The sequence below is a fragment of the Hemibagrus wyckioides genome, linkage group LG18, assembly GCF_019097595.1.
Source record: "Hemibagrus wyckioides isolate EC202008001 linkage group LG18, SWU_Hwy_1.0, whole genome shotgun sequence".
NCBI lineage: Eukaryota > Metazoa > Chordata > Actinopteri > Siluriformes > Bagridae > Hemibagrus > Hemibagrus wyckioides.
The window spans coordinates 7,827,723-7,888,670 of record NC_080727.1 but is presented as its reverse complement, the minus strand read 5'-3'; the positions used below and the strand labels follow the sequence as shown (position 1 = coordinate 7,888,670).

The 60,948-nt window shown below is 38.3% G+C and overlaps 2 protein-coding genes and 2 non-coding genes across 6 annotated transcripts; all 4 read left to right on the top strand.

Moving 5' to 3' along the window:
* Positions 1–15,724: 15,724 nt before the first annotated feature.
* trnaa-ugc (transfer RNA alanine (anticodon UGC)) lies at positions 15,725–15,796 on the top strand. Its single transcript has one exon. It is a non-coding gene; the product is annotated as a tRNA-Ala (tRNA).
* A 453-nt stretch (positions 15,797–16,249) lies between these two features.
* Positions 16,250–16,321, top strand: trnac-gca (transfer RNA cysteine (anticodon GCA)). The gene has a single exon. It is a non-coding gene; the product is annotated as a tRNA-Cys (tRNA).
* A 426-nt stretch (positions 16,322–16,747) lies between these two features.
* zgc:193801 (uncharacterized protein LOC564476 homolog) lies at positions 16,748–21,201 on the top strand. The gene is made up of 8 exons (XM_058416376.1): positions 16,748–16,906; positions 17,609–17,807; positions 18,333–18,523; positions 19,165–19,347; positions 19,546–19,704; positions 19,896–20,021; positions 20,133–20,225; positions 20,444–21,201. The coding sequence occupies exons 1-8, from the start codon at positions 16,892–16,894 to the stop codon at positions 20,864–20,866; spliced, it is 1,389 nt and encodes a 462-aa protein (XP_058272359.1). The 5' UTR covers positions 16,748–16,891; the 3' UTR covers positions 20,867–21,201.
* Positions 21,202–22,232: 1,031 nt separating this feature from the next.
* On the top strand, positions 22,233–27,904 carry mzt2b (mitotic spindle organizing protein 2B). Of its 3 annotated transcripts, none has more exons than XM_058416377.1 (5): positions 22,233–22,382; positions 22,888–23,092; positions 23,969–24,099; positions 25,908–26,051; positions 26,712–27,904. In XM_058416377.1, exons 2-5 carry the CDS (start codon positions 22,905–22,907, stop codon positions 26,846–26,848), a joined length of 600 nt encoding a protein of 199 aa, XP_058272360.1. In that variant the 5' UTR covers positions 22,233–22,382; positions 22,888–22,904; the 3' UTR covers positions 26,849–27,904. The 3 variants fall into 3 exon arrangements, with proteins under 3 accessions (XP_058272360.1, XP_058272362.1, XP_058272361.1); XM_058416378.1 differs by having other exon boundaries at positions 22,374–22,462; XM_058416379.1 differs by lacking the exon at positions 25,908–26,051 and having other exon boundaries at positions 22,234–22,382.
* The last annotated feature ends 33,044 nt before the right edge of the window (positions 27,905–60,948 follow it).

The window sequence follows — 60,948 nt, the reverse complement described above, 5'->3', positions numbered from 1 at the left end:
GTAGTAAAAAAATGCAGTTCATTAAGATAATGGGATTGTCAGTAAGTAATTTTTTTAACTTTTACTGTTGTGTGAATCTTTGGCCACATAACTCCATAAATGAAATTCAATAAATAATATACACAGTGATGAAATAAAGAGTAAACAACACGAAAGAGGTAGTCTACAAAGCAAAAATGAAAAGAAAAATGAACAGCATACAGCTGTCATGTAGTCTATAATTACTAAAGTGTTAAATCAGTAAAGAAATGACAGAAAAGGTGAATTAAATCAGGTGAAAAGAAAATTGTCTGACATGAAAACAATGTAGAAAAACAAATCTTCACAGTACGCAGGTGATCATGCACCCAAAGCAGGTCATATAGGTTTATTGCTATATTTAAATTGATTTAAATGCCTCAGTTGATTCATAAAGGAGCTTTCATTCTCTGATAAAAAAGCATACCAGTCCTTCTGAATGACTAGTTATATTTATCTTAACTCACATTCTTACATGAGTTCTCATATTTGTTTTTATTGATGGCAGCCAACTGGATTTCACAACACTTACTAGATGGTATGCTTAGCCTCTTCAGAGAGACTTTAATGCATTTCTATAAATCGCCTTTAAAGAGCCTTTGATAAATACTGTAAATATAAATAAATGACATTCCAGTGCAATCACTGTATGAAAGAACAGTAATCCATGTAAATTATATGGTTTGAAATCAATCAGTTGGGGTTGTTAGTCGTCTTATACATAAGCATAAGTAAGATATAAACATTTTTTGGAATTCCCATGAATAACACGTTTCTTGTATAAATGCTCCTACAAGCGAATTCTCTGTAAAGCTCTACATATATAGCTTGATAAATGAGGCCCATTGTAAACAGATGTTTGGTTATTAAATGAAATGAAATTTTATTTGTATAGTGCTTTTAAAAAAATTACATTGTTATATTGCAGAGATTTATAAATTCGGGATCAGTATAATAAATTTTAAATTATAAATGTACTGTGTTCTCCATCATTATAGGTGTGTGTTGGTGTGTTGAATATTTTTTTTAGTGCTTTCAATTTCTGAAACCTGAACATGAAAAAGCATTTACATTTTCAGTTATCACTATTCTTTTTTAGCTTTGGTTTTTGGCCATGAATGAAACAGAGGTAAATATCTGCAGTTGTTTGTCACAGTTGTCGAAAAATGTCATTTTTCTTTGCCTTATACCTGGCAGTGGTGGGCCGTCAGGGCCTGCAAGGCCTTCTCTGCTGGGCTGCAAAGATCTGAATCGCTGCCTTGCATGTTAATATATTTAATATATTTTTCCATGAATGTGTATTAAATTATTCCCAATAGTCTATTCTCTACATTTCATAGCTTTTCTCTCGGCTGCGCTGCTTCCAGTAGTGTATATTTATGATAAGAGTATTGATCCAATCATATTTCAGCCAGTGGCTGACATCATGTGTTGCCAGGGTGAAAGAAATCTGCCTTAAGGCCTTCAGAATCAATAGTGCAGGCGCCCGTAGCTTAAAATAAGTGGCAATGAAATTGTTACATTAACCAATCAGATTTCGAGTTGGCGTCACCGGGGCCATCTAGCCAGAGGTGGGTAGTAACGAATTACATTTACTTCGTTACATTTACTTGAGTAAATATTTTGGGTAACTTGTACTTTTAGAGTATATTTAAAGATGTGTTTACTCTTACTCAAGTACATTTTTAGTGAAAAAAAAAATGTTTACTTCGCTACATTTGGCAGCGTTCCTCCGTTTCTGTCAAATGTTAATAATTAATATGAGATTTTAAAATATTGTTTATAGGGCTTGCTCGCAAGTCTCACTAGACGTTGGAGAGGCTGCTTCATGAGAGGCTGTTACGGATCTCCCGCATGCGTTTAGCGCGCGTTTAGAGGAAGATGATGAAGCTGAAGCAGAGGAAGACGTGTGCGAGTTGTCAGAGGCAGATCACCCATGACCTCAAGTTCAGTCCGTTTTCACTCCAAGATGTCAAAAATAATAGTTTCAATATGCGATGCATGCTGTGTTCACCAAAACGAACTGACATCGCAGCGTACAAGAATTCCAGCTCCAACCTGAAAAAACACGGAGCAGTGTCACAGTTATGTCTTTTTTAACCCTATTAATGGTCATTTGGTAACTATGGGCACACTGACCTTATTTTAATAGCACATTTCTCACACTGTCCTCATATGCCCTCTCGTGCAAGCAATATCTTGTGAACCCTACAAACAACACAGGTTCAAACAAAACGTCTGCACAATTTCACACCCATTTTCCACAAAACTACATCAATTTTACAGCATACTGTGACGTCATGCATTTATACACAAATACGAACACCTTAACAAAGTGTAGAGCATACATACAAAATAAAAATGGGATTGTATTTGATTTTATTCCTACCTAAAGAATGCATGTACTTATAAAATGCATATATTATTATTTCATCAGAGGATTCAGCAAACACGCTTAAGGTTTATGCAGAACTAATCAAGTCAAGAAAACGAGGATCAGTCCACAGTAAAATTCTGTAAAACTGATTGTTCAAGAAAGAACATATGACAAAATAAACATTAACATACTGAAGGGCAAACACATAAACAATTTCATACACAAACATAATAACAAACACACACTCTGCACACACACACACCTTCCCTTTTGTTCTCTGTTAGCTTGTTTAAATGCAGATGCTGACAAGTTTGTGTTGTGAATGTGAAGTTAACTGTTAGAAAAATCACCTGGGTGTGTTTGAGAAATGACATTGCAAATGACAGGTCATGTAATGTTAATGTGCCCATCACTGGACTGAGATGTGGCCATCACTGGACTGAGAAAGAGACTTTTAAGCAGAGGTGTGTGAAAGCGTCCCAAGTAGTTTGAAATTCTGTTTTTTCGCTCAATCAGATCAGAAGTAACTAGTAACTAACTACTTGAGTAGTTTTTTCATCCGATATTTTTTTACTCTTACTCAAGTAGCTATTAAGATTGTTACTTTTACTTTTTCTTGAGTACATATTTCTATAAGTACTTGTACTTTTACTTGAGTACAGATTTTGGATACTCCACCCACCTCTGCATCTAGCAGGCATACGATTACGTCAGCAATTTCCTGTCCTTTGATTGGATAATTGGAGTAGTCAGAGGCAGTGAACAGCACAAACTAAATAAAATATATATATTTTAACTCACAATGGCTGACAGAGAAGAATCGATTTGGTGAAGGCCAGTGAAGGCCTAGGTGTGAAATGCACACCACTGATACCTGGTATTTATTTTCTAAGGATAACTGCTATTTGTTATTTAACTGAGAAACCACTTATCCAGGAATAACTAACTGTGTCAGTGCCGTCTTTTTGCTCTATAGCCTGGTGTGCAAATTGGATAATTACTGCTTTGCCTTTTGTTATTTATTTAAAATACCATGAAAACATTTATGACAAAAATACTTCTATCATATGTTATAATTTGTCAGTTTTAATCAGTCTGTTGCTATGCGACTACTGGGAGAGTTTGTTTGCAGAAGTGCGAAAGTCACAAAAGTTGGAATGGTCAAAATATTAGAAAACTGATTTTAAAAAATAGAAACAAATCAAGTGAACAGTTTAATAACGTTACAGTCAAACAGGCACAGGTCAGTCAGGCTAGAAAAGATCAGGGAACATAAAAAAAAGTTCAAATATCAGGTTATCAATAGCAATAGGCAGAATGATGGTGACTGTGGGAGTGCAGGAGGTTGCTGGAGTAAAATAGTAAAAGGTTCCTGATTAGAACAAATTATTTGCTGTAGACTGTATGTATCAGTCTGTATGTATGTATACTTCTATGCTGTAGAAGTATAGAAAAAGTCATTTAAAGATTAAGGAGTGTTTACAAAATATCAGTGAGTTCAGATGGAGAGAATTTATAGATATTATAAAACAATATTGAAGTGTAATATATCATGATATATATGACATAAATAGTAGAATATATTTGAGACGGGGTGCTGTACAATGTAAAACAGAAGATGAAGTGTATTGCAATGCTAGTCCTGACTGCACATCGAAAGCACAAGGTAACAATGGTTTCTAGCTTTACATTTAAAATTGCTAGGTTTAGGGCAAATATTCAGTTCCATGGGTTTTGAGTAGCATAAATGCAGCTTCTTCCTGTTTGGTCCTGGGCTCTAGGCAAAGCATACCGAAATTGCTCTAAGTTTAAGTGGGTTTATCTCTTGGTCCTGTCAAATCCCATCATCAAATCCCAATCACATACAAATCCCAATCATCTGGCCTTCCTGAGTGTAGTAAAAGCCTAAAAGCAGTGAATTGGGTGGGTGGGTTTGGTCTTTTCATTACATTCATGACAGGAATAATCTTGTGTTACAAAAGCTCTATCTAAACTTTGTGTGTGTCTCATCTTCTTTTCAGAAGGAGAACATTTTTACTGTAATTATGCTGAAAGGTGCTCATACAAAAATGAAAAACAGAAAACCTCATGTCACCAAATGTCCCCTGTCAATACAGAAACACGAAAACATCTCTGCGCCAAATCTGTATTTTTGTCACACTCCTAGGTATATGAGCAGAAAGAGGTTTTGCTCCACTGGACTATGGTTTAAAATCACTTTCAGGTTTTATTTGAATGTTTACGTTTACAGCATTAGGCAGATACCCTTATCCAGTGTGACTTACATTTTATCTCATTTTATTCAACTTCCAAGCAGTTGTCCAACCCCTTAAGCACTAAGCTACCACATCCTATGTTTTTACCACGTAAAGCTACCAAATTTTAACCAAAAGCAATTAAAACAGACATATTTTTGTTATAAATGTTTTAATCATGTTTTGAAGAAATAATAAAAGGCTAAGCGGTAATTATTAATTTGTACACCAGCCTATAGAGCAAAAGTGTTTTCTCGGTCAAAGAAAAATAGATAATGAATATAAGGTATAAAGTCAAAGAAAAGTTCGATTTTCTGAAAACTGTGACAGTAAAAATATGGGATGTGGCAGCTTTATGTGATAAAAACACACTTTAACAATATTTCTAATGTTAAAGGACATTCATTTTTATTACAAATGCATTGCAATGGATGACACGTGTAATTACTTTCTATGATAGCTTGTCACGTTCAACGTACTTGAATACACATAAAAGTAAAAATCTCCCACATATTCAAGCTTTTTATGAAAACTATTTTTTAATCCGTTGGCCTATATGTTTAGAACACATTGTCTGTTCAGTCCCATTGCATAAATATTCTACCTCTGAGATTTCTACATCAGTTCATAATTCATCTCAACTGTTATTAGATCTGCCTGTTGATAGCCATTCAGACTTTTTCCAACATACACTATATTGCCAAAAGTATTCGCTCACCCATCCAAATAATCAGAATCAGGTGTTCCAATCACTTCCATGGCCACAGGTGTATAAAATCAAGCACCTAGGCATGCAGACTGTTTTTACAAACATTTGTGAAAGAATGGGTCGCTCTCAGGAGCTCAGTGAATTCCAGCGTGGAACTGTGATAGGATGCCACCTGTGCAACAAATCCAGTCGTGAAATTTCCTCGCTCCTAAATATTCCACAGTCAACTGTCAGCTGTATTATAAGAATGTGGAAGTGTTTGGGAACGACAGCAACTCAGCCACGAAGTGGTAGGCCACGTAAACTGACGGAGCGGGGTCAGCGGATGCTGAGGCGCATAGTGCAAAGAGGTCGCTAACTTTCTGCAGAGTCAATCGCTACAGACCTCCAAACTTTATGTGGCCTTCAGATTAGCTCAAGAACAGTGCGGAGAGAGCTTCATGGAATGGGTTTCCATGGCCGAGCAGCTGCATCCAAGCCATCCATCACCAAGTGCAATGCAAAGCGTCGGATGCAGTGGTGTAAAGCACACCGCCACTGGACTCTAGAGCAGTGGAGACGCGTTCTCTGGAGTGACGAATCGCGCTTCTCCATCTGGCAATCTGATGGACGAGTCTGGGTTTGGCGGTTGCCAGGAGAACGGTACTTGTCTGACTGCATTGTGCCAAGTGTAAAGTTTGGTGGAGGGGGGATTATGGTGTGGGGTTGTTTTTCAGGAGCTGGGCTTGGCCCCTTAGTTCCAGTGAAAGGAACTCTGAATGCTTCAGCATACCAAGACAATTCCATGCTCCCAACTTTGTGGGAACAGTTTGGAGCTGGCCCCTTCCTCTTCCAACATGACTGTGCACCAGTGACCAAAGCAAGGTCCATAAAGACATGGATGACAGAGTCTAGTTTCTTCTTTTATTTTGTCATAATGTTTCCCTCTGACTGTAAAAAATGTCTTTGCAGTGTTTCACATCTTCTCCACATGCCCACGCCGGGTGGACTGGCTGCTCTAAATGACCAGGGCTACTGAGATGAAAGTGCATTAACAGTGACTTCCTTCAGAAAAGTTGGGAAATCTGTGATTCATTTTAAAGCTTTAGATTTCCTAAATCATAGATAGTGCTATGGTCTGTGTTATGTCTATTGATAGACTGGATCCATTTACTTCTTCAGGGCAATTCATCCCATTTTAAGAACACTTGACCAAAAGGAATGAAATGAACTGTCTAATAGAATCTGTGGCTCACTTGCTCTATACAGTCAAAATGAATATCTTAATAGCATTTATTAATACAGCAATTAAACCACGGACACTTAAAGTTCAAAAAATTTAAAAAGTTATTGGGGTTTTAAACCACTACAGAAATCCAAATAAATAAATAAATAAATAAATAAGCATAATAATCCTTTAAACATATTGTCTTTATCTCAATCCCAAACAGTATAAATAACATTTGTGATTAATGTTTGCCCTTACTAGATCAAATTTAACAATGAATTTGTAATTGATCTTTGTGAGAAAGTTATTTACATAATAAAATATGCTATAATAAAGACCACAGTGGCATAAATCTAGATTAATATTTCAATTAATATTTATTGAGCTGATTTATCAAGTACAGGTGATACATTAATATACAAGCACGACAAACAAAACAAGATTATTTTTGTCACTGGGTATGAAATACAGCTCTCAAAAAAATGTGTCTGGAAATGCAGATGATTTACAACAAATACTTCTAGTAAAAATAGAAAACATAATAGATTTGACCCAAACACTACACAAGGGTCAGGAGATACAATCAGATGTACATAATCAATTTGTTGAGTATTTTGTACTGTTTTACCATGGATTTCCTCTTTCCAGTGATGAGACACTTCAACAGAGATGGATATATCATTAATGACATCTCTCTTTGCTTTGCTGGCTGTTAATATGTGAGCAATGAAGTGAGGAAGCTAATGGAAAAAGAGCTCTAGACCCCAACTGCTCAGATCAAGCAAACTCCTGAAAATGTGAGGTTTTTTTTTTTCTTTATTCAGTGAGGTCTTTAAGCAGTCCCTACACACAAAGAAAAAAATTGAGAAATAGTTCTCAATGGGCCTTAAGGACTAACATACACCAAATGATTATTTTCCCTGAAACAGCTTCAAAATACCACATTATTTCACAATTTGCCAATATACACCTACTAGGCATAACATTATGACCACCTGCCTAATATTGTGTTGTTCCCCCTTTTGCTGCCAAAACAGCCCTGACCCATCATGCACTGTGCATTCTGACACCTTTCTATCAGAACCAGCATTAACTTCTTCAGCAATTTGAGCAACAGTAGCTCGTCTGTTGGATCGGATCACACGGTCCAGCCTTTGCTCCCTATGTGCATCAGTGAGCCTTGGATGCCCATGACCTTGTCCCCGGTTCACCACTGTTCCTTCCTTGGACCACTTTTGATAGATACTGACCACTGCAGACCGGAGACACCCCACAAGAGCTGCAGTTTTGATCCAGTCGTCTAGCCATCACAATTTGGCCCTTGTCAAACTCGCTCAAATCCTTACGCTTGCCCATTTTTCCTGCTTCTAACACATCAACTTTGAGAACAAAATGTTCACTTGCTGCCTAATATATCCCACCCACTAACAGGTGCCATGATGAGGAGATAATCAGTGTTATTCACTTCACCTGTCAGTGTTCATAATGTTATTCCTGGTCTGTGTGTGTGTAAATGTATTAATGACTGACTGACACCTTACACATTTTATCCATTTATAGCAACACCATATATAGCTGAATCTTTCAATAAATGTTATATAAATGTCTCCTAACAGAAAGTTTCAGCACACCAACGTTTGTATTTTTTTCTCCGTCATGTCTTTTTAATCTGTTCATTATTAGCCCCTGTATTACTCTCCCAGTATCACTGTCCTTGGTGATGTTTTTTTTTTTATTATTCTCCAGCTGTTGTACTGAAATTGCTATCTAAAATCGAAACCCTTTCTAAATTGGTGAAGTGGAATCTTGGGTTGGTTCGCAGTAATTTCTGTAATATTATATTTCACTCCACATGTTTTCTGAAGGCAACAAAGTTGTGGTGAAGCTCATACCAGGGCTGAAAGCTCGGCTTGTCAGTGCTAGTTATCATTCTTTGGTCATTTTTTGTTATCTCTGTCCATTTTGTTTCCACGATTTCAGGTGTAACTTCAGGACATTCTTCAGAACACTCAGATGCTGTCACACATGCCAGATAATACAACTCTCATTCATGTCTGTGTTTTCTGAGATACTGTAATTACCTTTTTAGTCTCTTTGTAAACCCCAGATTCTTCAAGATTCATTTCTTTTGCCTCTAACACACATCTTACATCTCACATCATCTTAATTTCATAGACGTTTAGATCTTCCCATAAAACAATACAATCCTGTGGAACCTAGTGGATTCAGTGGATCTGAATAATGAAGGTGAAGCCATGATTGCAGTGATTAATGAAATCATTACCATTAGCACTACTCATGCAATAATATATAAGCAATATATTAAACTTCTTATTCAATGCTTGTCATTAAGTTTTGAAGGTATATGCTTGTTTTTAAAGTGCTAATCTATAATGAACTCAGAAATTCCACTGACCTATTAGTTCCTCAAAGGGATCTTGGTTGCACAATTGCATGTGATTATAAACTGCTGAAGAAAGGACATTATTTACATTTACATAATTTACTGTAAAGTGCCACGCAAATGAGGATGGGTTCCCTTCTGAGCCTGGTTCCTCTCAAGGTTTTTTATCATCTCAGGGAGTTTTTCATTTTTCAACTTAACTTTATAATTTCTGTTCTGTTTCTATACTTCTGCAAAGCCACTTTGAGACAATGTCCACTGTTAAAAGCACTATACAAATAAATTGAATCGAAATCAGGGGGTTATGTTGAGATCTTTGTGGAAGGTTTATCATTTTTTATCACTGCTCTACAGTCAGGGTAGTTTTGGACGAGTGGGATCTTTAGCCTTATGAGAGTGGTGGTGGTCGGGGCTAGCGGTGCCACATATTAAGCATGAAAATCATTTTATTGATATAGTTTGCATACTGAGACAGTTTTGCTGCTTTGTTGTTGCATGCTGTTTGTTCTAGCCTAAATTGCTTTGATGCTTCAGCTGTAGGAGTTGTACTGCATTTGACTGTGATTATATTCACCATGTCTCCTTCCTGCTGCTCTACATCCACTGGGCATTAGGACTTTCAGAGTGCTAGTCTGACTCAGGGTTTCCTGTCTTTTTTGAGGTTGCCTCATTATAGTTGGGTATATTTTGCAGAGCATTTTGAAATTATAGAGGGGCATTCAATTTAGTCAACGATTCTTCTTCTTCTTTTTCTTCATCATCTTCTTCTTCTTCTGTGCCCATAGAGCACATCATCTGCCAAACAACGATAACAACTTACATTATAGTAAATATAAGTAGATATATAATAGATACACAGTTTCTTTCCCAGAGCTGTGTCTGCTCTGAATCAAACCTCACAATATATTCATCCATCCACACCATCTGCCAGTGTGTACTGTTTAAATACGATGTATTATACATAACAGTGAACATTGTTTACAATTCACAAACACACATGCAATACTGTTATTGTATAAGGTACTGTATTTTGCACTGTATAATAACTGTATTCTCACTGTATAATAATATAACATGCTGCACTACAGTTTATATTGTTACGATCAATCAAAATATCTATAATGTTTACACTGTTAAAATTGTACATATTCTGTGGATATTGTTCATTGACTCTTCAAATGCAAAATAATTAAAAATATTGAGCATTACACAATGCTAAATCTTTCAGTATATGTTACAGAAATGCCCCCACAGCATTTTCACAACAACTTCACCACAGCAATATTTGTACGTTTTTTAAATCTTTCTTAAATCATATGTCTTCTGTTAGCTGTTGTACAATTAGCCCCTGTATTAACTGTCCACCAGTTGTTGTGTTGGAAATGCTGTCTGAGATCCATAGGCTTTGTACAGTATGTGCTTTAACTGATGAAGTGGAACAATGGATTGGTCTGCTGTTAATTCATTTCTGTAATATTATCTTTCAATTCAAACATATTTTGAAGGCAACCAAAGGCTTGATGATGCTCAAAGCAAAGAACTGGAACATGGCTCTATGGCCATGGACATCTAATCATCTCTCTTAAAGATAAGTACGAGATTATTAGCTTTCAGGTCAAATTTAGCTCCAAACAACTTTTTCAGTGTGACTGGCACTGAAGGCAGGGGGTCTGGGTGAATCAATGACATTGAACAAAAGAGTGTCTGAATGACATAAGCCTATTTAAATCTTTTGTGGGATAATTTGCAAGAACCCTGGGGTCAGAATTGCAGATTTCAAATTGGAAAAAAGCATGGTCTCACTGGGATGTTATAGGCTCAAACAAGATGTTCAGTGGTATAACTGCCTAAGTGCAGGAAGACACAAGTCTTCCTTTATCTGTGTGACCTGTTCTTCAGGGAGTAGCTGGGTGTTGTCCAGTTCCATGGTTTCTGTTTGACTCCTGATCCTTTAGCTGGAAGGATATGAGTTTCATCCTCCATTCCAGTCAATGCGCTGGTTTATGGACAATGCATGCAAGTCTTGTTCAGCTTCTTCCCCATTCACTGTCTTGTTCTGTTGAAGATCATTCTCAGCACCATGCGAATTCGTGAGATGATGAAGCCAGACTGGGAAGTGGTAAGTGATAAGACAGCAAAAAGAGAGAGCACTTTATATTTCAAGGACATATGAGGCCAACTTTTAAGCCAGAATCAGAATCAAATGTATATCAGAAATGACCCACATGGAAAGGCGTCTAACAAAGAAACGGTTGAAGAATAGAAGGCAATCTTTGGCTAGGGTAGGTACCTGACCTCTCTTTTTGCTGTCGATGATGGGGTCTCAATTTTCTAGGACAGAGGAACTACTGTGAACTACTTTGCTTTCCATCTTTGATGATTGTGTAACACCACAATGACTGACAGCACAAATGTGTGAATTCAGAGGGTGACAAGGGACAAAAGTGCTTATATAAAGCACATTTACAGCATCCCATGTATTGAAATATTCAATATGTCTGCTTGAATTATTAACCTTCTTTAATATTTATAAATATATTCTGATATTCTGAAGTATATAACAGGCAAATTAGATTTAAATATACATTGAATTTAATATTAGTTCACTTGAAAAAAAAAACATTTTTAGCATTATTATTATTATTATTTAATTTTAGCATTATTTTAGGCATACTAGATAGATAGATAGATACACTATATTGCCAAAAGTATTCGCTCACCCATCCAAATAATCAGAATCAGGTGTTCCAATCACTTCCATGGCCACAGGTGTATAAAATCAAGCAGCTAGGCATGCAGACTGTTTTTACAAACATTTGTGAAAGAATGGGTTGCTCTCAGGAGCTCAGTGAATTCCAGCGTGGAACTGTGATAGGATGCCACCTGTGCAACAAATCCAGTCGTGAAATTTCCTTGCTCCTAAATATTCCACAGTCAACTGTCAGCTGTATTATAAGAACGTGGAAGTGTTTGGGAACGACAGCAACTCTGTCAACAGATGCTGAGGCGCATAGTGCGAAGAGGTCGCCAACTTTCTGCAGAGTCAATCGCTACAGACCTCCAAACTTCATGTGGCCTTCAGATTAGCTCAAGAACAGTGCGCAGAGAGCTTCATGGAATGGGTTTCCATGGCCGAGCAGCTGCATCCAAGCCATACATCACCAAGTGCAATGCAAAGCGTCGGATGCAGTGGTGTAAAGCACGCCGCCACTGGACTCTAGAGCAGTGGAGACGCGTTCTCTGGAGTGACGAATCGCGCTTCTCCATCTGGCAATCTGATGGACGAGTCTGGGTTTGGCGGTTGCCAGGAGAACGGTACTTGTCTGACTGCATTGTACCAAGTGTAAAGTTTGGTGGAGGGGGGATTATGATGTGGGGTTGTTTTTCAGGAGCTGGGCGTGGACCCTTAGTTCCAGTGAAAGGAACTCTGAATGCTTCAGCATACCAAGACATTTTGGACAATTCCATGCTCCCAACTTTGTGGGAACAGTTTGGAGCTGGCCCCTTCCTCTTCCAACATGACTGTGCACCAGTGCACAAAGCAAGGTCCATAAAGACATGGATGACAGAGTCTGGTGTGGATGAACTTGACTGGCCTGCACAGAGTCCTGACCTCAACCTGATAGAACACCTTTGGGATGAATTAGAGCGGAGACTGAGAGCCAGGCCTTCTCGTCCAACATCAGTGTGTGACCTCACAAATGCGCTTCTGGAAGAATGGTCAAAAATTCCCATAAACACACTCCTAAACCTTGTGGACAGCCTTCCCAGAAGAGTTGAAGCTGTTATAGCTGCAAAGGGTGGACCGACGTCATATTGAACCCTATGGATTAGGAATGGGATGTCACTTAAGTTCATATGCAAGTCAAGGCAGGTGAGCGAATACTTTTGGCAATATAGTGTAGATAGATAGATAGATAGATAGATAGATAGATAGATAGATAGATAGATAGATAGATAGATAGATAGATAGATAGATAGATAGATAGATAGATAGATAGATAGATAGATAGATAGATAGATAGATAGATAGATCTTCCAGCAGTACAATACTACACCATACATAAGATTAACGAAAGTACTAGCTAATCTTTAAATGAAAAAAAAAAGAGACAAATAATCAACAAGTGTATATATCATTGTTATAGCATAACTAGCTAGTGTTACAAGATTTAAAAATTTAATATAACAAAAGACTGTATATTTACTTCCACCATTCCCTCAGCTGGTCCTGAGGTGAAATAAGACTTGGCTTTCTTCACAAGATCTTCCAAATATCACCATAAATTGTGTACAGTGCATCATCATCTCCCACATCATGGAGTAAATATTACATTATCGTTAGTCCTGGAGGCTGTAAAGTAAAGTAATTTCATATTCTTGTTAATATTATTTAACATGCAATTTGTATGCAGTGTCAATAAGGCGAAGTCAACAGTGTGGATGAACATCAGGGCTTGTTCAGCAACCCTAACAGCACTCCTTCAGTTGTTCATTAATCTTATATTAGTTGGATTATTCTAAGGTAAATATTGAGTATATTCAAGTATTTCTGTACCAAATGTGTTGTAATAAATGGTCCGTTTCACATAAGCCAAATGTAATTTGATCCTAAATCAAACTTTCCAGCCTAATTTTGTTTATATTCTATTTGGTGGAACATGATGCTGTACTTCAATATGATGTAATATGATGTTAATCAATCAATCAATCAACCAGTCAAATAAATTAACTGATTCACAAGAACTGTTTTCTATTATAAATGATAGCTTAATAAGTCTATTTATAATTCTATTTATAATTTTTTGTATTGCTTACACTACACAGGATTGTAGGGATCCTGCATTTTATCCCAGGGAACTTGGAGCACAAGGAGGAGGTGCCACCACATTGCTGGGCACAATTGCACACACACACACACACATACACACAGGCACACACATGCTCACCCACCCATTCATACACTACAGACAATGTAGAGATGCCAATCAGCCTACAACACAGGTGTTCGGAATGGGAGAGGAAACCAACATACCTGGAGGAAATCTCTGAAACATGAGAATAAAACCTGCAACCCTGCAAGTGTGTGGTGTTGTGATATAACATAGATAGATAGATAGATAGATAGATAGATAGATAGATAGATAGATAGATAGATAGATAGATAGATAGATAGATAGATAGATAGATAGATAGATAGATAGATAGACATTACCAATCCTTTGTAAGTAGAAAAAACAAGTCCTTACATTTCAAATTGTGTTTTAGTCTAACCCTGTACTAATGTTTTAAACAGATCATAGGAGTCATTTGGATTCTGGGAACATGTTTTTAACCATGAAGGCTATTGAAAATGTGACATCTGACAGAAGTCCCTAGTTTATTCGGGCACCGTCTGTAATGGTGTGGCTATGAATGGCTATGAATGCATTTGGGATGATGTGATTTGATAGCATTAATGCTTGATTTCATTGATAGAGCAAATGACATACATGAATATAATGAGAGGCTTTTACATGTGCCATGTTGCATTTTCTGACCCACGCTTTTTTTCATTACTTCTAATCAGCTTCCGGGACAAACATTATGGTGACACAGGGATAGGACTCAAAGCACCATAATAACAGAGTCTTCTCAAAGCCTCTCTCATATCATGATTGATGGAAATGTTCACAAATTACACACATCTAACACTCTGGTTGGTGTGAGGAGGAGAAGGACATGGGAAGAGTTACTAGTTAGAGAGAGCTGTGCTGTGTTTCTTTTATGTTTAAATCCTTGTGCTTTTTAGCATGGATAGATAGATAGATAGATAGATAGATAGATAGATAGATAGATAGATAGATAGATAGATAGATAGATAGATAGATAGATAGATAGATAGATACTTTATTGATCCCAAAGGAAATTCCAGATATCCTGCAGCAATAGAGACAAGTAACACAAAGACAGGTTGTAGATTGCACACTGTGTATCTTACATATAGTCAATATACACAGGGTAATGTGATAACTGACTGAAGTTACTAGTACAATGCTAAGAACAAAAAGTATAAGATATATGCAATTAAACCCAATAACATCATGCAAACACCGGCCACGAGTTTCAGTTACCTCACCAGGATGAGTAACTTTGACTGTGGCATGTGAATTTGTTTTTTGAACTTATGTTCTTCTGATATTTCACACACAATCGTCTATAGAGTTTACACACAATGCTATTGGGGGAATAGGAGAAATATCCAGTGTGCTGCAGTTCTGCAAGCAGAAATTCTTGGTTGTTGAAAAAGTTATTTCAACAGTTCAGGCTGGTGGTGGTGGTGGTGGTATAATTGTGTGAGGAATGCTTTCTTGGCACACACTGTGCACCTTAATATGTCGAAAATCATTTGAGAGCTACGGCCAATCTGAGTATTACCGCTGTGGGTGTGAATCACTGTATGACCACAAGTTATCCACTTTATAATGGCTCCTTACAGCATATTAATGCACCATGTCACAATGTACAATGTGTCTCAGACTTCACAATAAGCTCACTGTTCTTCAGTGGCCCTCACAGTCCCTGGATCTGAACCTGGTAGAACTTTTTTGGGATGTGTCAGAATGGAAGAATCATGGTATGGATCATGTCATTACCATGCAGCTATATCAACATGGATACATCCAAAATCCCAATTTTTTGGGATTTAAAAGCACGTTAAAAGAAGGTAAATCCTATTGTTTATTAATGACTGTCTGATCACCTTGTATCAATAGGGGATGTAGCTCAGTGGTAGAGCGCATGCTTTGCATGTATGAGGCCCCGGGTTCAATCCCCGGCATCTCCACGGTTAACTTTTTATAATGTAATCGTAAAATATTATAAGCAGGGTTTTAAATGACACTAAACATATAATAATTTACGACTCGAAACCACATTTTCTAATGATGCACGTGTATACACCACGTACAATATTACAGAGTGACCAGTTTATCTGCGACCATAGAGATAGACTGACTTAGAGGCATTGAAGCCAATCTGAAGCTTCAGTCACCTTTCACACTGTTTTATTAGTAGACTTTAATAAACGCATGGTAGCATTGGATTGCTTTCCCTGGGATGAAAACGACTCGCAAACCAAAATATATACAGTAATGAATTATTAAACTCACTTATTTCTGTTGATGTAATACGTTGCCCCAAAGAGGTAGACATTTCAAATAAGAAATATGGACTCAAACCTCCGAGTGTATATATAAACTTCATATATCCATTATATTTCCGCAAAGGTAATACAGCAGGGGGTATAGCTCAGTGGTAGAGCATTTGACTGCAGATCAAGAGGTCCCCGGTTCAAATCCGGGTGCCCCCTATTTTGATTTTTCTTTTGGTTGTTATTCACACTCTTTAGCAAGGGGGGAAAAAAGCAAATGAAAAGTTCCTCAGGGTCTTCCTTCCTGATAATAACTGTCATTTTGTCAAGCCTCTACCCTAACCTTGCTACATCATCCAAGCCGTGATTCTGTTGACAATACAATAATCCTGGAAGGTTGTATTAAACGGAGTGTAATTTCACTCTTCATTTCATAACATTCTACAAAAGCCACATTTACAAAATGTAAATTGTAAATGTAGATGATGATAATTTCGGTCACTAGCATCAAACCAGTTTAACTAAAATACCGTGTACTAAACGATCTACGCGGTGATTGGCTGTGAACCAACATCGAGTTCGACATCCTCCAATGAGCTATCAATGCGCTGAGTTTTTACAACGCCACGTGAATTTGGCGAGCTCAGCGAAGAGGACGTATGTGTGTACACACAAGTCTGTGACGAACAACGCAAAGCCGCTGGACTGAAACATGTTTTGCAGACTAAAACGGCGAAAACGCCGGTAAACGGCAACATTTGACGCTTGTTTTTACAATTACACCAGATTATGGCGGCGTTTGTCGTGAGTATTTCTTATAAAAAGCTTGACATATGCATATTTTGAGCTAATGTTGGTCAGTGTTTGTTGTCTTGCTAGTTCGGTTAGCTTCTTAGCCGCTGGTGGAATCCCAAATGGCTTCCAGTTCCCTATATAAGAGTACTACATAACGTAAGAAATGAACGCCATGTACACGTTGGGTATGGACTCAAGTGTCCAATAGAGAGACATTTGGGACTGAGCCTTTTATGACTGAATGTGTCGCTAGTGGTGTTTGTTATATAGTTCATATTTGGATTATTAAATGCTAATGTATAGCTATGCTTCTAATATCCGACCTCAGTAAGTTAGCTCCTTTAGCTATATGTAATATTTGCAATCAGATGCGTGCTGTTAAAAGTACACCTCTGCAGATGGTATCGAAATACTAAATAGATTTCAGTAGTTGTTTTACATTGTAACACGGAGTATTTACAATGATGTATCTGAATGTTGTAACCTCCCATAGTTCTATAATTGTGGCAATAACTTTGTGAAGGCTGCGTAAAAGCCGCTTTAAGCTCCGGTCTGCAGCACGTGTAATTCTCAAACTCGCCACATGAGGGTGCTGTAGTGATGCTCGTGTAAACCTGCTTGTTTTTAGGGTCTGGGAAAACTGTCTGATCTGTTTTATTATTATTATTATTATTATTATTATTGTTTACACCTCTCTTCTCCTGTTTACAGGCCCATCCGTCAGTGCGGGTCAGGGCTACGGAGCACTCCTACGTGCCTGTGTTGTGCCAGGATGAGAAGTGTGCTGGGAGTGAGAAAGGAGTGCACATGCACTGTCCACTCTGTACAGTAGCCGAGGCATACCAGGATCCCGTTATACTCCGTGCCCACTTCCGCATCAAACATGTCGACAAGAGCATCGATTTTGCTGGTCAGACATAAAATAATGGAGCATTCTGGGTTTATGCTATGTGACGACTAATATTTCTATGTATTTATATGCTTATATGAGAAAGGGACTATTGGATCTATTGGATCAATGTTACAAATTTGGTCAATATCTGCTGGTGAAGATTTGGTACTGGGCATCTGTTGTACCTCAGTTTTGCATCCATACTTTACTAGTAGCTGAAAAAGGCTTTTTATGAATCGTTTGAGGTTGAAATATAATATGAGATATTTTAAGCTAGTTCTCCATAATAAGGTAAATGGGTGCCATTAAGAATGTATATGATTCTGTCTGGAGTAATTTCTAATAAACTTAGAAAACATTTAATAAAAATGGATAAATAAACGCATGACACAGCACCACATTGACAACCATGGCCTTTCTTCATCCTGCATGTAAAAACCACCCACTCCCATCTGATAACTTCCATCTGATCTCAGTCTCTACATGAATATAATCATAAGTGTTGCTTTGTTCTGCAGTAATTAATTTTCTTGTATCCTCCAGGCTTGAAAGTGTTGCGTTGCTGTAACCACTGTGAGATCGTAGGCACCATTAAAGGGGAGAAGAGGTTTAAAGGAGCACACTGGCACTGCTACCGCTGCAGGAACGGCTTTAACAGGAGGGACGAGGCCATCAAGCACTACAAGACGCACTTCCGAAACCCACACACTACATTCCAAATCCAGGTTACACAGGTGAGCATGGATACTAGGTCTGGTGAATAATTTAAAGCAACAAAAGGTGTACAGGCATAGCATAATGACCACCTGCCTAATATTGTGATGGTCCCCATTTTGCTGCCAAAACAGCCCTGACCCTTCATACACTGTGTATTCTGACACCTTTCTATCAGAACCAGCATTAACTTCTTCAGCAATTTGAGCAACAGTATCTCATCTGTTGGATCAGATCACACGGGCCAACCTTCTCTCCCCACGTGCATCAATGAGTGTTGGCCGCTCATGACCCTGTCGCGGTTCACCACTGTTCCTTCCTTGGACCGCTTTTCATAGATACTGACCACTGCAGACTGGGAACACCCCACAAGAGCTGCAGTTTTGGAGATGCTCTGATCCAGACATCTAGCCATCACAATTTGGTCCTTCTGAAACTCGCTCAAATCCTTACGCTTGTCCATTTTTCCTGCTTCTAACACATCAACTTTGAGGACAAAATGTTCACTTGCTGCGTAATATATCCCACCCACTAACAGGTGCCATGATGAGGAGATAATCAGTGTTCTTCACTTCATCTGTCAGTGGTCATAATGTTATGCCTGATCAGTGTATATTGTATTTTCACTGAGAACTGTTTTTTTTTTTTTTTTTTTCTTCAGGATGTGAATTGCAGGCAGTACTATAAAGGTAACCCGGAGGCTAATGCCAAAGCGTATAGTGGGCTAGCTGTGAGTTTGGGTACTGGAGGCGACACCACTGCTGTCAGCTCCCTCATCACACCATCAGTCCTCACCACCGGCTCAGTCACTGAGACCACCACCTTACTTACTGTTGAACATAAGGTAGTCTTGCTAACTTGACGTAACTGGTATATCACACATTTTTCAGTCCAGTGTTTTGGACACAGATGGCTGTATTTTTATTTATTTTTTTTACACACACTCATGCTTGTCCAATGCATTTCGGTCTCCCTTTTTGGACATCTTTTATACACTTATTCCTGTTGGTATGTGATGTTTCTGCTGCTTTCTGTGTTTAAGGAAGATGGTGAGAGTAACGGCATGCCACTGGGGGCTGAAGAGGAGGTGGGCTCTTCCCAGCCTGCATCAGCACAAACCCAGACCCTGGTTTTAATGGACCCTGATGGAAACACAGGCAACTTGATCTATGATGAAGCAACAGGCATCATTACTGAACAGGTTCATCATGCATCATTCTCACTGAACAGTTTTTTCAGGGATAAAATGGAAAATACAGTTCAAAGCTTATTCCTATGTTGACCTTTGGTTCAATTAAACTAACCAGTGCAGTTCAAAAGATGTGGCTACCATTATGTCAAAAATTCTGCTGATGTACTGACCACTTCTTTTTCCGTGCCATGATGTTTTAGACTGAGGAGAGTTTGAACCTGCAGAAACATCTCCTGGAGCTCAATGAACAGTTAGATATACTACGACAAGAAAAAGACAGTGTAGAGAAGAGTCTGCGGTCTGAAATTAAGCAGCTGAAAGAACAGGTGTGTTCTTGATAAGGTAAAAGTTTTCACACTTCATTCTTGTTTAAATTGGTTACACTTCTTCTCATGGTTTCTCCATTGTTCCCTGTTATGTGCTCTTACTTTCTCAAGATTGCAAGTTTGGTTCAATCTAATGTGAAGATGTTTGAGGAGCTGCAGGTGTACCGCTGTCCAGACCACAGCCAGCAGAGACTGGCCAAACTGGTGAGAACATATCTGTTTGTGTGAATGCAGTAGAGTGATTCAGGAGCTGCCTGAGAATGCTTTTTTAGTCTTGTCCACCATAGCTAAATAATGCTGTGCCATTTGGCTTGTATATGTAGCATCTGCTAACTAGTAAGCTTCTTAGCTAGGCTAAGCAAGTTAACATATGGATATGTTCTGCTCACTTTAGTAATTTCATGCTCTGTTCTGTGTTGTAGATGGACAGTCTGCAGACTCAACACAAAGAGCTACTACAGGCCCAGCTGGCTTCATTGAGGCAGGAAATCCTCTCTCAGGCCAGCGATGTACCACTCAATGGCCACACAGAAGCACTAGAGCTCAACTCCGTTGGGGACCAATCGCAGGACCAGGTGGAGGTGCAGGGGACAATAGTGGGTGGGATAACGGGACTGGAGATTATAGGGGTTCCACTGCAGACAGAGCAGGTCGAACTGAGAGGGCAGCTTGTGGAGTTTGGACCTCAGGAGGACACCCTTTCCAGTCTGGAAAGCCCAAGATCAGACATGGCACTGACCCAGGACCTGGAGGTTAAACAAGAACTTTCTCTGGTGTCTAGGAAGCGAAGCTCTGAAGAGGATTGCGGAGGGACGAGTGAAGTCAAAGTCCCACGTGTTAGTTAATGCTAAAAAAAAATCTCACACAGACATGACTTTTGGTGGTTTTTGGATACTAAGGCTATATTCACATTTTCCCTTATAATATATCCGATAGTTACTTTCTCCTGAAAGATCAAAATTTAAACATCAGTACAATAGTTTTATATTGACTTGTATGTGACATATTTGTGAAGAAATGCAATCCTTACGTTCATCATATTCATCAAGAACTAATCGGCTTACACTGAAGTTTAAGTTGTTTAATGTCTGTAAATCTATACAAAATAGAGATTTTTTTTAAAAACAAATAGTTTGTGTATGACTGTTTGTGTACTGCAAAACAGCCTGTTGAATTAATTGTATAAAACAATGCAATTGATTTAGTTTAATCAAGCCATTATACATTATACACTATATTACATATATTAAATCATTGAATTCAGGTGTTGTTTTTCAGGGGTTGGTCTCGGCCCCTTAGTTCCAGTGAAAGGAACTCTTAATGCTTCAGCATACCAAGACATTTTGGACAATTTCATGCTCACAAGTTTGTGGGAACATTTTGGGGATGACCCCTTCCTGTTCCAACATGACTGCGCACCAGTGCACAAAGCAAGGTCCATAAAGACATAGTTTAGTGTGGAGGAACTTCAGAGTCCTGACCTCATCCTGATAGAACACCTTTGGGATGAATTAGAGTGGAGACTGCGAGCCAGGTCTTCTCGTCCATCATCAGTGCCCGACCTCACAAATGCGCTTCTAGACGAATGGTCAAAAATTCCCATAAACACACTCCTAAACCTTGTGGAAAGCCTTCCCAGAAGAGTTATAGCTGTAAAGAGCGGACCAATTCCATATTAAATTCATGTGCTCGGGTTGAGGTTGAGGCAGGCAAGTCAAGTTCCTCCACACTAAACTCGCTCATCCGTGTCTTTATGGACCTTGCTTTGTGCACTGGTGTGTAGTCATGTTGGAACAGGAAGGGGTCATCCCCAAACTGTTTCCACCAAGTTGGGAGCATGAAACTGTCCAAAATGTCTTGGTACGCTGAAGCATTAAGAGTTTCTTTTAACTGGAACTAAGGGGTCAAGCACCAACCCCTGAAAAACAACACCTGAATTCACTGATTTGGAGGGGTGTCCCAAAACCTTTGGCAATATAGTGTATTTGGTCCTCAGTTCTTGCTCCAATATTTCCATCAAATGTGTCAGAAATTTGCTACCTTAAATACGATCATTTCTGCTGTCCATATTTCATTCTTACATAATAACTGCTAAATAATATTATTAAATCAAATAATAAAAACAAAACTTCAAACACTTTAAGAAAGAAACTTCAGCAAGGAGTCATTTGGGACCTGAAAGAGTCGGTTCTTATTAGTGAGCTGAGTCGAGTGCTCTGGATTCACTTCAAACTTCAATCAATCCAATTAATTGTGGTTCAATCCTGATTGGGGATCTCCAGGTGGCGCTAAAGAGTTAATACCTGAATAGTTTCATCTACCGAAGAAGAAGATTCAGTTGACGGAAGCGGTATTTCTCTTGTGAGTGTATTGCATTGTTTATAAAACTGTGTAGCTACAAATGATAATTTATTCTATATAATGGAATAGTATGATAAGAGGTAAAACTGACCAGATATGATTTACTTATTTATTTTTAATTAATTCTTAATGAGCGACGTGTAACGGTCCTCATAAACCCAGCTAAGCTAACGGCTAGGTCTGAATAGAACAGTATATAGTGTTATGGGTTAGTTAACCCTTTAAGCGATGGTTTTGTAAATAGAGACGAACCCAATATTTGTTTTATGTTATGGTCAAAATGAAGTTTTAATTATATTTGAATTCGCCTGGTATTTTTCTTGCCTGTTAATATCTAAGCAGTACATCATTAAAGGGTCTTTATCGTATATTCTGACCCAGAGAATGCAAGTTATTGTGTAGTAACTATAGTGTCACATAGTGTGTTAAGGAGTAATCTTAGAATATATGTAATGGCACGGAGTTAACAGCTTTAACACACACACTGCTGTTGTTGCTTGTATAGGTGCTGCCTGATTGCTCATGACCTCCCAGTCCACTCAGCCTGGCACGATGCCCACAGCTCCAGACTCCCCATCTCTCGGTGTGACGGTCAGCGGCAATGTGCAAAAATACGGTGTGAAAAAGAAAAAGGTCCTCAACGCTGAAGAAACCGAGCTGTTTGAGCTCACTCAAGCTGCTGGGATAGTCATGGACCAAGAGGTTTTCAAGTGAGTCCAAATATCTACACATAAGAGCTTGTTCTAATAAGAGGCCATGTAAATGTTCCCGCTTCCCATTTGAGGATATTAAATGATTACGGTTAAACTCTATGCCGTACGTGACTCTTTATATCCAATAGAAAATCATTTTGGGTCCAGGTTCCCTATACAAGCACACCACATAGTGTCAAACAGGCATATTCAAGAAGGCGATGATTATATGATTTGTTTTCATCTAGTGATTTCTTCAATATACACTATATTGCTAAAAGATTTGGGACACCCCTCCAAATCACTGAATTCAGGTGTTGTTTGTCAGGGGGTGTGCTTAGTTCCAGTGAAAGGAACTCTTGATGCTTCAGCGTAACAAGGAATTTTGGATAATTTCATGCTCCCAGCTTTGTGGGAACAGTTTGGGGATGACCCCTTCCTGTTCCAACATGATGATGAGGTCAAGACTCCAAACCAAACTCGCTCATTCATGTCTTTATGAACCTTGCTTTGTGCACTGGTGCGCAGTCATGTCGGAACAGGAAGGGGGCATTTAACCCGGGCTTGGGACCGGCACTGAGGGTTAACTCTTCAGTGGCTGGGTTAGCTCCCTGTCTGGGAATCTAACCCGGACCATTCACATTTTGTTGAGCCTGCAATTTGTACCCAAAGTAGCTGATGAAGAGTAGAAAGTATATTGTTGTCAGATTTAAGCTTTCACTAAAGCCATGTTTGGTGAAGTTTTTACCAGAATACTAACTAATATATTTACTCTAATGTATAGAGAGAAGAGGTACAATAAATCAGAAACACTGTAGAATTGTGATTCCTTACACCAATGATTAGAAACCCAATAATAACACAATTAATAATTATTTCTTCTTGGTTTCATAGGATCCTCGTGGACCTCCTGAAGATGAACGTGGCACCTCTGGCTGTGTTCCAGACACTAAAGGCAATGTGTGCAGGTCAAAAGATTTCAGACACCATTGCCCCCGAGACGTCAACCGTCAGTGAGGTCAGAGGTCAGTCCAGTGCCTCGGGGAGTGCTCTCATAATGCTTCTGAACTGATCAGCTTTTGACATCTGAGCTCACCATGCTCAAGGAACCGAACAGAATTAAACTGCTATTTGTATAGAGCATTTCAGACGCAGAGTGTTTTACTTGATATAGTAAATAAGTTATTCTTTTGTAGGTTAAATAATAAACAGTACTAACAGTTTAACTAATTAAACCTAATAAAAAAATAAGAGTATTTTTTATTTTTGTCCTAAAAATGAACGTTTAATTAACACAGTTTTAGTACAGTTTTTTGAAACTGATAAAAACATTTTCCCTGAAACTTTGACACCATTAACAATGTGGGGGGAGAAAAACGACAGAATCTTATGTAAAAACCCAGTCACTATTGTGTAAAGTCTGTATTTTAACAGTCTGTTCTGGTACATTTAAAAATTCTGGGAAAATGAACCTCCATAAGCTGTCTTGACAAAACAGAGTAGACAATATAAGCATTGTGACTTGGTGTAAGCTTGCTGCTGCTTATGCTGAACAACCCCTCTGTGCATTTGTTTTTTCCTTTCTTTCTGCCCTCTGTTACTTACTCTGTCATGGTAAATAGGCAACATTTCACCACAAAGCATAAACTTTACATCATACTATACTTGAGACAAAACACAAATCACACAGTCTGAAGGTGTGCTCTAGCGCTAGTAGTATTTTCGTTCCACCCAAAAGTTTCATTCACTGATTTGGCCACTAGGTGGCGCCAGTAAGTGTATGTGTTTTTATTTATTTTTTAATAGAAATGAATATTATTATATTCACGTTACACATTCATTTACAACGGCAAGTGTTCACGAGAAAAGAAAATGCGAGTATTATCTTAAATTAAAATGACCAAGGTTTGGTGAATTTATTTTCAACAGTTCAGGCTAGTTTTGAGAGAGTGGTCACAAATAAGGCCATAAATGTAATAAATAAATAAATAAATAAATAAATAAACAAATAGCATATGTGAATGTTGTAGGTTTCAATATTACAATAATGTTAGAAAACAGAAGTGGCCAACAGTCATTTTTGCACTTATTTATATAGCAGATTATGCTGTAAACAACACATCATATAAGCCTTGTATTCATGCTACACACATTTCAGATGTATTGTTCCACCTTCTTTCTCTTCTCGTTGTAAGGTTAGTGAACTGATGTACCATCAGGGTTGACCCCAGTGAGTCAGCATGATCAGCGTTTGTTCACCTAGTACATTTATTTTGTTCACAAACGACAATGACCAGTTACTGCATGTACCGATTCACTTAGAATTAGTAGGTGTACCACTTTCGTTTAGAGTCAGAGTAAGGGGTGTATCTGTTTAATGCTTCCAACCAATGACATGCTTCTTCACAGCCCGCACACTAATGCCATCTTTATAAAGCAGGAAAAAGCTGCCGAAGCAGACAGGCAGGACATAAGTCGGTTCCTTGAATTGAACGAGGACAATTTTTGTTCTTAAACAGTGTAATGTGATGCACAGCTTTTTTATTTTGCGCACTTATTATGTGTGATTTTATTTATTTATGATGTTTACAGTGTAGCCATGGGATGTCTAAGCTTTAACAAAGGGAACCAGATTAATCTCGATCATGAGATTGAGACTTAGGGTCAGAATTCTGAATCATACAATGCAGAGGACCTTGCTAGTTTGTAAATTATAAGTTATTTGTGTTAGCAATGTGCAGTTTCCTCTCCTTTGTGCTAATACATACTCCTCTGTCCTCTTGTCTTTTTGTCGCATGTACAATGTGTGTGTGTGTGTGTAAACAACATGAAGAAGAGGACCCTAAGGTCCCAGACAAGAGTGCTAAAAAAGCAACCACTCAGGCTCCGTCCACTGCCCCTGCGGCCCACCCTCAAAGGGCCGGGGCTAAGATAGTGGTCTACAGCTCTGGGGAACAGAGCTCTCCTCTCTCCCAAGGTTTTCCTTCCCTTTTCTCCTTTCTGCACCCTCGCTCTCTTCATTTCTTTGTGTTCTTTGCATACTCGGGTTCTCTTGCACCATCTCTCTCTTTGTTTCCTCTCACATTCTTGGTTGCCCTTGACTTTGCTACAGTCTTTTTTCTTTCTTACACTTCATGCTTCACTTTCTTTGTTTTTACTCTTTCATTCATCACATTCACCTCAGCTCACGGTGCATGATTCAGAACATCTAACCTCCTTTTTTCATGGTCTTGCATTTCCTGAACTTGTGTGTTTAGTTCTTTATTAGTTGAGTGTACTCGAGTGTGTTCTGTTCGGTTCTACTGCATTTGGGCACCAGCAACACCAACCTCATGTAGAATGACTGCATGTTGATGTAAAATATCATGTTCAACTCTTATAACTGTTATGTAAATGACGGAAACGCATAATATCTGAATCATGTGCTTTTAATAATTACAGCACTAGAGTATTTATCACAGCTGTGCATCAGTGCTAAGCAGCTTCTTACTGGATGTGTGTCTAAGTCCATAAAACATGCTTCATCTCTCCATAAGTCATATATGATGAAAAAGAACCTTTTAATCTCTCTCTCTCTCTCTCTCTCTCTCTCTCTCTCTCTCTGTATCTGTGTGTGTGTGTGTGTGTGTGGGGTCAGTACGCAGCAAATCAGGCACAGGTCATGCAGAGAAGCGAGAGCAGCGAGTTCCAAGGCAGGCAAGCGCCACCAGGGGGCAGAAGAGCGCCAAGAGCTCAGGCAGCAGCAGCTCTTCATCCCAGCTCACCTCCAACTAACACATTAACTACTGCCATAAAAACTGATTTCAGGTCAGTCTTGAGTTCCAGGTCTGCCATGTGGGGCCACAAATCTGATCCTTTCATGGTCTGGATGTGCTCTCTCTCTCTCTCTCTCTCTCTCTCTCTCTGTGGATCAGTCGGTTTGTTTTTACTCCTGTAGAGTTCTCCATTTTTATGTTTTATGTTTATTTATTTGTTTGTTTTATGTTGATGTCAGCTCGATGATCATGCATATTAAAGTGCTTGATATTCTATTTGGATTTGGGGAATGGATCTGATTTTTTTTTTTAAGTATAAAAAAAGATGGCTTAAATGTACAAGTTTAAATAAAAAAAAAATATTATCAGCTTCCACATGAACCATTTTATCTGGATGACATGTGGGAACTCCTGGACATCTTCCGAAAATAATGAATGTCTTATCATAAGAGACCTTATTGTGTCACTAGAGGTAGACATACTGTACATCCCAGTAGTGGGTTATAGAAATAAGCAACCAAATTCTTTACTTGATACTCTTTGTTTTAACTATGAATGATGGATAACTGTACCTTGAAATGAATCATCCATCTTAATAAAAGTATTTTTACAGTTGATGATATTCAACTTCTAATCTATGATATCATGAAGTCAGGATGGTTGTTAAAATGTGCTGAAAATATGCTTATTTTCAGGCTGCTTCCACACTGGGGTGCCATTTAGCTCTTGTAAATGGACCTTTTGAATATAAAAGAAAATCATATTTTATTTAAGAAAAAATGTTTAACCGTTTAACCCATCCCAGCTAATAGGATTTTTTTTTAATGCAAAATTTGTTTTCTGACACACAATGATTAGAATTAGCAAGAACACAAACTAGCATCTAGTAAATTATTTCTTAAATAATCGTTTGCTTTCAGCAGGGATGTGTTCTTAAAGTGACCTTGTAAGTCAGTATGAAAATCTCATTGAACATGAATATGACCATGATCTTCAGAAAATTTGTTGCCACATGCCATTTTCTGTAAATGTGACTCATACTGCAAATAAAACAGACATTTTTCATAATCTATAATGGATATGACTCATAGAAATTCTTTTCAAGCAAGATCAAGTGCAGTTCTAGTAGCCCGAGACGGGGAAATACCACCTGTGTAGACTTTATTATCGTTTTAATTTCATTTATTCATTCATTTTTTTAATAACTGGTTTGGGTTGCAGTGGAACTGAAAGCCTTTTCCAGAAATACTGGACCCAAAGTGAAGAACTCACCTCAGATGTGACACCATTCCATCAAAGGGAAACGTTTTTACACATTCACACTGAAGGGCAATTTAGCTTAACTGATTAAGCTAAACGAATTTTCCCATAAGAAAATAATGTAAATGCAGATAATAATCCGTTCCAGCCATACAAAAATATTCCCTATATGAAGTGTATGTGAACTGTATGCCTGCTTACAAAGAACTGACCCATGCCAAGCATTCCATGTCAAGGGTCCTCACAGGAAATCGTGCCACCAAGCTTGGGCTAAAAATAGAACAGACCACCCTCTCTCTTTTTGTCGGCTTTCCACTGATGCAACCAAGTTTTGAATGTCTCCTGGACGTACAGGTACGTACTTAGCCAGCGTTCAGATAGGATTGGTTCATTCGCATATCCGAAAATGCTTCGTATGCTGATGCACATTTCTTGCAAAATTTCAATTCTCAAGGCGAAAATTCGTGAGGGAGGGCATTTGTATGCCGAAGTTCCACTCTACCTGCATGAACATGGGGGGAAAACACTCAAAACTCTGCACAGACATTAACCTGAGCTCAGGATCAGGAGCCAGAACCCTGGAGCTATGAGCTGGTAAATCTACCATACCATGAACAATAAGCGACACACTTTATTATCTTGATAAACAAACTGAAAGCATTTTCTATCCTGATGTGGAATGAATGCCTAAAGGCAATTGTTGGCAAAAGCGATAAAACGTTCATGTGAAATAAATAGTTTATTTTTAGGAATGCTCAGGGAAATTATTATAAGTTGAGTCTTACATACACCCATCAGGCGTAACATTCTGAGCAATGCCAGGTGAAGTGAATAACACTGATGATCTCCTCATCATGGCACCTGTTAGTGGGTGGGATATATTAGGCAGCAAGTGAACATTTTGTCCTCAAAGTTGATGTGTTAGAAGCAGGAAAAATGGGCAAGCGTAAGGATTTGAGCGAGTTTGACAAGGACAAAATTGTGATGGTTAAATGTCTGGATCAGAGCATCTCCAAAACTGCAGCTCTTGTGTGGTGTTCCCGGTCTGCAGTGGTCAGTATCTGTCAAAAGTGGTCAAAGGAAGGAACAGTGGTGAACCGGTGACAGGGTCATGGACGGCCAAGGCTCATTGATGCACATGGGGAGTGAAGGCTGGCCCGTGTGATCCGATCCAACAGATGAGCTACTGTTGCTCAAATTGCTGAAGAAGTTAATGCTGGTTCTGATAGAAAGGTGTCAGAATACACAGTGCATGATGGGTCAGGGCTGTTTTGGCAGCAAGAGGGGGACCAACACAATATTAGGCAGGTGGTCATAATGTTATGCCTGGTCAGTGTATGTATAAATATACTGTGCAAGGCTTAATGTTTAGGATGTTTGTCTCACTCCTCTGTGTTTGGCAGTTCAATTTCTGCCAGTTATCCTGTGTGTGTGTGTGTGTGTGTGTGTGTGTGTAAAGTCTGCATGTTCTCCCTGTGCAGCTGGGGTTACCTCAGGGTACTCCAGTTTCCTCCCCCAGACCAAAGACATGCATTGATTGATTGCCAGCTCTAAATTGTCCATAGTGTGTGAATGGGTTGGCATCTCATCCAGGGTGTCCCCTTGTCCCCCTTGGATAAGCCGTAGGTTTAGATAGATGGATGGGTACTCAGATGGATGGATTGATAGTTGGATGTATGGATACTCAGATAGACAGAAGGATACTCGGGTGGATGGATTGATACTCGCATAGATGAATACCCAGATAGATGAAAGAATACTCTGATGGATGGATACTTGGTTAGATGGAGTAATACTCGGATAGGGGGATACTCTTTTTAGATGGATGGATGGATGGATGGAATCCTCTTACGGATGGAACAGTAATGACATTTCATGAATAAACGCTAACCTTTGAGCAAGTACAATTAACTAAATTACTTTTCACTCTTTTTCACATGTTGGGAAGAAAATCTCTATTTGCTCTCATCAAAGAAGTATATTATTACAGTATTATGGTTAATAGGTCTGTTCTTGTAAATGTTTGTTGCCATTAAGTTGTCAATATGAATATATTAGCAGTGAGGTTTAGTTTTAATAGGTTTTTCATTATTTTCTCAGAGGGAAATGTTGATTATTGTCTGTTGTAATTGTATGCTTCACGTATATTCTGCGGATAGAGATCGGCTTGAAATATATACAAGTATTCCTTTAATTGTAAACGTCTTAAGATATCTTCGAATAATTATAAATAAGGTTTAATATGAATCACTTAGCTGCTCCTGTTACGATCTTTGATCAAATAGGTTCTAACTATGTATGTATACTGAAAACTATACGCTTCTGATTACCTGGGAGAAATTGATTAGAACAAGGAGAAGATTTCATTCCATTTTTCATTTGGATTCAAACTGATTTAGCAGACACCGAAAGCATGGCTAGAAGGTAGAAAATCTGGTTGTTTGCCAGAATTTAGCTGCACCGGCATCTGAACGTATATTATCGCTGCAATACATCTAGTGTCTGTCTTGGTTTTATGGAATGAATAGTTTACTCTTTTCTAAGCATTTCACTTTATTTGAGTTCGGTTCAAACTTGCAGGGCAGACTGCAAGTCTAGCTTTTCAGACTTTTTTGTGTCATAGCAGACTCGTGTACAGCATCTAGAGCCAGTTCTCTGGTCCATATGAAATTCTCCTTGACCTTCATAAAGAGCGCAGACTTTTTCTCAGAGCTTAGTACAGGATATTTTTTCTTGAAAGTCTCTGACTATATTTCTCTCTCTGTTTGTGTCTATGGGGGTGCAATGGGTGTAAAGGTCAGAGAAATGGTTTCTCGGCCATGTGACCAAAGAATTAGCTGTCAGTGGGAGAGCTGAGTTTCTGATGGGTTTAGGATTTGTAATGAAACTTAAACTTTTATGAACAGATCAAGTCAAGTGAGGTTTTATTGTCTTTTCTTTATATAGTTTGCACACCTCCATCCATCTCCTGTACCACTTATCCTACACAGGGTCATAGGGAGCTAGGAGGAAATCCCAGGGGTCTCAGGTCACAGTGAAAGGGACACCCTGGATGGAGAGTGAACCCACTGTATTCACACATATTATGGTCAATTTAGAGATCCCCTCAGCCTACAACACATGTCTTTAGACTGAGGAAGGAAGCTTAAGTACCTGAAGAAAATCCCCAAAGCATGGAAAGAACACACAGGGTGGAGGTGGGAATCAAACCCCCAACCCCGGAAGTGTGAGGCAAGCAAGCTTACTCCAGCCCTACTGCCCCACTTTTACTCATTTGAATGAATTTTTTTTTTTCCAAGACCATGGTGCAACACATGAGACTACAATGTGTAAATACATAATAATATGAGATGAGTGCAAAAAAAGCCACATGGAAATAAATACACAGGACAAAAGAACAGTTTTGTGTGAGGGAAGAACTTGTGTCTGCAAACGATGAGAAGAAATGTAACAGCAAAACAGAGTTTCATTAATAATAAAAGTGTTCAGTAGCAGCATTATAAAGGGCATGTGTGCAATCTTGTGATCAGAAACTTGTGAAATTTCCATAGCAAACAGTGAGACTGATCAGGATGCTCTGAATTTTCCTGCTGTAAAAGGTAGTAAGGATGGAATGGGGAGGTTATCTCTCTTTAAACTTCCACAGGTAGTGGAGACATTGTGTTGCTGGGATTTCCCATCTTGTGATGTGAACACCAAGAAGGTTTAAACTGTTTTGCTCTGTTGATGTGCAGTGATGAGTGATCCACCTTAACTGGTCCCCCCTAAAGTCAGCAATCATCCTTTTGGTTTTATCGACATGAAGAGATTGATTGTTGTCTATCCATCTGTCATTCTCCAAGCTGCTGTCTCATCATTGCTGCTGATGAGACCCATAACTGCTAGAATCATCAATATACGTGATGTGATTGAAGCTGCATAGTCATGAGTCAGCAACGTAAACAGCAATGGACTGAGCACACAGCCCTGGGGAGCACCAGTGTCCAGTGTGAAGGTATTGGAGGCTGGGTTCTTCTTGGTTCTTCTTGTATAACGAAACGCAAAGCGGACTGCACAAATCAACTGAACTACAAAAGAACCCACAAGCAAACCATAAGCAAAACACCTCCAGAGGTATGGTCAGTTTGTGGGTCCTTTTAGGGGGATATGAGATCATTTGGAGTGTTCACATATGCATCGGGTAAAATAAGTATTGAACACTTCACCATTTTTCACAGTAAATATTGTCTAAAGGTGCTATTGACATGAACGTTTCCTCAGATGTTGGGAACAACCCATGCAATCCACACATGCAAAGAAACAGATGCCATGCAAAGAAAATAGAAACCTTAGATGTCCATAAATTAACTTATAATGTGAAATGACACAGGGAAAAACATCTGGTGAAGAGTTCATGTCAATAGCTGCTTTAGAAATACACTATATTGCCAAAAGTATTCGCTCACCCATCCAAATAATCAGAATCAGGTGTTCCAATCACTTCCATGGCCACAGGTGTATAAAATCAAGCACCTAGGCATGCAGGCTGTTTTTACAAACATTTGTGAAAGAATGGGTCGCTCTCAGGAGCTCAGTGAATTCACGTTCTGAATTCAGCATGGAACTTCAGCGTGGAACTGTGATAGGATGCCACCTGTGCAACAAATCCAGTCGTGAAATTTCCTCACTCCTAAATATTCCACAGTCAACTGTCAGCTGTATTATAAGAATGTGGAAGTGTTTGGGAACAACAGCAACTCAGCCACGAAGTGGTAGGACACGTAAACTGACAGAGCGGGGTCAGCGGATGCTGAGGCGCATAGTGCGAAGAGGTCGCCAACTTTCTGCAGAGTCAATTGCTACAGACCACCAAACTTCATGTGGCCTTCAGATTAGCTCAAGAACAGTGCGCAGAGAGCTTCATGGAATGGGTTTCCATGGCCGAGCAGCTGCATCCAAGCCATACATCACCAAGTGCAATGCAAAGCGTCAGATGCAATGGTGTAAAGCACGCCGCCACTGGACTCTAGAGCAGTGGAGACGCGTTCTCTGGAGTGACGAATCGCGCTTCTCCATCTGGCAATCTGATGGACGAGTCTGGGTTTGGCGGTTGCCAGGAGAACGGTACTTGTCTGACTGCATTGTGCCAAGTGTAAAGTTTGGTGGAGGGGGGATTATGGTGTGGGGTTGTTTTTCAGGAGCTGGGCTTGGCCCCTTAGTTCCAGTGAAAGGAATTCTGAATGCTTCAGCATACCAAGACATTTTGGACAATTCCATGCTTCCAACTTTGTGGGAACAGTTTGGAGCTGGCCCCTTCCTCTTCCAACATGACTGTGCACCAGTGCACAAAGCAAGGTCCATAAAGACATGGATGACAGAGAATGGTGTGGATGAACTTGACTGGCCTGCACAGAGTCCTGACCTCAACCCGATAGAACACCTTTGGGATGAATTAGAGTGGAGACTGAGAGCCAGGCCTTCTCGTGCAACATCAGTGTGTGACCTCACAAATGCGCTTCTGGAAGAATGGTCAAAAATTCCCATAAACACACTCCTAAACCTTGTGGACAGCCTTCCCAGAAGAGTTGAAGCTGTTATAGCTGCAAAGGGTGGACCGACGTCATATTGAACCCTATGGATTAGGAATGGGATGTCACTTAAGTTCATATGCGAGTCAAGGCAGGTGAGCGAATACTTTTGGCAATATAGTGTATATTTACTGAGAAAAATGGTGACGTGTTCAATATTTATTTCACCCCTTGTACATATCAACCTGAGCGTGCTTGAATAAAATAAGCCTTAAAAATGCCTTTAAAAAAATACAGTCCAAAGACATAATTTAATCAATTTAGATAGAAATTAGGAAAAGAAATACTCGGCATAATTCAGTCATTTTTATTTGGGGATTCTCTTTTGTTTTTTATCTAATCACATGTATTTATTTAAATAAATGATTTAGGTTATCAGACTCAGAGTCTAGCTACAGTTTGGTGAAGAATTTAAGAAAAAAAATGATAATATTAATAGATTTTTTCTTTTATTTGCCTTCTCTGGTCTGCTTAGCAAAATAATAACATGGCTTGTTTAAAACAAAACTGTTAACATGGTGCACTAACAAACAAAATATAACCACAATTGTAGTATTTATAGCCATAAAATATGAATCATTATAGCTAATCGTTAAAAAAAAGGAACTGTTGTCACCCCTCATACTAGTTCACAGAGACTATTTAGCATTTTTACAGGGTTTATTTTGCATTTTGGTTTGTTCTGAAAGAAAAACACTATTTTTATATTCCTGCTCCGGCAACCTCTTTAGTTAAAAAACTCGAGTTAGAATGACATAAAAGAAAGGTTAATAACATTCTTCACCTACACTGCTAATAAACCGAGGGTAAAAATAAACCCAGGCATGGCATCAAAACCACAAAAGCCTATTTATTTTTAACATTTTCAGAACACTTTTCTACTTTCTACTTTACAAATCTGATTTGTAGCATGCAGAATCATCAGAAAAATACTTACTACAAGAATTTCCCTGCCTTCTTGACCCAGCTACGGCAGTGTGTAGAAATAAACGAATACTTTTCAGGATTTTAAGGTTAATGGGAGCATGTTTACATTTAGACTTCATGGAAAAATCACATTCTTATCCAATGAAGCACTTTTGAATATCAAGCTCTCATGCTGGAAGAATTTACAGTGATTTTGTTGGCATTTATGATCATATTCAATGAAAAATCTCTTTCTGATTTTCAGGTTTTGTTTTTGTTTCCTGTAATCTATTTAACTCTCTGGATTCTTATCCATGTGTTTAGAAGAAAGGAATTTTATGTAACATGCCAATGCCATTATTTTTAACCAACCCCCCCGCCCCCCCCCTGTTTTAGAGGTTGTTATTTTACAAATGGCTGCATTTTCTACTCATCGGACTATTTTTTAGCAAATCAGATTATTTTTCAGGCAAATGCTAAATATCATAGTTGTCTACAGTTCCTGCTTTTTGCTTTGATGGTTTTTGCAAAGACATGGATTGAGTTTGTAAAATAATAATAATTATTATTATTATTATTATTATTATTATTATTATTATTATTATTATTATTATTATTATTATCATTAAATAATAAAATATTAATAATAATAATAATAATAATAATAATAATAATAATAATAATGCATTTTATTCATAGGCACCTTTCTAGTCCCTCAAGGTCACCATACAAATTCAAACAAGTAATAAATAATAAACATTTTTGTAGACAAAATGCTGCTGTAACTGCTGCTGTACAGAAGTGTATATGTTTACAAGAATCCTCTTGTATACGGTTCTCCTATTTTACACTGTTTAACATATTATACAGAATGTATACTGGTTTGCACTATTTTGTATATATTGTGAATTTTGTGTGCCTGTCCTGTACTATTTTGTTTTATTTTGTATTGTCTTTTTGTCTTGCACTGTTTGAACTACACTTTGTGTTGCTAGGACAACTTACTTCAGCTCTGTGTTGTTTCGTAGCTCTGTGTTGTTTTATGCAGCACCATGGTCCTGGAGAACCGTTGTTTCATTTCACTGTGTGCTGCATCAGCTAAATGTGGTTGAAATGACAATAAAAGCTTGACTTGACTTGATACTGCTTCTTTGTTTTCCTCCAAAAGGTGACAGAGGCCCTCAGGAAGTCTAGTAACTAGCCCTCATCAGCTAGTTACCAGAATGCTGAAGTAAACACCAACACTAACACCAAGCACAAGGTGGCACTGTTGCCACTGGTTACAAGGACAGCGGGGGAGTCCCAGAAGTGCCAAATAATTGGATTTTATTGTTTTTAGAGTTAGGTAATGTATGTGTTTTAGCAAATGGGTCGCACTGAATGAGGCACTCAGGCGAAGTTCAAGTTAGAAGGGAACCACTCAGTAACACTTAACTAATTATTGAGGGCTTCTAATGTAGGTGTGTATGTGTGTGTTTATCTGGCTGGTGTAGCAGATCAGACGAGGTGCTCGTACTCGAAAGGTGTTTACGCCTCGTAGACAGGTTTATTAGTGAACTGAGAGACATGAAATTAGGGTTAGAGAAGGAATAATGAGAAAACAAAGGCGGGATGAGAGTCAAAGAACGAGCTGATCAGGAGAAATTTTTCAAAAAAAAGATAAAGAAGATGAAGTGAGTATGTGTGAGCTAACTAAGAAGGAAAAGACAAATGCAAAAAAAAAGAGTGGTGGATGGTAATGTTAGAAGCAGAGGAGAGGTGGATGCAGAGGGAAAGAGGAATTGGCAATATTTGGAATGGAGATATATATTCAAATGCCTCAAAGACATGAAATGTGAAATACATCGGAAAGGGAGATGCAAAGAAATGGGTACACTGGATAAAGGGAAAGAGAGATGGAATAAGAGACAGGGGGGAAAAGCATAGAAAATATGAGAGAAGGTGTGGAGATGTTAGAGGAGAGAGTGAAAAAGGGAAAGACTGGAGAAAATGAGAATGTTTTGGATGGTTATATTGGAAAGCAGAGAAAGAGAGAGAGAGAGAGAGAGAGAGAGAGAGAGAAAGAGAGAAAGGGGGTGTGTGTTTTTTATGGTGGCCGTTTGTCGTGTTTATGTGGTTGGATTTCTTCTCTTTCTCCCTCCATATCGATGGCGGCGCCGAGCTGCCAGGATTGATGGCACCATATTGCTGTGCTCCAGCGAACCTAATGACCCGAAACCCAGCACACACACACACACACACACACACAGACTCATGCATGCATGCACGCACAAACCAGTCGTCATTGTGTGTGTATGTATGTGTATGTGTAGGTGTGTGTGTGTGTGTGTAGGTGTGTGTAGGTATGTGTGAAGGAAGTGTGTGTAGGGGGTGGGGAGTGCTGCTGTGGGTTAGATCTGCTAGATAGATTAAACATTGCTGCTCACACGCATGCATTATCCATATGGCCAGCCATATACCTCTTTATTTGGGTATTTTGCTTTCTGTTATAAAATTATGACTCAAGCTCATGGCTTGTGCATGTGTGTTTTGCTGTATGGGGTTTATTTGGCCATCTGTTGTCTAATATTTCACATCATATAATGTCTACATGATTGTTTTATTCGCATATATAATGCATACAGGTGTATAGTGTGAGCAAAATCCTCATAATGATTAATTTCACACACACACACACACACTTTTCTGGGAATTCGAGCATACCTTTAACCATTTACCCTCTTATGACCTCACACGCACAACCGAGCTGATGCTGACGTGTATCTGGAGCTGGATCACCCCCCCCCCCCCAACTCCCCAAATTAATCTTTTCATTTCAGCCATTAGGGGGCACTATTTTCCCTCCTCCTCCTCCTCCTCTGCCCCCCCTTCCTGTGGCTGGCTGCTGAGTTTGTTAGTACCTTTGCCGCCACCCCTCAACCCCTTGCCTTTGGCATGCTGGTGTGTGTTTGTGTATGTGAGAGTGTTGTTGACAAGGGGAGGGAAAAACACATACCCTGCTGTGCGGAACATATTTGTTTGTTTGACGGTTTTGTTTCTATTTTGGAGGTTTTTAGATGATATTCCGGGCAGCCTTGTGAGTTATTAGTCTTTGTTTGTTCGATCGTTTCTAAGCTTATTTACACGAAGGGGTGTTTACTCAGAACATTATTATTATCATCATCATCATCTTCTTCTTCTTCTTCTTCTTCTTCTTCTTAATAATAATAATAATAATAATAATAATAATAATAATAATAATAATATTATTAGTCATAGTTATGTAGTTTATAAGAGCTGTAATGTTATCAAAACTCACATAATATCTATTATTTTCTTATCATTCCAGCTGGAACATTACCAATGGATCTTGAGTGGCTAGTGCCTGTTCACACGGATCTACAGTCTCTAGATTAGCTAGAGTGTCAACTCCTTATATTAAACAGCATAAGCATCTGTTCTTATGCATACAGAGCAGGAGGAGGTTCAAGAGAGCAGATAAATGCTAGAGCTTCTAGATATCGATTGAGCTAGACTCAGTTCTGGATCTACAGCAGCCATGTGTCCCTGGGAGTTATGATGTTCTTTGGATAATAAGCTGGTGTTTTTGTGCCAAACAATTTCCACCTTGGCTTCATCAGACATTTTGCTACATTAGGTTTGAAGTCATTTAGGTGGGCTTAGATGTTTTCGGTTTATTTCCTGAGAAACAGCTTCTGTCTAGTCATCCTATCCATAGAGTGCTGCAGAAATCCTTCAAACCAGAATTAAGTTAACATTTTTTCATTTCCGGTTCCATTTTCCTGAATTGTTTTTTTTTTGTTTTGTTTTGTTTTTTGGGTTAAATGCCTGAAATAAGGTCTGTAATTAATACAATCTCAAGATATCTTTACATTTTATTCTATAGTTTTAAAATACTTTTTTAAGCTTTTAGGTGTCTTGAAAAAGAAGTGGCTAGAGACACCTTTTTACCAGTACACTGGCATACCATTACACCATTACGACAAAATGGAAATGAGCTATTTTCAATCAGTATAAACAAGGGAATACTTTTATCGCTGTAAAATGAGTCAGGATACTGTTGGTTTCAGTGAGAGGATAACCTTACACAGAATTTTAGTGGTTGAATATAACGGCTTCAAATTTTAGATGCTCATGAACCAGCACTTTGGACATCTCAGAGAGCAGAAATGGGTTTGATATCACCATTTACTTTTGAAGATAGAAACATTTGTGTGAAAGAAGTTATGAAATGTGAAGTCTTTGTTTAGCAGACAAGGGAAAATCTATTGATGTAGAAATGCTTAAAAAGTACACATTCTTTTAAGTGTCTGTTTTCATAGGAGCCATTAATCACCACTGTGGAGTGTGAGATGACAAAGAAATTCAATTCTGGACATGGACACGACAAAAGAGGCACAAATTTGGTTAAAGTTCTACATCAGCTAGGCCAATATCTTTGTCTGAATCTAGAGCAGTTAAAGTGTCCATACATCCAGAAACAGACAAAACATACATCCACCAACATTTGTCTGACCAGTGCAATCACAAGAGCATCAATTATTGATCCCTGCGCAACCCTGCCTGACCTTAAGCATCTAGTGAAGTTCAGTTTCCTGTTTGAACTTCAGAAGTCAAGGAAATTTCAAGGCCTTGTGTTGTGTAATGTACTGTTAAGCCAGTGTTTCTATGATGCCCAAGAAGCTTTAAAACCATTTGAGGATATGTAAGGAGGAGAAACATGTTCTTGTTCAGGGCCAAAGCGCTTTTGTGGTGTTTCTCTTTGGCTTGCATTGACGTGAAGAGCACTGAAAGTTCTAGAAAGCATTCAACAAGTAACAGCGGAAATAGAGCCAAGAGATTGCTTTCTCGAATACACACAGCCACAATGTTGTTGTACTGGTATAGAAACACACAATGGATCTTGTTTAGCAAACCGAATGTAAATGAATGTATTTGTAAATCATTCATAGAAGCATTTAAGCCTATAATATGGTATTCATGAAAATGTCCAGAAACCATTCATATACTAAGAAAGTTTTTGAAAAGTTCCACATAAAGAGATTCATAAATGTAATCCTCAGTTGAACACAAACCACACATTTGGTGAAATGTTAAAGCAACTCCGTGTGATATGGATTAAAATGAATTATAGTCAAGTCAAGAAGCTTTTATTGTCATTTCAACCACAAATGAGGAAGCGCTAGTGTGTCAGTTCATCCCGGATGAAGGGGAGGTTTTTGTGATTGTCGTGGATAAAAATGGTAGATTTTTTTGCAGCTTTTTTGTTGTTGTTGTTGTTGTTTTGTTGTTTGTTTTGTTTTGTTTTGTTTGAGTGGAAACTGAATTGGCAAAGTTGAATGCACAGGAATCTTCTTTGAAACTCCTACGAGTGACGACATGTAATTATATACACTATATTGCCAAAAGTATTCGCTCACCTGCCTTGACTCGCATATGAACTTAAGTGACATCCCATTCCTAATCCATAGGGTTCAATATGACGTCGGTCCACCCTTTGCAGCTATAACAGCTTCAACTCTTCTGGGAAGGCTGTCCACAAGGTTTAGGAGTGTGTTTATGGGAATTTTTGACCATTCTTCCAGAAGCGCATTTGTGAGGTCATACGCTGATGTTGGACGAGAAGGCCTGGCTCTCAGTCTCCGCTCTAATTCATCCCAAAGGTGTTCTATCGGGTTGAGGTCAGGACTCTGTGCAGGCCAGTCAAGTTCATCCACACCAGACTCTGTCATCCATGTCTTTATGGACCTTGCTTTGTGCACTGGTGCACAGTCATGTTGGAAGAGGAAGGGGCCAGCTCCAAACTATTCCCACAAAGTTGGGAGCATGGAATTGTCCAAAATGTCTTGGTATGCTGAAGCATTCAGAGTTCCTTTCACTGGAACTAAGGGGCCAAGCCCAGCTCCTGAAAAACAACCCCACACCATAATCCCCCCTCCACCAAACTTTACACTTGGCACAATGCAGTCAGACAAGTACCGTTCTCCTGGCAACCGCCAAACCCAGACTCGTCCATCAGATTGCCAGATGGAGAAGCGCGATTCGTCACTCCAGAGAACGCGTCTCCACTGCTCTAGAGTCCAGTGGCGGCGTGCTTTACACCACTGCATCCGACGCTTTGCATTGCACTTGGTGATGTATGGCTTGGATGCAGCTCCTCGGCCATGGAAACCCATTCCATGAGGCTCTCTGCGCACTGTTCTTGAGCTAATCTGAAGGCCACATGAAGTTTGGAGGTCTGTAGCGATTGACTCTGCAGAAAGTTGGCGACCTCTTCGCACTATGCGCCTCAGCATCCGCTGACCCCGCTCCGTCAGTTTACGTGGCCTACCACTTCGTTTCTGAGTTGCTGTCGTTCCCAAACACTTCCACGTTCTTATAATACAGCTGAGAGTTGACTGTGGAATATTTAGGAGCGAGGAAATTTCACGACTGGATTTGTTGCACAGGTGGCATCCTATCACAGTTCCACGCTGGAATTCACTGAGCTCCTGAGAGCGACCCATTCTTTCACAAATGTTTGTAAAAACAGTCTGCATGCCTAGGTGCTTGATTTTATACACCTGTGGCCATGGAAGTGATTGGAACACCTGATTCTGATTATTTGGATGGGTGATCGAATACTTTTGGCAATATAGTGTATGTAATATATATAATTATGTAATTACATAATATGTATATTGTGTAATTACTCTCTGTGATAGACAGACAGACAGACAGACAGACAGACAGACAGATAGATAGATAGATAGATAGATAGATAGATAGATAGATAGATAGATAGATAGATAGATAGATAGATAGATAGATAGATAGATAGATAGATAGATAGATAGATAGATAGATGGATGTTATCACACGACATGTATTGGACCAAATTTGATTATATTGCCATCTCTTCTGAATATCGTGATGCTTTGCATTTATTTCTGCCTTCACAAACTTGTACAATCCTGAAGGAACTAGATGTGAATGTGTCTACAGTATCTGACACGCTGCAATGGATTGTTGGCTTACTGAAAGATTTAGCACACGATACACTTTACGCTCTTTCATCCGTTAGTCATCCTTCTGTCATTTTCAGCTTGTGAGCTTTGCCTTTCATTGAGTTTTCACTGAGTGTCACATAACGATAAATCAGCTGTGCTGTGAAGACGCTTCGGTAAATTAAGTCAGGTTTGACCTACACACAACTTCACTAAAATATTTGCATGCATTGTCGGTATTTGTGTGTTGAATCGCTAATCACAGACAGTTTTTTTGGCTCCTAACCTGAGCATTAAGATCACCTCAGAGTGCCATTCATATAGCACTCCGTCTTTCTCTCTCTCCTCCTTAAGCAGCGTTCTTTACATGCCCCCAGGCCTCAAGGCCGAGAGATGTGCTATTTTCACTAATATGATCTCACACCTCTTCTACCTCACCCACCTGCCGCTACCCCACCACACACACACACACACACACACACTCTCACCCTCGTGGTTTTAGCATGCATGGCCCTGTTGAGGCTGAATTTCACGCACACACACCTCAGCCCCTCACAGGTATGGATGTAGAAGGGTATTCAGGTGTCTCGGGCCAACAGCGAGGAACATCTGTTAGCAACTAATCACATTTTTCTTTCCTCACAAGGTGAGAGCTAGATTTCACCATTTAAAATCTTTTTTCGCCTCCACCCTAAAGTACCGAGCACAATGGAGAGCATATGGCACTGCTCTCTCCATCTCTCTCGCTCGCTCTCCCTTTCTCTCCTCCTTTTCCTTTCTCTCTCCATGTACCCACTTTTCCATTTCTTTCGACGTCCACAATCATTCTGTTTCTCTTTTTCTCTCATCTATTACTTTATCTCTTTTTCCTTTTCTTCCTTATTATAATCTCCTTCCCTTCTGTCTTCCTTCTACAACCACTGTTTCTCTATTCAGCTGATGCCTTCTCTGTTTCCTTATCCTTCCCTCCGTTTTTTCTCTCCCTTTCTCTGTCTTACATTTTCTCTGTCTCTCTCTCTCTCTCTCTCTCTCTCTCTCTCTCTCTACAGATGCAGCGTCCTTATCAGAGCGAGAGCACTGATTGTCAGCTCGTCCCTCACTTTGATTGGCAGCTCAGGCTTCGCGCCAGAACGGCTGATTTTGTCAATGTTTGTCTGCGCGCCCTTATCACCAAACCTATATTAACTGCCTCCACAGTGAGCTCAGACACTCGCTCTCCATCTAGCTCTCTTTCTCTCCCCTCCTCCCTCTACATCTCCGTTCTCCCCTTCCTCATTTATTCGTCCTGTCTCACTCTCCTCAGCTGTCCTCTCTCTCTCACTCTCTTTCAGTCTCTCTCTCTCTCTTTCAGTCTCTCGTCCCCACTGTGTTTGTCGTCTTAGAGAATGCTCGCAATGGAATATGAATGTTCAGGAAAAATTGTCATCCGAATCCTTTCTTCCATTCAGAAATGCTATTTCTTTCAGTCTGCTGTGTGAAGAACTCATTTCTTACATCCAATATGGCTCCCTTTCTGCCAGGGCAATGTTGATGACGTGGCATAAATCTACACTTGTCAGATTCAAATAATTCCATTCAATTAACCCCTCTGTTTCTCCTTTTCCCATTTTTGCTCTCTCTCTCTCTCTCTCTCTCTCTCGCTCTATCACACTCTTTCTCTTGTCACATGAAGTCCTGGAGACTAAAAGAATTTAATTGCATGAGCCACAGATTGCTCACATCTTTATTTGTGAAGGTGAAATTCAGATAGTTAAGTTAGTTAGTTAGTTAGTTAGTTAGTTAGTTAGTTAGTTAGTTAGTTGGCTGTGCAATTTACAGAACCCTGGCTAAGCATATTATTGTATGTATTTTATTGTATGTATGCTCAGCCTCACCTCAGACATCCAGTAGCTAAGTAGATTATTTCAGAATTTCCAGTCAGATGTAAACTACCTAACAAATAGAGACTATCTAAGAGAATAAAAAGTTTATATATGCTTTACCTATAAACAGGTATTATTTTTTAAGCCTCAGCTCTGCGAAATTCCCGATACTTATCAAGCAGTTCTGACAGTCTCAGCTGCAAGCTTTATATTAATGAATTGATTTGATTACATTATGGTTTCTATAGGGGTCTTATTACAGAGGGACTTGTATGCTGGATGCTGCACTAAATCAGATTTTTTTTTTTTTGTAAATGTAAAGTTCTCTGTAAGGAGATTCAGGTCAATTTAACATTTTTGGAAGGAGTCTCCAGTGTCTGCGCTTTGTAACAGACAGAAGTAAAGCTGTAATTTTCCTGATACAGAAAAGTCTGAGAGCTTTCAGTTGATCTTTATAACAAGGTAAACTGCATTTTAATGCATGTTAAAGAAGAACATGGGAAGAATTGATTCATAAATGTAATCCTCAATTGAACAACTACAAAACATACATTTGGTGAAACATATAATTGTTTCATATTGAAAATAAATCCATAAATTAAGACAAATAAAACTAACCATTCAATTAAGACTTAAGTAATGGCATCCTACAAAATGATGAAGCGTTAATATGTCAGTTCTTCCTGGATTTGGGGGAGTTTTTTGTGATTGTTGTGGCTAAAAATGGTAGATTTTAGATTTTAGACCCCCCCCCCCATTTTTCACAATAAGCAGAATTTTAAAGCATATTAAAGAAGAAAATTGGAAGAATTAGTAACTGTGCTGTAGAGCATGTTTACAACACCGGTTCAACATGTAATATATATTAATGTTTCATATTCTGCATCAATTCATTGCATTTTGGGAAAAAAAAATTTTTGTATGTCATTTGGGTTGGGGCGGAATCATACAGAAAGTGATTTTTTTAATGCTTATGAGCATTTTTCCTGAGAGACAGTATTCTGTAGTTTCTCTTCATATTCATTTTTATTTATTTAAACCACACACCAGCTATTTATTTAAGATCTGATTACTTATGATTATTCATTGATGTCAACTTTGGCAATATTATATAACTAAACAACCACTAAAGCCTAGCAAATAAAGAAGTAAAAAAAAATAACAGGATCCTTTACATTCTTCAGTAAATGTTCAGATGTGTTTCTTCACCTCACGGCGTAGTGTGGCATCGTCAAGGTTAGCACGTGTTCAGACAATTAGGCCTCTAATTAAGCAGCAGGCTCAGTGCAAGGTCACACCTCACCGGAATCTGAACATACCGACGGGGACCTTTGACCTTGACCATGGCACCATCAGACGCTGTGGCTTATTAAACACTGTGGCTGGATTATTATGGGTCACAAACAGTCAAACTAGATTCAGTACTACAGGGTGTCCTAAAAGTCACCGTACATCTGGGAAATGAATCCTCTTTTGGAAAAATGTTTTGCAAAATGTTTTTTTTATAATTATATTAATATTTATATGTTTACAATATTTTATTATAATCATAAATTATACTTATTATATTTTTATTATATTTATACATGTATTATTTATTTGTTTATTTATTTTTCTATCAAAATCATCAAGAATGGATCAGAATGGATCAAGAAGCTGTCACTGTGTGTGTGTGTGTGTGTGTGTGTGTGTAAGACTGTTATGTTATCTATGGCAACATACCCATGGAGATTTTTTAGTGTTATAGGCATGGAAAGATTATGTAGAAGAGTAAATACAAGTTTAAGCATAAAGATGAAGGTGCTAGTAGTAATAGTAGCACTAGTACTAATTGTAGTAATAGTAATAGTTACAGAAGTAATATTAGTAACAGTAGTAGTAGCACTAGTAGCAATAGTGATAATAGTAGTAGTAGGAGGAGGAGTAATAGTCTGTGTTATATTAACAGTAATAGTACATAGCAATCATAGCAGTAACAGGAGGAGGAGAAGGAGGAGGAGGTGAAGGAATAAATCTGTGCCTTTATTTCTCCAGATCCAAAAACTAAAGTGTTAATTAGTCCATGTTTGACTTGCTGCCTAGCCAATTATCCTAGCTACTGAAATGCTGGAATACATTTTAGCAAAGACAACAGGCTTACCTTAATAAAATAGCCAGTTAACCTTAACCAATTACCAAAACTTAATATCAACGCTAAAGTGCTTTTAAAAGTTAGATGAAGCGTTTCTCCATGCAAATAAATTGTCCATGCCTTTTAGGGAGGCAATGGAGACACCTCAGTTTTATAGGAATTTATGCTTATTCCAACATAGATATCATTTTACTGAGGAAGAGTCTGGGGTGCACATCCTCACGTTCGACTCTCTAGTCCAGTGGCTTAGCTAAATAGCTTAAGTGTAAACTACACTGTGAAGCATGAGAAGGTCACAGTCATTGGAGAAAGAAGAGACCTTCAAGATTTGTAACGAGTACTTTGAAGGTCTAAATAAAAATGTAAGGAATAAAATGGGTTTTTTTTCTCTCTTCTTCTTCTTGGAAATGTACTTGAGTAAGAATACACGTAGGTAACACTTTATAACAACTGCAGTTTACGAAGCATTATTTGAGCTTGAGTAAAAACGTAAGTCATCAGTTAGAAAGCATTGCTTTTACATTAATAGGCATGAACAACCAGTTTATAAATTTCATATACATACTTTATTAATGATCAATTTATCATTTTTATATTAAATATTAAATTGCACAGAAACCAATTGTTTAGGGGATGTCAGAAGTTTAATGATCAGATACATTATAGATGTATTATTCTCTCTCTCTTTCTCTCTCTCTCTCTCTCTCTCTCTCTCTCTCTCTCTCTCTATATATATATATATATATATATATATATATAAAGCAATGCTTTCTAAATGAATCTAAATGAATTAAACATTTACTCATAATTAGCTAATGCTTCATAGTGTAGTTATTATAGTGTTATTAGTAGTAATTTGAATAATATTCTAGTGAAGCATAAATCAATACTTAAGTATAATTAGCAAATTCAATTACTGTTACATATTTTTCACCACTAACACAGGTAAAATTTAGACTAAATTGTTTATGGGTTTTTGTGGGTTACTTAAAAAAAATTCTAAAATATTCATGTTTTTTTAAATTAATTTTTATTATTTTTTATTATTTTCAGAAGAACTAAACTTTCCTAGAACACCACACGTATATTTCATTTTTTTCTATGGTGCATGTTTTACATTTTATTTTACTGAGGTTGTGGGGGGGGGGTGTCATTCACATCTGTATAATTTTAATTTGCATCAAATTCATCTATGTGCTGCATAAAAACACAGGGGGAAAAAAAAGTGTTCAAGCTCACAACAAAGTGGAGAGGAGATTTGAAGCAATATAAATACTGTGTTTGTTCATGGCTTGGTTCTGCTTCAATTCACCTCTACACAATTTTCCCATCATGCAATATTAAAACGTAAGCAGTAGCAGTAGAACAAGCTTCCTATAGAAAGAAAATTAATATGAAATTAAAAATAAACAGTCACACGCTTCCGGAGGTCTAATTGTATTTGTTTAGTAGTCAGATCAGGCTGTGAGAATTCAGTCTTCATTTTAATAATCTTTCAATTAAAAGAAATTTGTGAAGGTGTTTAAGCGTATTAAAAACACAACTTCATTGGTTCTTATTTGAAGGACTTTGATCGGCTTTTGAGTTTTCGTAGTCGCCTGCTGTTTTTGCCTTCCTCGCTAATCAACACGGCTCTAATCGCATTCAGGTAGGATCTGGTAAATAAGCCATCCATTCTGGGAAGTTTTTTTTTAAAAAAAAAAACAACAACAAAAACTGTAAGACAAAATACAACCTGATTTCTGGCAAGACAAAATAAAATAAAATAAAATAAAATAAAATAAAATAAAATAAAATAAAATAAAATAAAATAAAATAAATAAATAAATAAATAAATAAATAAATAAATAAATAAAATAAAATAAAATAATTAAAATTAATTAATTGTGTACAAAAATATGTCTCTGAATTTGGTCAGGTATTTTAAAATCATGTATACTGCTTTAAAAGAAAAAAAAAATTAACATTAAAGACGTGGCTTTAAAACTAATGTTCGAATATTCAGGTTCATTTTTGTCCCTGTGTGTGAGCTGATGGTTTGAAAGCATTAAATAGGTATGTGTGTGAGACAGAATGTACTAATGCTATAGCTGCTTGCTCCTTGGAAGCTATACTGTGTGTGTGTGTGTGTGTGTTTGTGTGTGAGACTGTCACGGTGCTGATATGCAGAACCATAGTGTGTCTGACTTTGAGGGGGCAGTGTTTGTTCAAGAAAGACTGTCCCGAAGGAAATATGTAGAACAAATGAACACACTGTGTGTGTGCATGTGTGTGTGAGTACAGAGAGAGAGAGAGAGAGAGAGAGAGACCTGTCACTGGAGATATGCTACCAGTTAACATGGCCGCTCCATTGTGTGGCTGCTACTGGATGAATAGAACTCTTGCCTGAACATGGACAGACAACGCAGTAAGCTCACACTACCTGACCTACACCAAGCACACACACATATCCTTCTTATTCAGGAACACTTACACCATTTCAGTAAGGTTAATACTCATCTATACCCTTTCATAATGCTTTTTTTTTTTTTTGGCTTGATGCAATAATAGAGGGCAGTCACATTAGTAGGGTTAGGGTTAGGGTTAGTTAATCTTTTATATAACTAAACTACAAAAAAATTTCCATGATAAATGGTCACGGTTCCTATGTTATAACTACATAAATAAGGCTGCAACCTGTTTCTATTTGTTTTTTCTTATATAATTGTCCTCTATCTGCACTGCGAAATATCTGTAATATGGCTTTTATGGAGATTCTCATTAGGTCTGTGTTACATCCTAATAATCACAAAATAAACAACATCGATAAATAATCGCTCTGCATTAGGGCTGTAACAGAATACGAATACGCTGAAAACAGAACACGCTCTAAACAGATACAAAACAAATACAGATATGAATAGAAGAATATGAATTTGGGTTTTTTGTTTGTTTGTTTGAATTGCCAGAAATGTAGATGTGTATTAGGACTGGAATCTCGTTGGATGCAGCAAAGATTTGCAAAAGCTGGAGGTTTTTACTTTCATGCATGTACAAGCGAGCGATCATGCTGTACATGAAGCTCACAGGACAAAGAAATAATAAATGAATGTGCGCTGGTGCATGGAGCATTTAGAAAATTCCTTCATTCATCCTTAGTAACTGCCTGGTCAAGGTCATGGTGGTTTAAATGAAGCTGCTGCTTGTTTATAATTTGGGAAACAAACTGGGACTGACTGAATTCACCGTTGTTCTAAAATGTATATAATAATAATAATAATAATAATAATAATAATAATAATAATATATTTTTTTAATTCACACACACACACATTTATACTCTGCTCTGTTTATTTATGCTGCTCTGTTTATCCCAGGAATATAGATGTAAATAAATAAATAAATAAATAAATAAGCTATTCATGCTTAGGCCACATGGATTTGAATCTAAATACAGAAATATATCTCTGGAGCTGTAAACAGGTACAGATACAGCTAACAGCACTGTGTTGCACCCCTTTACTGCATGTTATTCCTGAGTCAAATAAAAATACTATTTTTTTATCTCTACTGATGCCAATTTTTTTCCTAAAATACTGAAACCTTCTATTATTATCTTCTATATGCCACAGTTAATTGCTATATTCTTTTTATACACCCCCGTATGCCTTTCTTTCTGCATCTCTCATACTGTATAGTCTCTCACTGTACTACCTCGTGTTTTGCCCCCTCTTCCCTCCCTTCCTCCCTCTCTCCCTCCTTGGCTCATTGGTGATTGACACTTACAAATTACCCGGCGGTGAAGCCATTGTGTGTGACCCCTCTCTCTCCCTCTCATCTCCAGTGAGGCGGCCGTTTTGTCATCTAATTACTGCGAATCCTGCTCCTGCTCCCTGCTGCTGCATTTTTAATGGGCCTGCCAGCCCACTCTCTAAACTCGTCTCTGTCCTCGCCTGCGCCCTCTCTACAGGCACGGCTTCCCTTCGTTTTTTTTTTTTTTTTATCTATCAGTCTGTTTACCTGCTTGTGTTTTTATCCGTCTGCACCACACAACCACCACATACATGCTCCTGCTCAATGTGTCATGGAGAAACTGCATCAGATCTCTTTTGCTGGCTTGCGGTCTTCTATCTTAATGACCACACACACACACACACACACACACATACATACAGAGACTGCTCCAGGCTCAAAATCAGGATCAGGTGGGCACAGAGCCGCATATTCGTCTTTCTACAGATTTTTTTTTATTGCGTTTTACAGTGACTTGATTTGTATTGGAATTTTGAGGAAAAAATCCAAAATTTGCTAAGAAGGTTCAAATTCTCTCACTAAGGCCCCAAATTTTTTCGGAGCATCCACAAGAGCAAAATGAATCACATTTGTTAAGAATGATAAATTAGCTGTATCATCTCTCTGCAACCTGATATCACACACAATTTGTATGAGCTCTAACAAGCTAGAACTACTAAGAGCCATGTCTCTGTAACAGAGATGCTGTGTCACAATTTATTTATTTTTATTTGATACAAGCTTCGAGAAATTGTATGTTTAAATATAAAAGATTATTATTAAAGGACAGGGAGAAGATCGCTGTATGCTCAGGTGTATAAAGACATACTTTATTTCCTAAAAATGTAACACAAATTTGAGTAGAATTCTCAAACTTGTGCATTGGTAATTACACAGAATTGTTTCAAGTCCACTGGTTTCACTCCATTTTTCCTCTGAATACCATCCATCCATCAATTTTCTGTACTGTTTACTCTACACAGGGTTGCAGGGAACCTGAAGACTCTCCCAGAGGACTTGGGGCACTGAACAGGGTGCCAATCTATCACAGGGCACGATCTCACACACTTTCACACACCCGTTTCCACACGACAGACAATTTAGAAATACCAATCAGCCTACAACACATGTCTCTGGACTGGGGGAGGAAACTGGAGTGCCTGGAGGAAACCCCTGAGGCATGGGGAGAAGCATAGGGTAGAGGTGGGAATCAAACCCCCAACCCTGGAGGTGTGAAGCAAATGTGTTAACCACTAAACCACTATGCCCCACCCCTCTGAATAGCAAGCATGCTAAAGATGTCATACCAAAACAACTCAGTCGGCGTCATTTTGTTTGTTTTTCTTCTTCTGCACTATAAAGGAAAAAAGTCTGACAGAGTAAATATAATTCCCTTTTAATGATTATCACTTTTATTATGATTATTATTACCATTATTATTTCAGCATTACTACACCAAACTGCTGATACAGTGTTGCAGATGTGTCACTGATGTGTCCATTGGGCAGTTCAGCCTCAGTCTCACTTCTATATAACCTCCTGTTTATTTTTCCTATAACCATTATTGGTTCAGTTGCACTTCTTTTCAACAAAAGTCCAAAATAATCCACTTTAAGACATTTCTTAACCATGAAACTGTATATCATTAATCTGTTTAGCTTTAGCTTTGAATCATGGGGAGTTAACCCTACTAGCCGGTTTATACCCGCTGACCATGATATTCAGTCAGATTAGGATCATTTTACTTACAGAAATCCGGTTAAATACAACGAAGAAAGAAACCTAAGGAAGAAATCGTCAGAGGAACCCCACTTAGAAGGAAACGCTTTCTCATGTGGTCAACACTAGATATTGAGTTGAGGTCATAAGTTTACATACGCCATGCAAAATCTTAAAAAAAAAAAAAGATAATTAAATAAATGAAAAATAATGAAATAATTAAAAATAAAATAAGAGGGATCATACAAATTGCATTTTTAAAAATGATTTCTGCCAGACTAAATTATTTCACATAACAGATACAAAAGATACGTTAACAACTGAATTTACACAAGTTCAAAAGTTTACACATGTTTAATTCTTAATACTATGTGTTGTTTCCAACTATTTTAATGTTCTTTATGAGTTCCTTGTTTATCCTGAGCACTTAAGCTGCCCACTGTTCTTCATAAAAATCTTGACCTCTTTCCAACAGAAACTATATGATTGTAAGTTCCGTCTTTTTACACTAAGGGCCCTTGAGCGACTTGGTCACTCAGAGTAAACTATTACAGTCATAGCTGGGGGTGTGTAAACTTTTGAACAGGATGACTGGTGTACATTGTTATTATTCTGTTTTCTGGAAAACATGAAAATATCTTATGCAGCTTCTGAAGAGCAGTACTAAATTAAAAATACGTGAAACAATTAACACCTGCTCAAAAGTTTACAACCCCCCAGACTCTATATAAAATGTCTAATGTTGCCTTCCTGAGCATCAATGAATAATTGTGGCTGTGACAGTTTTATAATCCAGCAAGTCTCTTCTTGATCAGCTTAGATGTGCACAGGAAGTGCTAGATATACATTGCTAAAGTAACCACAGCATATGGAAGAAAAAGGACAGAGATGATAAAGATGCACCGGATGAAGTGTTTTGTGTTCTATATTGTCTCAGACTGATAGACTTTCTCTGCTGTGCTTGTCTGCCTCTTAATCTCTCTGAAACTCTTTGTCTTTCCTGAGACTGTCAAACCACAGGATGAGAGACTTTATCTTAGGTTGTCTTTAAAAAAGAGAGAGAAAGACAGAGAGGGGGGAGAGAGAAAAGAAAGAGGATTGCCATCAGAATTCCCACAATCCCCTCCGGTTGTGATGAGCGGCTAAGCTGCAGCACAGAGGAAGTCCCTTGCTGTCGTAGCTCACGTAGCTAGAAATCATCAGACCTTATCAGGCCGTCACTTGAGAGAGGACAGGAGAGGAGAAAGCAGAGCGGGAGCAAAGGGTGAAAAAAATGGATGAGCAAGCAAGGCAGACAAAAAAGAAAGATTAATGTGAGGAAGGAGAAATGTGGGCTGGAGAAAGGAAAGAGGGAAACATTTTCATGAGCGTTTTTAAAAAGAGGACGTAAGATAAGGTACAGTAGGTGGGAAAGCGAGAATGTGTGAGTGTAAGAGGAGGTAAGAACTAAATTCTGCTGCATGGACAAACACCTTTGGTCATTTAAAAAAAAAAAATTATATTTGTTTTATGAAGAGTTTGGTCCATGAGTCAGACAGCCAGAGAAGTTAAAATACAGCACTTGTCATACCTCTCTCAGCTCCATGGAGCACAATAACATAGTTTCATCGTTTTATCATTTCTTTTGACCGGTCTGAAAAAAAAGAAAAACACCCAGTGGTGATGGCAAGCAGAAGATTGAGTTCACATTTAAAACAGGGCACTCTGCCCTGCAGCACCCTGGGAGAAAAGGGAGGGGGCGTGGCCTCCAGGCTCGTTACTGCGTCAGGGTTGAGGAGAAATACAGCCCTCATAAACGACAGTGAGAGAGAGAGAGAGAGAGAGAGAGAGAGAATGAGACGAAAGGAGCAGAGAAACAAATGGCCCAGCCTAAAGAGATAGCACTCAATCAATCATCCTCAAACAAAAGCAGTGCTGCCCAGGAGAGTGTTTAAGGAGTGCTTATTTAATTAAAAGTCGCTCACATCGCCTATTTATGTCCCCTCCAGCCTGCAGCATTAACCTTCGAGGGCCAGGACGAGTGAAGAAACGGCAGGGTTCTGCAGGGTTACATTACTCGTCCAATCACATTGTTTTAAAGCTTCCCATTAGTCCCATTATATCCGTTATACTTCCCTGTCTATCTGTAGAAGCACTGCACAGTTTGTAAGAAATTTTCCTGAAGTAAATTCCACAGAAACATGTTCATTACAAATCCATCACCATTTAATGCATCTTCTCGTTATCAATATGATATCTTTTTCCCTTTCCCATGCTGAAACATGCTGGTTGATATGTTTAGGTAATATTTGACATTTCTGACATGAATGAACAGCCCATTGCTGTAATTTATATTATTCTAGAGTACGCCTCATGCACAATTATTTTTTTTTCTTCCACTAAAAGAATAACACCACCATTAACACCTAAAATACTTTCTATAATTTAAATTCATATTAACTTGGTGATTGTTTGTGTGTTCGTTTGTTTTATCTGATATAACCCGTATTTCTAAAAACAATAATAAAATTTGATTTTGAGATCTAAAAAAAAAAAAAATTCTGCAAAGGAACCCTAAACAATTAAAAATCAAATAAATAAATAAATATATAAATATATTTAAATAAATAAATAAATAAATAAATAAATAAATAACAATTTATCTAATTAGGAATTAAGTGAAATTAAAACATTTTTTTTTACTAAAAGCAATAAAAGACTTATTTTAGGAGATAGAGGCTATTGTTATTTACAGAATGTAAATGAATTTCTGAATGTAAAAAAATCTGCACCTAGGCTTTGTGCAAAAAAGATTACATATGTCTAGCATTAATTAACAGTTACAATATCTTGTACCTTGAACCTGGGGATATTCCAATAGTCCAGTATTATGGTAGCAGCATGATCAACCATTTTTGGTTCTCCAAATAACCTTCAGTAATCAGTAAATTAAACAAACCCCCATTTTATATTTATTTATGACATGTTATAGTCTAAAGATCCTTTTTTGTCCACTACAGAGAACCTTACATGCAATGATAGAATAGAGAAGAAGAAGAATGGAAGCATTTATTTATCACATATGCATTACAGCTCAGTGAAATTCTTTCTTTGCATGTCCCAAATATTGGAAATTAGGGTCAGAGTGCAGGGTTAGCCATGATACAACACCCCTGGAGCAGTAAGGGTTAAGGGCTTTGCTCAAGGGCCCAACAGTGGCAGTGCTGGGGCTTGAACCCTGATCTTCCAATCACCCCACCAAACACCCCAGTGCCTTAACTGTTCGAGACAACATGGAAAGGTTCCATGGGTATTAAAGAACCATTTAAGACCTTTATTTATAAGAGAAGGATGACCCTTCTCAGTAAACATTTTCTCCACAAACTGCATAATTTAGGAAGGCATGCCTTACGTCCTTAAACCAAATATACAGAAAAGAGCGCGGGCTGCATGGAGCTAATCGTTCAGAGCTGATCACGATTTGGCCTTTCTCTGACCCACAGCATTGTATGAGACACACTCTATCTGATCCTAGCTAGTATTTAAGGTTTATTAAAACACGGGTGTTGTTCTGCCACTGCAGCTCTCAGCCTTGTATATGCTGACTTTGTCACACAACATATGTTTGCACCTTCTGTACACACAGCATGCACTCTTGCCCATCTGCACAAGCCCCCCATATGTGTTTCCTGCTTTGTGCTCTGTTGTATAGATACATTACAATTGTTTGGAAGTTTAAATCTATGACTGAAGGTGATTTATTTTTTTAATGAACCCTACCATGTTTTTGGAATCTTACCTGAATACCACTCTTAAAGGTTTTGGACATTGTCTCAAAGCAGCTTTATAGAAATATTCAAATTTAGAATAAAAATGACAAAGATTAAAATTTTATTTGTATTTATCCCTAATGAGCAAGCCAGTAGCAATAGTGGTGAGGAAAAACTCCCTGAGACGATATGAGGAAGAAACCTTGAGAGGAACCAGACTCATATGGGTGACACCAGAGAGTGTGATTATAAATAATGTCCTTTCTACAGCTGTATATAGTCAAGTGGAGTTGTGTAACCAGGAGCTTTTGAGTTTTTTATATATAAGTATGAACATCAGCGTATGGAGACCTAAGTGCAAGACTGATGGCAGCAACAGCAGTTCAATGCCATCACCATGGTCTCACCATGTATCGCCAGGTAGTCCACATGGGTACATCCTCAGCAGCAGCACATAAATACAAAATGCAAAAATACATACATTTGCTCATAGCCAATCATGCAGTCGAGGTGAAGTTAACAGCCTTCAAGGCGTCATTGCCCATACGCCTCCGCAGGAATCCCCAAAGTCGACTCTCAAACACGGAATCCTAACAACTTGCTGTGAAAACAGCACACTGGCAAGAGTAAAAAGGTACACAATTTATTTATGCTGTTGTGCAACAGGACCCAACACTCTCCACACAAATGATTTGGAAGGGCCCTGATTATTTGTTACATTGAGTATTCATAATTAGATTTCAAACACAAAACAGGATTAAGGAACGGAGAACCATTGCCTACGTTACAATGCCTGAACATCAACTCATCCTGATAGCCCTGAGTCTTAACCTTGAGTCCTGCCATCTAGTCTGTCCAGTTCTGTCCCTATAATATTTTGCACAAACAATCTCTGGTCATAACAATTTCTAGTCACAAAGAACGTCTAGTCATGCATACAGAAGTTCAGAACCTCACAAACAACTTCTCCTTGTAAAATTTTCCATCACATGTATTTGTTGAGTGCTCCAAATACCTATATCTGTATCTGGATTTGGGTTTATACTCATGGGACAAGAATCTTACCAATGTGCCTCCTAGGGAATATTTCTGGAAACATTGGAATGCACAAAAAAAATTCATTCCTCAGTTCCTCAACCTCAGCTATATCACTCCAGTTCATCATCCTCGTCATGTCCTGTAGTTTATCATATCTGTAATATATTCTAATCAATTTAGTTTGTTATTCAATTCAATTCAATTCAATTTATTTTGTATAGCACCTTTTACAATGAACATTGTCTCAAAGCAGCTTTACAAAAGAAGAAAAACAGAGAAAGGGGAGGGGGGAAATGAAAATGAATAAATAAATAAATAAATAAATAAATAAATAAATAAATAAAAAAATAAATAAATAAATAAATAAGAGTAAATCATTAAATTTAATAATTAAACTATTTAAACTATTTTATCCCTAATGAGCAAGCCTGTGGCAACGGTGGCAAGGAAAAACACCCTGGGATGGAATAAGGAAGAAACCTTGAGAGGAACCAGGCTCAGAAGGGGACCCATCCTTATTTGGGTGACACTAAACATTAAATAATGTAACTGTAACTGATTAATGTCCTTTCTACAACAGAAATCAATGGCCCATAAGGAACTATTAGGTCAGTGTAGTTACTAAGGTCATTATAGACACTAATTCTTTGCTGACGCAAGCTGACAGATGTAATGGCAGATCAATATATATTATATATTATAATATTTCCATAAGTGCATTATAAACCAATTAGTATCCTATTGTAAACCACTACAACCTGATCAGGCATGTACTAAGGATGCTGTGCTACATGTTTGTGTTGGTCTATGGTTGCGTATGTGACTGCTCACTCAACCAGTGTGAAAGTAAAATCTTACTCGCATGACCTTTCTGTTGTGTCCCCCATGGACACATCTAGTCTCAAGCAGATGCCCTGTGACACGTTCTGGCTGGAAAAATATCACTTTATTATCCAAAAAATGTGTTCATATTAGGTTGTTTCTTTAATTTTTAGAAGCCCTTGAAAAAAAAGGCACAGATATAATCATAAATAAGTTGTAACTTATTACATAATAACGTTTTTGGATGAATACATTACTTTAACTTGATGGAAACAAATTCTCAATAGTGTTTTAGACTATCGTCACCCAATAGAATTGCCCCGTGAGGGTCATTAGGATTCAAAAGGAGCGGGAATCAAGCTATTTGATCAACATATCTAAATTATTATCATTACTACTACTTTGTAATGAGTACTGTAGTGTCTCGAATGCCCACTGCTTTACTGGAGCACATTTTCTCTTTTATACACCACTTGAACAAATCTGCAAATTGTACAATAAAATGGAGAACGAAGAAAAAAAGTGGAACCTCTTAGGGATAAGAATCGACAGCTAGACATGGAAGTGGTAAATCTAACACTTTTTTTCCCAGAGGCCTAAGAAATGAACAGCTGTGGCATTGGGTTTATTGCGGGTAATTGCGTGAGGCTCCTCAAACGTGTTCGCACCTCACGCCGGCCTGTTAGGCTAACACACGTGTGCTAGCTAATGCATTCAGAGTGTATGCCGCTCCTAGTGCCGGGACACACACACTCACACACACGCACGGTGTACAATCACACCCACACACAACCACAGACTCATGACTGCATACAAACCGTAGCACTGACGCAAAAATAAGTTCTGTCATCCGTCAACACGTTCCCATCGACAGCTGATTGTTGTATTGCGTTGCATTTCTTTCCTTTCCTCTCTCAATTCAAAGTCGATTTTATGCTTTAAAAAAGTCATCTGAGGGCTGACGTTAGATATTTCCAGTGTTCAAAGGTGCTAAGATTCTTCCTGGATTACCCAGCGCGTTCACGCACGCTAGGCTCCTCCAAATTAACACATGTAGGCTTGTGAATGTGTGTGTGAACTTGTTTCTATCACTGCTTGCTGGATGTTCATTTTGAATATAAGTGAAAACCCACACGCATACCAAAACGACCTCTGTTCCCCAATGTGTTGTAAAAAGCCTCACATTCCGTAGCGTCTACTCATGTGATTTTTATCCAGGTCTCGAGCATGTGGCCATCTAACTACCTCTTTATGTTTTAGGGGCAACTCAACTCAACTCTACGAAACTTTATTGGCATGACAGTGAAGAAGATCCTGCTGCTGGTACTGTACAGAAACATAAAAACATGTCGCTCAAGTAAAGTCTAAGAGAGCATGTACAGTATTAAAGTCATAACAGTCATAGTGTCGTAATATAGCTGTTCATCTGGGTGACAAAATAAGATGTGATTAAAAAAAGGAGAGAAAAAATTATGCAGCAGCATAACAATTAAAATTAGCAAAAGGATGTAAATGGGAAATTGGAGTGAATGAGTGTGTTCAGTTTGTTCAGTGTGTTTTTTAGTTTGTTCCTCTGAGTTTATGGCAGTTATAGATTAAAGGTGTATTAAGTAAGATTAGTCTCTTTTTGTCCATGATTAGGTCTATAATGGTTAGATTCCTGCCCATATTCATGAAGCTCCACCCCCATGGTATAGTGGCCTGTAGAGTATATAATGAAGCTCCGCCCCCATGGTATAGTGGCCTGTAGGGCATATAATGAAGCTCCGTCCCCATGGTCTAGAGACCTGTAGAGAATAATGTCTATAAAATGACTGACAGAAGCTGCATCCAAACACAAATAAGCATCTATCCCATAAGTTTCCAAACAGGGTTTCTCAGGGACTTTACACACTTTTTGATAAAGCCCAGCTTAATCCATTGTAGATGTTTCTACATACATACTGTTCAGTATTATTTACACTCCCAATTTCTACCTCTCTTAACAGGCAGCAAATACAGATCCTGTCCTCTAAGGCTTGTCATCTTCTCCTGTGGCTTCTTGTCATTCTGTATTTTTGTCTTTTACCCCTAAATTTTCTCCCTACTTTGGTCACCAGTCAGCTATTTCCTCTTATACATATAGCTGCCATCCAGGCTGGGTGAAAGCTAACATGTTCTTCCTCTGAAACAAGTGAAGCTGGTCAACCACATCTATTCAAACTGCTGCTAACAATTCATCACAGGGCAGCATAACAGACCGAGAGGAAAGCGCTATCTACCTCTTCTACATACAGTACATACGCCCCCAATTACTAGTATCACTGTGATTGACAGGAAGGACAGAGGAAACCATCCGTTTCCCACAGAGATCAGGATTCAAACTCATGATCTCTCAATGATAGCAGATCGCTTTCCTCTTAATGATATATCCTGTTAATTTCTATTCACAATTTCTATTCATTTCATAACACTTCATATTAACTTGTGTAGTTTTAACTGTTTTTTAACTTGTGTAGTTTTGCCTTATTGCTGTTGTTGTATGCATCTGTCCATTCTGTTTTCAGGGCCTTTGGAAATCTGTACGCTTCAAAAGCAGCTATTGTCAAGCACTGTGTGTTTATTTAAACGGCCACCATTATATGGGTTTAACATGAGACAAAATGTTGATATATTACTGGGATAATGAATAGCTCTTTTTGGTTTTAACTTCAAAGAGAGCAGTCAAGTGCAGTGTGTGTATTTCAGTGGCTGCATTCATGTATACTGATTACTCGGTGTGTGTGTGTGTGTTTGTGTGTGTGACAATTTATGACCTCAATTTATTTAGCTGTGTATTCTGTTTGATTATGAGTGAACGATATATGTATTTAAATGACTTTCCTGAAGGCGTATTCATTCATATATGATTGTATAGTGGTTTGTATATAATTATCAATGTTTTGTATTTTACTCTACTTTGGAAAGCTTAGCAGTTTTGTTGTGTGTAAATGAACTTACAGTGTATTTCACATCTGTGTGTGTGTGTGTGTGTGTGTGAGAGAGAGAGAGAGAGAGAGAGAGAGAGAAAGAGAGAGAGAGAGTATGTAGGACCAAAACTATCACCAGAGAGTGTGAAGACAATAATGCAAAGCGACACTTCAGAAATGAGAGCCCAGTTGCCTGGCGACCGTCGCTGGGGTGGCAGTTCCCGCGGGAACGGGGCTGAGATGGAACCTAAATGATGTTTGATTAGAACTTAAAGCAGTTAGGCGGGTACAGACAAGCCAGTGCAGGCAGGAGTGTGTGTGTGTGTGTGTGTGTGTCTGTGTGTGTGCGTGTGTGTGTGTGTGTGTGTGACTTCCAGTCTGGGGAAATATAAAACTTAAAATTCCATTGTGAAAGTTTGTATGCACTGAATACCCTGAGGTAAAAGAAATGAAAATCAAGTTATATTGTCTGGGTCCATTACAAGGAAATGTTTTATTTTAACAGCTATCAGCCACTATTGCAATTTTATACATTTTATAAAAACAATATTCCATAAAATCAGAGATAATATCAGATCATTGAAAGGTTATTTACAGACAGTGGTAGAGATGAATATACAGAGCACAATGGGCACAATGCAAATTATGTCAGTATCAGGACCTGAACAACCTGATCAGCAGTGTATAAACTCTTGCAGGTCAAGAGTTTCAGCAAATCAAACATCAGAATGAAGAAAGAATGGTTGTTGGTGTTATAAGGGCAGTTTTGAGCATTACAGAAACTGCTGATCTTTTTAAATCACTCTTCATAATCACGCTAAGCAGGAAAGCATCTCATGTACTATGCACAACATGTGCTATTTGGTATTAATATAGTGTTTCTAATAAAGTGGCCATTGAGTGTATGTGTTATTGTGTAATAATGAAATAAACATTCTAGGAACAGGACGTTCCAATAATCTTGACTCATAGAGCTTTCTCAGTGTGGATTAGTTTTATAACTGATGAAGTAAAAACAGGTTTTAGAAGTGGAGTACGAATTTTAGACCCTAAGCTTTTTTGTGATTAATCTATCTATTTTGTATAGTGATATAGCAAATAGTGTCATTTAAGTTACAATGATTTTAAATATTGTTTAAAAGTTGGGGGAAAAGACCAGAGTGTCAGTAAAAGTGTTGTGTCTTCATATTGTTTGCAACAGCATGTAATCCTGTAGTCCTGGACTTGATCCACAGATGGTGCTGCTGCTGCAGGAACCTGTGATGATCAGGAATGTCTGTGTGACCTTTGGCCTTTTCTGTGCTCCTTGTTGTGACCTTTGACCTTTTCTTTCTCCTGTGGAGAAAGTGTGCAGTATGTA

Excerpts from the sequence above, each read along its gene's own strand:
- mzt2b (XM_058416377.1), top strand. The coding sequence starts at position 22,905 with ATGACCTCCCAGTCCACTCAGCCTGGCACGATGCCCACAGCTCCAGAC. Across the intron at positions 23,093-23,968 it reads ATGGACCAAGAGGTTTTCAA|GATCCTCGTGGACCTCCTGA; the intron begins GTGAGTCCAAAT and ends TTGGTTTCATAG. Across the intron at positions 26,052-26,711 it reads GAGCTCTCCTCTCTCCCAAG|TACGCAGCAAATCAGGCACA; the intron begins GTTTTCCTTCCC and ends GTGTGGGGTCAG.
- zgc:193801 (XM_058416376.1), top strand. Across the intron at positions 18,524-19,164 it reads TCCAAATCCAGGTTACACAG|GATGTGAATTGCAGGCAGTA; the intron begins GTGAGCATGGAT and ends TTTTTTCTTCAG. Across the intron at positions 20,226-20,443 it reads AGCAGAGACTGGCCAAACTG|ATGGACAGTCTGCAGACTCA; the intron begins GTGAGAACATAT and ends TCTGTGTTGTAG.